We start from the raw sequence: 72,089 nt of genomic DNA, 5'->3' as shown, positions 1-72,089 counted from the left end.
CATATTTATGGAAAAGCAGGAATTAAGCATTGCTTCAAAGAAGGCAATGGGTGAACATAACACTGGAGAGGTGTGCAGGAGTCACACAGTGGAGAGTTTTATATGAAATGTATAAAGTGACTTCATTCAGTAGGCATTGGGGGCCATTCAGGCTTTTTTTTTTTTTTAATTTTTTTTAACGTTTATTTATTTTTGAGACAGAGAGAGACAGAGCATGAACGGGGGAGGGGCAGAGAGAGAGGGAGACACAGAATCGGAAGCAGGCTCCAGGCTCTGAGCCATCAGCCCAGAGCCCGACGCGGGGCTCGAACTCACGGACCGTGAGATCGTGACCTGAGCTGAAGTCGGACGCTTAACCGACTGAGCCACCCAGGCGCCCCTATTCAGGCTTTTAAGTAGAAGTGCAACATGATTAAATTTGGTCTCCAATCAAAACTGGATTGGAGGATGAATTAGAGAAGTTAGGATCGGAGGACCTGTTAGGAGGTAATGGCAATGATAAGATGATAGCCTGAAATACTTAAGTGGATTAGGAGGTAGCAAAGGGGACAGGATTGAGAATATTTCAGAGGTAGAACCAATGTGATTTAATGACTTGCTAAAGTAGGGAGGGTAAGGAGGTTGATAAAGATAATTTCTAGCTTCTGGATTGAGCCATAGATGAATAGTGAGGACATAACCAAGATAGAGCAGGTGCTGTCTTCAAGAGAACAATGATGACATGGAGAAGTGGAGGCTGATGTTGTAAGGCAAGAATACTACAAGAAGGAACAATCCATTCAGGCTTTTGAGGACACCAATCTATCAGACAAATCTGCCATCTGCACACATCTTCTATTTACTTTGTGTTTCTTCTAAAATAAAAGAGCAATCAATCTTCAAATTCATTCCACTTCCAGGGCTTGGCTATCCCTCCTACCTGGGATGTTCATTGCAAAAATGGGTCAGATTAAAACAAATCAATCAAGTTGTGTCTGCCAAGTTAACATCTCTGTAGGAAGTTAATTGACCCTGCTTCTGACACAAGCCTGCATGACAGATGAGAAGTGAGGGAAGATGGGACATAGCTGGCAGTTCATGATACAAACAATAAGGAGATGCCCTCCTCTATAAATAGATTGTCTGAACAGTAGGATCCATGGAGCAAATGTGTGGGGAAAGTCAGAGGGTTAAAAGGGTGTCTGAGGTTGAGGGAAGCAGGTTTACAGCCATAGCTGTCATGGCAACTCTGGGGAAGCAGACTCAGACAATGACAGGAAAAATGGGAGGGGACACCCTCTCTCTGCCTTAATGAGAAAGGGGTGCAGAGCAAGAAGGATGTGATTGCACTGGATTTGCAATCATAAGGTCTGGGTTTGTGTTTGACTTTGTGGAGACATCGCATAACTCATCTGAAATTAGTTAACTCATAATTAAAAAGAAGTTCATAATACCTAGCTTACCTCTTAGCAACTGGACAATTTGAGAAAGCATCTGTTTTCTCATCAGAAAAATGAGCTGACACCTGCCTTATTTTATTTTATAAGACTATTTTGAAGAATAAAGGTAGTAACTTAAGAGAAGGTACTTGATAGAGTGAAAACTGTTGACCAAGTTTTGAGGTCAAGGAGATCTTGGATCAGTAATCAAAAGATAAAAGTTCTCATCTTTACTGTGTCCTAAATTTGAGATCTATCGCTTTATTTCTCTGGACTTCAAAACGGAGTTGAGACTAGATGGTCTTACATTCCCTTGTATCAAATATTTTATGCTCCAAGGATATTGGTTAGTCCACTTGGAGTTTGGGGTCACTAGAGAAGTTTCTGACAACTTAGAAAGAATGTAGGATTCTGTCTAAGATCTGAATTCAATTTCCTTTCCAGCTTCTTAGTAGGCATGTGACCTTGGGAAATTTACATAACTTCTCAGAGCCTCAGCTTTCTCTTCTGTAAAGTGGATCTTAAATATCCCACAAAAAAGGGGGTGTTTACTAAGCATAAAGAAGTATATAAATTACTGCCATCTGGCCTGAGTTGCAACTCAAATCAATCACCACAACCTAACAACCTTCCTGATGCTCTTCAAATCCAAATTAATAATAAACCAACTTCTGACAAAGCAAAAACCAGATACATCTGCAGGGTGTTCCAACAAATCAAAAACACTGAATACACCCGTGTTGTGAACTAAATGTTTGTGTCTCCTCAAAATTCATATGGTGAAACCCTAATACCCATGTGATACTATTTGAAGGTGAAGCCTTGGGAGGTAATTAGGACAAGACGGTAGGGACCCCATGATGGGGATACTGCCCTTATAAGAAAGGAAAAGACACCAGAGTGTCCTTTGTCCACTTTGTGAGGACACAGGGAGAAGGTGGTCATCTGCAAGCAAGAAAGCAGGACACCACCAAGAACTGACTCTGCCTGTACCTTAACCTTGGACTTCCCAGCCCCCAGAACTGTGGGGATCTAAATTTCTGTTGTTTAAGCCATCCAGTCTATTGTATTTTGTTACAGCAGCTGGAGCTAAGACATACGTTGTGACTCTTAGGTAAGGAGATTAATTTTCCTGTGGCTTTTGGAAATGTGTCTTTCACAAAATATGCTTTTACAAGGTACAGTATGACCTTAGCTAAGACAGCCACTATGGCCACAGTCTGTCAGCTACAGAAATACTTTGTTTATAAGGAATTACAACTAATCTCTTATTTTTAAGCATCGATCTCCTCTTAATTCACCTTTATTTGGTAAAATTCATGCTTCCCTCTTAAAATCTTGCCCCCTTCAAATCCCTCATAAACTCCATCCTTTCTCAAAGCTTAATGCTGACCAGAAGGCTCACAATCCTCTCTACCTTCTGTGGCTCTCTATTGCCTAATAGAGGGCATAAGAGATCCTTAACAACCTGGCTCCCTTCACACCCCCAGCATGGGAGAGCCACCATAAAGCAGCAATTGACAGCACAGGCTTCTAGATCAGAAGAACTATTATTTGACTTCTTGTCATTAGAGTTTGCTCATTTACAGAAGACATTATTAATATCTACTATGTAGTTGTTCTGACTAAATGGAATAGAGTATATAAAGTGCGGCATGTTGTCCAGGACATATTAAATGTTCAATAATTGGTAGTTAGTAATATTATCAAAGCATCTTATGCTCCAGCTAAGTTGAAAAGTTTGGCATTTCTCAGGCCTACACTGTCCTTTTAGTTCACAATTCCCACAACTCATGAAGACCATCCTTCTTTGGCAATGCTGGGAAAGTATATCCATGACTCTCCACTTATCACGTCTTACTTTACTTGAGAGCTATGTGAGCATATGGCTTACTTCTTGGCTAAACTCTCAGCTCTGTGAGAATGAGGCACATGTCCAATTCATTTCTGTGTCACACTTGGTGTCTAACATAGTGCCTGGACCAAAGCTAGTGATCAAACTTTGTTCACATGCTTGAATGAATGGAGGAATGGATAAACATAAATGACATCTGCTGAAGGCTGGTGTCAATTTCAGCAAATGTCCTTTTTTCACAATTGAAACCATTCCTCTGTGTTTATTGTCTTAATTGTGGTGATGGTTTCATGGTTGCCTGCATATGTTCAAAGTACATACTTTATGTAATATTTTGTATATCAATACCTCAGTAAAGCTGTTTACAAAAAAAATAAGAATAAATAAACCATACTTGTCAATAGTATGAAGGGGAATGAAAGGTCTCCTGGCCTCTGCTTAGTACATTTACCTTGGTCTATTCCTTGGTGTCTTGATCACAAGAGCACACCTCATCTGTGACCTTTGACCAAGAAAAGACAAAGTCGGCTTTTCTCTGTTAGTACTTGATTCTGAAGAACTGTCCATAATCTTTTAGATACCCTCCCCAGTGACATCACAGAAAGGGATGGAAAGCTTATGATGAACACATTTTCCCCTTTGAGTGTAGCTGTCTACAATAAAGAAATCATTAGTGATGACCACAAACCTTTCATCCTATTCATTACTTTAGAACTTAATAATTGTTTTAATATTTATTTATTTTTGAGAGACAGCCAGAGTGCAAGCAGGGGAGAGGTAGAGAGAGAGGAAGACACAGAATCTGAAGCAGGCTCCAGGCCCTGAGCTGTCAGCACAGAACCCAACGTGGCACTCAAACTCACCAACCTTTAAGTTCTCACTGAGCCAATGCTGGATGCTTAACTGGCTGAGTCACCAAGGTGCCCCCAGGGCTTAATAATTCTTTTTTTAAAATTTTTTTAACGTTTAGGGGCGCCTGGGTGGCGCAGTCGGTTAAGCGTCCGACTTCAGCCAGGTCACGATCTCGCGGTCCGTGAGTTCGAGCCCCGCGTCGGGCTCTGGGCTGATGGCTCAGAGCCTGGAGCCTGTTTCCGATTCTGTGTCTCCCTCTCTCTCTGCCCCTCCCCCGTTCATGCTCTGTCTCTCTCTGTCCCAAAAATACATAAACGTTGAAAAAAAAAATTTAAAAAAAAAAAAATAAAAAAAAAAAAAAAAAAAAAATTTTTTTAACGTTTATTTATTTTTGAGACAGAGAGAGACAAAGCATGAACGGGGGAGGGTCACAGAGAGAGGGAGACACAGAATCTGAAACAGGCTCCAGGCTCTGAGCTGTCAGCACAGAGCCCGATGAGGGGCTCGAACCCACGGACCGTGAGATCATGACCTGAGCTGAAGTCGGATGCTTAACCGACCGAGCCACCCAGGTGCCCCAATAATTCTTAATAATAATTCCCATTCCAGGACAATGCTGGATAAATCAAGTTCCTCTGTTCCTTAGTGTTCCCCGTCTATAAAATGGGTATAGCATAAAGATGTGAAGAAATGGATAAAAGATCATCACCCTGAAGTTAAACTACTTTTAACTTTACCTAGCTATTCCCTAAGGCTACAGGCTCCCCTCAGCTCAACCCTCCTACCGCTACGCCTCTGGGTGCTGGTGATAATAACATGTGTAGACATTTATTCATTTCCAGAGGAAGAAAGGAACTAATTTTTACTGAACACCAAAATGGTATTAACAGATTACATCTCATTTGAGGTAGATACATACAAAATTTTCTGATGGCAACACTTGTGTGCCCTACAAGACAAAGCCAGGATCCCAAAGTCTAGGTCTTTCTATCATCCGGAGACAAGAAAGCCTAGGGAATAAAACCAAGCATACTGGAGTCACATAGACCTAGGTTCGACACTGACTTCATTATTTCATCACAGTGAGGCTAGTTTCACCACTAGGACATCTGTTCAAAGACTGCAGAAACTGTTTCTGTCTTGCTTATCGCCCCATCCCAGCACCTGGAAGGATGCCTGGTACATAGGAAGGGATGATTAGTGCTTTTTAAATGAATATCTTGAAATCACTAGACAGTGTAGTAAGTACACAATAAATGGGATTTAGGATTTATTCAGAATTCAGAATTTAGAAGTTGCATATAGTTGAAGTTTTCCAATGGTAGTGGTAGAAAGACTTTGGAGGTTGTGTCTCATTAAGCTAAAGGAACTGTAGCCCAGTGAATTACTTGCCTTGAGTCACCCAGCTAGGAATTGAACCTTCAATTCCTGATATATTTTTGGTTATCCCTTAGTTATTTTGTATATTAGCCCACAGAATCTTAAGCATCATTGTTTAATAATAAAACAAAAGCCAGCACAAAGTCTTTCACATGACATAAGCATCATTTCTTGTGTGTTCAGTTGCTAGAGAGAACTAAAACCAAAATTCTGAGGATCCCTAAGTTGTTGAGAACTCCCCAGAAATAATACTGGAGTTGGACCCACAGGCCAGAGGCAAAAGGTCACCAGACACAACTGGATAATAATGAACTGCACACAGGCCCTTGGGTACTTCTTAGTGAGCTTAGAAACAAGCAACTCCAGCACTCACTGGGGGCTATGCTGTCCTCATGGTCTGACTTGTAAGGAGATAGAAACCCGAGGACTCTAAACAGAGAACATGTACATGGCATCTGTGTTTAACGCAAATTCAAAGAAAAAGAAATGTCAGGTTAGAAATCAAAGTATTCTTTGTACAAAGAGAAGAATAAAAAGGAAAACACGGGCAGCTGAAAACCTAGGCCATGTGGTTCAAATTCCATTTCATTAGTATTTCTTTGGTGCCTTTGTTCTCAGGGTAAGGTGTAAGCTGTGGTTTAGTTAATGCAAATTGTGGCCATAGTTGTAAACCTTTGAGAGTGCTCATTAGGGTTCATTTGCATTACCTGCCCACAACAGAAACCCCAACCTAGGGAGGTTGTTAAGCTCATCACACCTAGCATATTTCCCAGAATAAATGTGTATCTGCTTTTCTTTTTCATAATACTTGTTAAGCATTAATAAACACACAAAGTCCTCACTCACAGATCTGTAAGAAACATTTCTTATTTAAACCATGTTTTTAAGTGACCCAGGAAATATGGTAGCTTTGCTTATTCTACTCTTGAAAGGGTTCCACCCTCACAAGGGCAGCACGAAGTAGAAGCTGATGGACTCAGAGCTTCAAGATCAGTTCCTGCCAGCTATCTGATTACTGGGAGCAATTTCAAAGCTCAGCCTCCTGGAATGAGCCTGCCTCCTCTACTTAAGTTCCTGTACTCACCAAAGAACAACCCAAGTTAGCACTGTTCCCAGCCAGCTTGTTTGTTAATTAACTGGAAAGCTAAATCCTTTGCCTTTCCCCATCATCCAAATAACCCCCAAATCACTAAGTTTCTCTGCTTCCTTATTTGGGCTTCTTACTTCCAAGCAGCTCCATTGCAAAGTATACATGATTTCAAAAGAACACCTGAGCTCTGCTCCACAAAGTCTTTCAAATTGTACCAGGCCCTTAAATTCTCAGGAGGTTAACCCAGGCTTGTTCTCATGATAATAGCAGAAAGGCAAGAGAGAACAGAATTGTGGAAGGCCTCTTGAGATGTAGGCATAGACATAGAATGGCCACATTGTAACTTCTACCATATTGTTGTAGAAATAAATGAAGACCCCAAATGACAGCAAGAAAGGTTTTTTCAGAGATTGATATAGCAAGGCAGTCACTATCACTTGCATTTGGTAGAGATTGAAAGACAGGCAGAAGAGGAAGAAAGCATTATAGTGGGAAAAAAATAGAAGATTTCAAGTATGTTCTGATTGGAGACTGTTGGCATAGGAAAGATATAGGTGGGATAACTAGAAGGGGGACATCCCATGTGATTCGTTAGGGGTACCTATTTAGATTTCTCTGGTTGGTCCTAATTTGGAAATGGAAGCAAAAATTAGAAAATCTGTCAGTTATTAAGTCTTGTCATTTGGGGCCAATTGTTGTAGAGGTTATTGTTGGGGCTTCCAGGACTCTTTGTTCCAAAAAGAAGTTTGAATTCCTGATTACTATTTATAGTAGGTTGGCTTCTTGGGCTGGTTGCTGCCAGTTGTGGGTCAGAGTTCTGTTTTCATACGTAATCTGGCCATTGTCCATTTGTGTATTTGGTCGCTCATTTCTGTTGATAAAACAAGTCACAAAATTAGCCCATAGTCAAGGATGGGGAAATAGATTATATTTTCATGGGAGAAGCTGCAAGTCTATATTATAAAGGATGTGGATACAGGATCATCATTAACTGAGTTCAGTAAGGCAGTCAACTGATAACAAGCTTCCAGAATGTGCTAAGGCACTGAATGTAAAATATGAGAAAAGAGTCAAGAATGACTGCAAGTGCTTTTCCCCTAAGTAACTTTAAGAACAGCATCATAAAATGTAGAGGACAAGAGGTAGAATTAACAATTCCATGTTGGATTTGATACCTTGCAAGCCTATTAGATATTAAACTAAAGCTAGCAATTGGATGTACAAATCAGTGGGGGGAGTTAGATTGGAAATAGTAATTTGAAAGTATGCGACTAAAAGGAGATGTCTTAGTCACCTCAGGCTGCTATAACAATGTACCATAGATTGGGTGGCCTATGAACAGAAATTTATCTCTCACAGTCCTGGAGACCAGAAGTCTGAGACCAAGGTGTCAAAATGGTTAGGTTCTGGTAAGAGCCCTTTTCCTGGTTTGTAGACTTCTCATTATATCCTCAAATGGTGGAAAGAAGATGAGAGAGTGCTCCAGGATCCCTTTTATTAGATCATGAATCCCATTCATGTGGGCTCCACCCTCATGACCTAATCACCTCCCAAAGGCTCCACCTCCTAATACCATCCCATTGGGAGTTAGGACTTCAATACATGAACTTGGAGGGTGGGACATAAACATTAAGTCCACTGCAGAAGAGAACATAATTTATAAGCCTTGAAGATTAGAAAGATGTAACAAAACAGATTAAGAAGTGACCAGTATATGACGGGGATCCAAGAGAGAATGGCATCCCAGAAACAAAGAGAAGAGGTGATTTAAGAAGGGCATGATCAGTATGATCAAATTGTGTCAAATGTAGAGCAAAATGAGGACAGAAAATAGCCCACTGAATTTGGCAACATGGAAATCATTAGTGACCTTGACACGGTGATCTCCTAAGGTTGTTTCTAGACTGTCTTTTTCTTCATCTCTACTCCTACCGCTGGGAGGCTAACCCCACTTCTACCCCGGGAGATTGCAGTATACTTACAACTGGCCTCCTCACACCCACTTCCCACAGTGAAACATGTCTTATCCTTGCCACCAACATCACCACCCCATTTAAATCCCTACAATACCCTCACATTGTTCTCGGAACAAAGTCCAAACCCTTAATATGATCTCTACACACATGGCCTGTGTCTCTCTTCAACAGCCCCCAACTCCACTCCCACCATGCTGACCTTCTCCCTGGAGTGCTACTCTCCCTCCCACCAAAAAGTCTTTTCATATGTAATCGCCTCTCTCTGAAACATTCTGCTTCCTGAAATCCACCACTTGAGCTGTGTGTGTGCATGCATGTACACATGCCTGTGCCTTGCTATGTCACAAGCATTCTTCCTCATTCTGCTTAAAAGGGAAACAGGGGACCTGGTTGGCTCAGTTGGTTAAGCGTCTGACTTCGGCTCAGGTCATGATCTCATGTTTCGTGAGTTTAAGCCCCATGTCAGGCTCTGTGCTGACAGCTTAGAGCCTGGAGCCTGCTTTGGGTTCTATGTCTCCGTCTCTCTGCCCCTCACCTGCTCACACTCTGTCTCTCTCTCTCTCTCTCTCTCTCTCAAAAATAAATAAAAACATTAAAATTAAAAATTTTTTTTAATAAAATAAAAAAGGAAAGCAGTCCATGATGTCTAGCCTGAGTTAAGTCCCCTAAATACCCCACACTCTATACCCTACTCCTCCGTTACCCCATATCTCACATATCCTGAAGTTGATTTTGGTAAAACTTTTCAAAGTTATTGCACAGTTTAATATCTGCCTCCCCTCTATGTCTGTTGGCTCCTTGAAGACCATCACATTCCAACTCCAAAAGAAGGCTTAATTAATATTTTTTAAATGTCGTTAAATTTTTTTATGTTTTGTTTATTTTTGAGAGAGAGAGAGAGACAGAGAGACAGAGAGACAGAGAGAACAAGTGGGGGAAGGGAAGAGAGAGAGAGATACACAGAATCCAAAGCAGGCCCCAGGCTCTGAGCTGTGCACCCACAGCCGATGCAGGGCTTGAACTCACAAACCGTGAGATCATGACCTGAACTGAGGTCAGATGCTTAACTGACTGAGCCACCCAGGTGCCCCTACTTAACTAATATTTTTTAAATAAATCAATGGATATAGATTGAACTCTACAAAATATTTATTATTGTCCCCATTTTACAGATAAGGAAACGAAGACTCAGCAAGATCAAAACCTTTTTCAGGACTCTACCCAGCTTTGCCTGACTCCCAAACCCTAGCTGCTACCTGCTAATGTTTTGTTCGTGTGTGTGTGTTCACCACTAGCTGGAATTTTTTAAGGGCAAAGTCTATATTTTATTCATCTCTGAGTTAGAGCTTATCTCTGGATTGTTGGTACTACAGTGTCCAGAAATATTGATTGAATTGAGTTGCAGAGAATCGAATTTCCTAGATTTGAGCTGAACTGAGCAAACATGCAAACCTTATAAAAATATGTTTAGATTTATCTTAGGAATTTTATATTTGGTTTATAATAGCAACTTCTGCCTCCCCCTCCTCCCTTCATTGCTATGGTTTCCTTCTTCAGGGAAATCTTATTTTGCATCCATACTTACAGCTAGTTGATTCTGGCAGAGGTTACCTCCTGCCCTTTCTTGCTTCAAGCACTATTTGTGTTTGTCTGATGGAGAGAGAATTCAGCCCATTATGAAGCAATAGAAATTGTGTGAATGCTTTCAGCACAAGAAACAGTGCACTTATGGGAAGCAGGGCTCTCAAGCTCCGCAGACTGCAGACCACTTTGGTGAAACAGAGGATGCCCACAAACCACCAACCATCCTCAGTCCCACTTGGGGCTGCCCCAAATGAAAACCACTCCCCAGGAAGTGAAAGGCTGTACTGCCTCTGATGAGCTGCAGACGAGACAGTGCCTGCTTTTATTAAATATCATAAACAAATGACTTAATAATACCAGAAACCAAGCCATGGATACAATAATAAAATAAATAAGCACTGATGCCACAGCCCACAGACCACCTGGTTCTCCAAATGTGGAATGTCAGGTGGTCCCCCAAAAGACTTAAAATATTCTAATTAAGGTGGTAATAATATTGATAAAAATAATAAATAACAATATTAACAATTAACTTTGAATACTGCAGTAAAGTTTATAAAGAAGTTCACATTTGCTCTCTCAGATCTATATAAGTCTAAAAGGAATATGGGACTGAGAATATAATGACAATTCCAGCACAGGTGAGGGCTCAAAGAGTTGAGTGACAGGCCAAATGCTTCATGGTCAGGGAGTGACAAAGCCAGGACTTCAACCTCTAACCACCACTAAAGGATAGACCACTTATACACACCTGCTTGGCCATCTTGCTGATTTGGGGATGTGGTAGACTGAATTGTTGTTCCAAATTTTTCACCTGCCCTCCATTATAGAATTATACATCTGAACACTCTGCCATATAACTTTATATAGTTCCTCCCACTATGAGAGGGTATAATTCCCTGCCTCCTTGATGTCTGGCTGACCATGTAACTTACTTTGGCCAATGAAAGTTAATGAAGATAATGTAAGCAATAGCTTTAAAATGTTTGCATGGCTTGGGGCGCCTGGGTGGCGCAGTCGGTTGAGCGTCCGACTTCAGCCAGGTCACGATCTCGCGGTCCGGGAGTTCGAGCCCCGCGTCGGGCTCTGGGCTGATGGCTCAGAGCCTGGAGCCTGTTTCCAATTCTGTGTCTCCCTCTCTCTCTGCCCCTCCCCCGTTCATGCTCTGTCTCTCTCTGTCCCAAAAATAAATAAACGTTGAAAAAAAAATTTTTTTAAATGTTTGCATGGCTTGAATGACTCTCTTGCGATTATTTACCATGTGAAGATGCCCAGGGCTCAGGAGTTTGAGAAGACATTTAGGGTAGACCTGCATCCAACCTGCATGCAGAAGCCAAATACAGATGAATCCATCCAAATCCAGTTGAGATCAAAGTCCAGGCAACGCAGATCCATGAGTGAAAAAACTAAATACTTGCTGCTATAAGCCAATGAGTTTTGAGGTCTTGAGGTTGTTTGTTATGCAGCAATATTCTGACAACAGCTGAATAGTACAGGGACTATGTCTGATTTGGGAAGAGGGACTGTAGCTGAAGGGTGATGGGACTGTCACAATGTGCAGATATGAGCACAGGTTTTGAAGTCACAACTCGAAGAACTAGGATTCAAATACCACTTCTGTTGTGCCTTAGCTGTAGGACTTTGAGAAAATTACCTGACAGTCTGAGCTTTATTTTATCTAAAAATAGGAATAAGAATACCTAGTTTATAGAACAGCTGTATAGATTAAGTGAGATCTTTCATGCCAACAACTAAGTAAAACCTCTACTTTTTTTTTCACAAAATATTTAGATTGTGGGCAACTTGAGGTTAGCAAAGTGTCTTTAGTTCTATGTGCCACTTTTTGAACACCAGGACTTAATCAGTATTTATTCAAGGGCAAAAACAGAAAAGAAGGAAAAGAATAAGGAAGGAAGGAGGAGAAGGAGGGAGGGAGGGAGGGAGGGAGGGAAAGAGGAAGGAAGGAAGGAAGGAAGGAAGGAAGGAAGGAAGGAAGGAAGGAGAAAGGAAGGAAGGAAGGAAGGAAGGAAGGAAGGAAGGAAGGAAGGAAGGAAGGGGAATGACAGTTAAAATGCAACTAACTTCTAGAACTCACATGAGGAAAAGTGCTCCCACATGCCATTCTTCCCAATACATTCCTCGCAGCTCAGCTGCTAGGATATACAGACAGCCTAGATGTGCATACCGAAGGTTATAAAGTATGAGAAATAAAAATATGGAAATTAATGTGTTCCTTGTGATTAGGATCATGTTAATCACAGACTGACCAGAGCTGGCAGCACCTGGCCCCTGCTTGCTTGCACCTTCTGTGTGCACAGGAGTATGGCTAGAGCTCAGTAACTATGTGCTGACTGAGCAGAGGATGAGTGAGTGACTTAGTGAATGGGGGTTCAGACAAGCCACTTGAGAACCTTCTACAAAAGAAGAATATGTGGGGCTGTGCCAAGGCAGTAAATCAAGAAGTACCCACACCATGCCATAGGCCTTCTGGACCAGAGGGTCTCAGTTTCCCTACAGTTCTAGAATTCTACAATTATGGCAAGGAAGAAAAGCACAGCCATAAACACCACAAGCAGGCAGTTACTGAGCTGGTTGCCTGAAAAACACTTTTATTACATGATAACATTAATGTTTTTGTTTCTGGCACAAATTACTACTTTTTTAATAATTAATATTATATAGGCACCACATTATCAGGTACTGACACATCTAAAGCCAGCAGAATTTGGTCACTGTCTTTTTAACGTTTATTTATTTTTGAGACAGAGAGAGACAGAGCATGAACAGGGGAGGGGCAGAGAGAGAGGGAGACACAGAATCTGAAACAGGCTCCAGGCTCTGAGCCGTCAGCACAAAGCCCGACGCGGGGCTCGAACTCACGTACCGTGAGATCATGACATGAGCTGAAGTCGGACGCTTAACCGACCAAGCCACCCAGGCGCCCCGCCACTGTCTTTTTATTATTTATTTTTATTTTTTATTTTTTTGGGGGGGGTTTATTTTTTTTTCAATATATGAAATTTATTGTCAAATTGGTTTCCATACAACACCCAGTGCTCATCCCAAAAGGTGCCCTCCTCAATACCCATCACCCACCCTCCCCTCCCTCCCACCCCCCATCAACCCTCAGTTTGTTCTCAGTTTTTAACAGTCTCTTATGCTTTGGCTCTCTCCCACTCTAACCTCTTTTTTTTTTTTTTCCTTCCCCTCCTCCATGGGTTTCTGTTAAGTTTCTCAGGATCCACATAAGAGTGAAACCATATGGTATCTGTCTTTCTCTGTATGGCTTATTTCACTTAGCATCACACTCTCCAGTTCCATCCACGTTGCTACAAAGGGCCATATTTCGTTCTTTCTCATTGCCACGTAGTATTCCATTGTGTATATAAACCACAATTTCTTTATCCATTCATCAGTTGATGGACATTTAGGCTCTTTCCATAATTTGGCTATTGTTGAGAGTGCTGCTATACATTGGGGCACAAGTGCCCCTATGCATCAGTACTCCTGTATCCCTTGGGTAAATTCCTAGCAGTGCTATTGCTGGGTCATAGGGTAGGTCTATTTTTAATTTTCTGAGGAACCTCCACACTGCTTTCCAGAGTGGCTGCACCAATTTGCATTCCCACCAACGGTGCAAGAGGGTTCCCATTTCTCCACATCCTCTCCAGCATCTATAGTCTCCTGATTTGTTCATTTTAGCCACCCTGACTGGCGTGAGGTGATATCTCAGTGTGGTTTTGATTTGTATTTCCCTGATAAGGAGCGACGCTGAACATCTTTTCATGTGCCTGTTGGCCAACCAGATGTCTTCTTTAGAGAAGTGTCTATTCATGTTTTCTGACCATTTCTTCACTGGGTTATTTGTTTTTCGGGTGTGGAGTTTGGTGAGCTCTTTATAGATTTTGGATACTAGCCCTTTGTCCGATATGTCATTTGCAAATATCTTTTCCCATTCCGTTGGTTGCCTTTCAGTTTTGTTGGTTGTTTCCTTTGCTGTGCAGACGCGTTTTATCTTCATAAGGTCCCAGTAGTTCAGTTTTGCTTTTAATTCCCTTGCCTTTGGGGATGTGTCGAGTAAGAGATTGCTACAGCTGAGGTCAGAGAGGTCTTTTCCTGCTTTCTCCTCTAGGGTTTTGATGGTTTCCTGTCTCACATTCAGGTCCTTTATCCATTTTGAGTTTATTTTTGTGAATGGTGTGAGAAAGTTGTCTAGTTTCAACCTTCTGCATGTTGCTGTCCAGTTCTCCCAGCACCATTTGTTAAAGAGACTGTCTTTTTTCCATTGGATGTTCTTTCCTGCTTTGTCAAAGATTAGTTACTGCCACTGTCTTTTTAATATCAACAGCTGATATTTTACTCTGGAAAATTCTTTTGATACCCAGTCTCTCTCTAAAAAAATGTTGGTTTTCCTGGGCACCATCATTTGTTAGGCACTGAGGATACAGAGACAAAAACCAAGTCCATTTTATGTTGCCCACTCAATCAAGTTCTCCATGGGTTTGATCACTTTTTGACTTGTTATGAACAAGCAATTTCCCTAATGCTGACTCACAGCTACTATCAGTGGGAGTCCAAAAGCCCTTCCTTTCAGGAGTTTGATGAAACTCAGAATGTTTACAAATATTCCAAGAGTTTTTGACTCCCCATTTTTATCCCAATCCCTCCCCCATGCTATCCATACATAATTTATATTACCAATTGTGGTGTTTTTACAGCTCACCATGTTTCTCCTTTCAGCCATACCACCTGCCCCGTGGTCACAGCTAAGTGACTCCAAGAACCAAGCTGAATCAAATAGGTCCTCTTATTCAAGAAATTAAAACTTGAAAAAAAAAAAAAGAAATTAAAACTTGAGCCAAGACACATTGTTGTGTATTAATTAGCTACTGCTGTGTAATAAATACCCACAAAATTTTAAATGATGAACAACAACCTATCATTTCTCATTAGTCTATGGGTCAGGTAGACAGTTCTGCTGATCTATGTTAGATTTATTTATGCATCTCAGCTGCAAGTAGGATAGGCAGTTCTCAAATGAGCTTTTCCCATAGCTGGGGGCTCAGCTTAGATGGCTGGGATCACTCAGCTCTTCTCCATGTGCCATACTATCCAGAAGGCTAGCCCAGGCACATTCTCATGGCAAAGACAAACAAAAAAAGAAGTGGAAATCTGCCTCTTCAGGTTTCTGATTACATCACATTTGCTACTCTTTCAGGGATAATTTTCAGAACCAGAATGAGAGAGGCCCATACAGTTACAGAGCAAATGGCATGGATGCAACAAGGTATTTAATTAGGACTATTAATGCCACTAACCACAGGTTGGAAGTCAATAACACTATGGTAACACCCCAGAAAGAAGATATATGGAGGCTCAATGCTGATGTCCCCAGAGATTCCCTGACTTATGCCTTCCCAAGATTTGATCAATTATATGTGCTAGCTTTCTTCAATTATGTAAATTACCCCAGAATCCTGCCAATAAATCACCATTTCAGCTCAAGTCCACCAGCCAGTTTCCATTATCTGCCATCAAAAATCATCATCATCATCATTATAATCATCATCATCATCATCAACAACAACAACAAAAACAACAACTATAATGAGCTCTAAATAGTACAACACATTTTGTCATTTCTAGGTACAAACATTTCTCATATTCATCCCTTCCTTGCCACGGTTGGAGTTACTGTCTCAACTTGGACTTCCATCCTTCCCAGCCTGAACCACTACAAGAGGACTTCTGAACCAGAGTATTGAGCCACCAGACTGGGCCTCATGTCAAAATGTTTGAGTCTTTAGTATTCTTCAGTTAATATTATTTGGTTTACTTACTGTTTTTGGTAATTTCCAAGTATTAGGTGTCCCACAACTCTTAACAGAACAAGTTGGTGATTTTCTATGGAATTCAGTGAGAGTTGAGAAGCTGTTCTTTCCACCTTTTTCAAATATTTATGTTGCTGTTTGAAGAGAAATATCTTCTTATCATTTTTTACTTAGTATCCTGTTTTGGGGCCTCCCAGTCTATATTTAACATGCAAAAATTAATAAGCATATGATAAAGATTTTTTAAAGAAATGTGCTATTCATTCTATCTTCAGTAGAGAAAATAACATTATAGTTTTACCTTAAATTTTACCTGTCCAGCTTTATGATATTAGAATTGTTCCAACAACATGATGATCTGTTTGTTTATAGAAATCTAAGAATTACATTAAAATTTAGTCAATGACAAGAGAAGGAACCAGTAACCAAACTGAGGTAGAGGGACTGTAACAGTTCATGGGTATTGCTCTGACCCAGTCTTTTGTGGTTAACTGAGATGTTATACATAAAACACTAGTCACATATCTCTTTAAAGAAGAATTTTGTTGCCTTCCAGGACTGACATACTCATGTAGCTGATACAGTTGTAAAGTGTATACGAAATAGCCTTTGCTCTTACTATATGAGGAAAACTGTATGTAAATTTTATGATGTCCCTTACAAAACGGTGTCATTGTCCAAATTCTACCTTCGTTTAACTGTTTTCTCTTCTTTTCATTTAAAGATTTGTTGCCTTGGTTTTCATTCTAAGGCTTTCAAGGTTTGGCAAACGAGACTTGCAGATCAAATCTCACCCTCTCTCTTTTTGCAAATTAAGCTTTATTGTAACACAGCAGTGCTCATTTATGTTTACATACTCTCCATGGCTGACTTTGTACCATCTTGAGCACAGTGAGTAGCAGCAACAGAGACCTTATAGCCTATAAAACCTATTTACCAAAGTTGTTTTCCAAAAATGCATGCTGATCTTGGTCTAATGAAAGGGGAATTGCCTTGGAGTCAGCAGATATGGGTTAGAACCCAAACTCTACCAGTAGGAACAAATCATCTTCTCTGAACCTGACTTTTCTCATTCTTAACTGGAAATAATAACCACAGCCTCATGGATATATTATGAGGATTAAATGAATGTGCAAAGAATTCGGAACAGAGTATACCTCACAGATATTAATGTTTCCATTCTTCCTCCCTTGCCCACTACACACAACTCATTCACTTTCTCTTGAGCAGTACAATTTCAATCTACAAAATACTTATTTCAAATAAATTCACTGGCATGTAAAGGATAAAACCAAGGCTTCTTATGATCCTCATATATGTGTAATTTCTCATTCCCCCCCCCCTTCCTTTCTCCTGATGCACTTTCAAAGGAATGGAGCAATCTGCACATCTACAAGTTTGGGTAAGACATTGCTCTATAAGGTGAAAGCAAATCAGCATGTTAAAAATGTAGGTGTGGCACCAAGTTATTCAAAACCAATACAGTTTAAGGTCCACAAAATGCCTTCCCTTCAGGTAACAACAGAATCTCATTACAGCTATGGCTCAGTATTCACAAATTTATATTAATGCTTGACAATCCAATTCTAAATTGTGCCACAGAAATTCTCTACAGAAGTGCAAATTTTTCTAGTCACATAGTTGTCCTAATCCTTTAACTCTCTTTGTCACCACTTTCAGAGACCTTTTTATGCTTCTGTGACAGTGAAACATATGTTTATGAAGATCACCACAATTTTCAAATTCAAGTTCTAACAGTCTGAAGCCACTACCCTCACCCACAAAAGCATGTTCTCTGTATCATAAACCCAGTTCCTACTTTTCTGTCCATGGTCTCTGATTCCACTTCCCAGGCAAACAGAAAAGCTAAGCTCTAGGTCCAGAATGGGGAAAAGAATCCCAAGATTCCAGGTTATCATTTGCCTACAGTCTGCTGTTTACAAAATGGAAGTGGGTTATTGAAGAAGAAATGTCCAGCTGGAGTGAAAAGAAGCTGAAGTCAGGTAGGTCCTCAACTAAACCAATAGTCCAAAAAGAAGTCAAGAGTGAACACCAGATTTGAAAATTCCACAGGAGGAGTAATAAGAATGATAATTGCCTTTTTAAAAATACTCTCTTTGGGGCGCCTGGGTGGCACAGTCGGTTAAGCGTCCGACTTCAGCCAGGTCACGATCTCGCGGTCCGGGAGTTCGAGCCCCGCGTCAGGCTCTGGGCTGATGGCTCAGAGCCTGGAGCCTGTTTCCGATTCTGTCTCTCCCTCTCTCTCTGCCCCTCCCCCGTTCATGCTCTGTCTCTCTCTGTCCCAAAAATAAATAAACGTTGAAAAAAAAATTTAAAAAAAAAATACTCTCTTTGCACTGGGCAGTATGCTAAGTCCTTCAGTAGGGTGACTATGGTCATAAAGGTTGTTAGCCACACAGTACTGACCACATTTGAATGGTACTCCCTAGAGTCATGCAGTACCCGGTCTACATAGTCATTCATGGCAGGCCTGTATAAATATATCATAATTGCATTGTTACACTGAGTATTTTCTATGCATTACAGGTTCTATGTCATTTAATTCCAGCAACAAGCCTCTGAGGTAGATTTTGTTACCTTCTTCTATCCAGATCTGGAAGCTGACTAACAGTGAGGTTAAATAACTTATCCATGTCTACACAGTTACTAAGCAAAGGAGCCAAGATTCAAACACAGTTTTGCCTTGCTCCATGCTTTTTCCACCATTCCACTGTGCTTCTTCTTAGTTTATTGCTTGTTAGTGAATACCTTGTAGAGTAGAGGAAGTTGAGAAGCTTTTACAGTTTGTAGTATTCTACCAGAACTTATGCAATTTCCCTACAATGAGATAGGAACTCATAGAAGAAGACAGAGCTCTTGCAGGCCATGAGGGCACCATTTAATAAACTACTGGATGAACCTTTGAAATGAAAAAAGACAATTATCAATTCTGAGATGAAATCAAAGTGAACAGATCTCACATCCTCCCAGAGGGTTAGCTTCCTCACAAGAGAGGCATTCATACTGGGACAACCTGGTCAATTGTTAACTTAGTTGCTAATAAGAATTTATTTCCCACCTGTGTCAGAAATCATTACTTCCAGCTTTAATGATCAACTCACACTGGTTCAGGCTCTTCCTCTTATCATAAAGCTTTACTTGGATTTGAACAAAGAACCTAAATCAAAACCACCCAGTTATTTACTATGAGAAGCAAGTTTCCTCATGAAGTGATTTAAAAGAGAAATCGTTAAGGTAGTGCTATAAGACAGAAAGAGAATGAACAGAGTCAAAGACCAGCCCAATTTAGTCAACTCTGGATGATATCACCACCTCATTCCTGAAAGCAGCTTGACCTAGAAAGGAAAACAGCCTTTGGAATCTAAAAGACCTAAGTTTCAATCTTGCTTCTCTTTAAATTGGAATGATGACATTAATCTCTGTGGTGTAATGTAAGGATTTACAAGAAATTATTCACAGAGGGCCCAGCGCATGGTGCATGGTACACAGTGGATATTCTATAGAAGTCAGCTCACATCTTTCCATCCACAAGTGCCTGTGGTCTGTTAGCCTTGGAAACCTGACCTTAAAATCCTAATTCACATGAACCTGTCAATACTTGATTGCATGCAATTTGAGGGCAGTTCCTTTTGGTTACACCCAACACAAAGCACACATTCTACCTAATAGGCACTTAATAATCATTTGTTTAACTAATTAGTTAACTAGTTGACGGAATATATGGAACGGTTAGTGTCTCCCTAATGTTAAATGTAACTGAGATTTAAATCTTAATATTTAAGAGGTAAAATTATAATGTAGGATTTCAGAAGTCATCAGAAAAGAGAAGACATTCAGAAAAGACAACACAAAAGAACACTGGGGTTTTCATGATGTTCCACACTATTTGGAAAGATGATGTCTAATCCCTTTTCTGAGGAACTGTATTATTGGTCATTTAAACTAGTAATAGAAAAGGCTAAAGTGATAAAGATTCCAATCAATTCCTCTTCCGTTCTCCCTAGAGACAGCACTACTTACTACTATCTAACATCATCTTTGCCCTGCCAATAATAGTTATTAATTGAACCATGGAAGGATAGCAACCCAAGGAGAAGAGAGAATCTGGGTTAGTAAGCTGTAGGCCCTGAAATTATAAGGTCAAATCGACTTAAGAATTAAGCCTCCCATTCTGAGATGGTCAATTTTAGGGTCGCATGTGCTAAAAAATAAACAGGGAAGTCTAGTTTTCAGGAAAAAAGAGAGAGAGAATGGATCCAATGTGCAAGGAAAGAGAGATGAGAGGTCATTTGTTTCTAAAGACAAAGAGAGCAATGGAATTGCTGCCTAGTTTTTGGAAGCCTTCCAGTTCTCAAAATCTATAGCTTATGATAGCTATGAAGATCCATATTTATGTACTTCATACTTTATGAAGTACAGTTACTGTACTTCAACCCTTGGATTCCATTAAAATCCTTTGATTCCTTATAATAAATTTCTATTTTAAATTCCCAATGAGCTACACTGAGTAGGTTTCTATTTAATATAACCTAATTATCCCTAAGACAAATCTTAGTCTTACAAACTAAGTTATCAAATATAAACCAAATATTTCTTAGTTCCCCAATGTATGCTCATATGTCAGAAATGTCCTCTCTGGCCCCCTTATGATTGGGTGGGTCATATGACTAGTGTCACTTCCAGGCTAAGCACTCAATTGTTGATAAGAGACAATAGGACTCATCTTTTTTTTTTTTTTTTTTAATTTCACAACAACAGGTCATGTTCAAGATAGTAGCTGCTCTATTAGCTTGAGTCTCTGAGGAACTGTGATCAACAGTCTGCATATTAACTTACTAAGGACATTAAGCATGAATTAAAAGTAAGCCTTTTCTATGAAAGCCACTAATATTTTGGTGTGGTTTGTTACAGCAGCATAATGTAACTAAATTGACACAGAGATTATTTTAGGATGTTCCCCAGTGGTACAAAAGGTAGATGTTGCAGGCATGAATGAAAAAGAGTAAGGGAGAATCAATGTCAGTACAAGATCAGTGTTAGATATTATAGAAGGGAGAAAGTAAGTATAGGGCTAAAGACGCTTGGATGAAGCCAGAGATCAAGTACTGAGAAACACCGGAAGAGATGGCAAAATGGAGTAAAAATGTCGTAGGGCTAAAAATGCTTGTCATTGCCATTATCAAGGTTCAGGGTACTAGATTCATCATACAGGAATGGATATCTAGTTAAACATGCAGCCCTATATGGTGGCCATCAGGTGAATGCAGAAAGGGATGAAAGATTGCCAACGTGAATGAAATATGAACAAAAGCATCTTATAGCACTATTCACAAGAGTATGAAGGTCAAAAAGTAAGGGAACAGCAACCCAGTGTGTTAATTTCTACAAAGTCCTTCACATTTGTTAAATATAATATCTATATTAGTCCCCTTAGCATAACAAGAATCTGGGTTACAAAAATTATGGTTCCTGGTTTCAAATCCAGGTTCTGCCACTTACTGATTCCATGCTTTTGGGTAATTCTTTAAACTCTTTCTGCCTCAGTATTCTCATCTGTAAAATGGGGATAATAATACAACTCATTGAGGATCATGTTGACAATTAAATTAGATAATGTTGATAAAGTGTGCATATAAAAGATTATTTCAATTAAAAATGCATAGGAATTACAATCATTATTTTCAAATACACAAAACACTGACAAATAATGGATAAATTAAGGTTGTTTTGTAAAATCCCAAGGGGCTTGACATAAAATCAATAGATAAGAGTTATGAGATGACACATTCTAGTTTAATGGAAATGGAAACATGAAAATTTTATAACTGTTAAAAAGATGAAATTGACAGCATCAAGAAGAATGAGTTCCCATTTGGGGGAAGCATTCAAGCAGAAGCAATCAGTCCCTGGAGACCAGGAGAGTTGCTGTAGAAGCCATAAGATGGGAACTTTTACAGTCTATTACAGTTCGGAGTATCTATGTCTCTGCAAACTTGCCTCGTACATTCATTCATTCATTCATTCAACAAATGGGAACTCACAACCTTCTCTGTGCCAAACACGATAGGCCCGGGGCTAGGGAAACAAGGTGTACTAACTCTCAAGGAACTAAGAGGCCAGAAAGGAAAACACACACAAAACAAAACAAAATAAAACCATGCAATGATTCATTCAGTCACTAGAAATGTAAAAAGTTCTAGGAAGGAAGATGGAGAGTTCTAGCACAGGGTGACAGATTGGGTAATCACAACTGTGAGGTCAGGACAGCTTCTCAAATAAATTAGGATTTAACTTAGTCCCAATGCACACGCAGGAATTTAGGTAGGTGAAAGACAGCTGGTTGGGGAAAGAACATTCCAGCAGATGGAATGGGTGGTACAAAGAACTGAGGCATGGAGTAGCTTGGTATTTAAGAAAGGAAGAAGAGGCATGTTTGGTAAGAATGTTGTTGGAAAGAAGGAAAAAGAATGCAAAATGCAAAGAATGAAAAGCCCAGATTCCACATGGTTTTGGAGGCCAGGTTAATATTGATTTAAATGGCATGTTATAACTCCTTCCAAGAACAAGGTCAAAAAGTTTCAGATTCCTACCTTGGATGGGTGAATTTTGCAGAATAAAAATAAGAGTTTTATTCATACAGCCCATCAGGGTCATGTGTGAACACCCATTCTGGGCAATAATCAGGATTCATGTCCAAATACAGGAGTTGATTTCAATTCCACAGCCCCTCCATTACTCAGTCAGTATTATTTCTTGCTTAAAATTCTGCCATTAGCAAACAAAAGGTATTATGTCTTACAAGGTTCAGTAAAATACCATAATACCAGGAAAAGTGTTACAGGGATACAATACCAGTTAAAATACAAGAATACCAGATTATAATGTGAATGTACACACTCATATTGTCCCTACTTATTGAAGGAAATAAAGACTTTTTAAGGAAAAAAACCTGTTACTTCACAAATGTGCCCTATTTAATGATTCAAGTTTGAAGATACTCCAGAGCTTACAATTTCACAGGGGAGAGGAAGCAGAGTAAGAAACTGGAAAAAGCAACACTCAGAGTCAACCACCTCCAAGAAGATAACAGATTCCCACGGTTGTCAGGATTCAGAAGGGAGCTAACCCTTCCTTAAGTCAGAGTAAGAGAAACCAACAAGTAACAGTAGATTGTAAAATGATTGCTTGGTTGACACATCTCTGTGATAAATTGCATCAATAGTCCTAATTCCCTGCCTCTCCCTAATTCTATATCCTTTGCCATATATTTTTGTAGTGTCATCCACTGTAGATGAGGGTACCCCTACTTCCTAATTTGGGGCTCAAACATGTGATTTTCTTTGGCCCACAGAATAAGATGGCTTTGAAAAGTCTTGTATGCTTCCACTTGCTCTTTTGAACCTCTGCCATTGCCACTGTCAAGAACAAACTGGGGCTGGCTTGACGATCCTAGCAGGAGGATGGAGCACAGCCACCTGCAAGCCAAGCCCAGCCAAGATCAGTCAACCCTCAGTCAACTCACAGACTTTGAGAAATAATAAATAGGTGTTTGGGGATGAATTGCTACACACAATATCCAACTGATACAGGAGTATGGCCCTCTCCTCTCCCTATGATGGACTGTGCTCCTCCATTGATATCCGTATACTCCAAGAAGGAGGAGTCATCTGGAAATTAATGTTACTTTGTCTGCAGTGTTCAAGGCTCCCATTCGACCCAATACCATGAACTCTGTTCACACCAACTTGCATGAAAACAGCAAACAGCCATCTGGTGTCAGTGAATTAGCAGGTCATCAAACCAGTGCTGAGTCTTAGAGAGACTGGCCGAGCCATGACTCAAATTTCCAGAGTTCGAAGTGGTGGAACTCACCATCCTGTCCAGGGTGCTTTTAGAAATATGTGTCATAGGGGCCACATGTTTGCACCAACCAAAACCTGGTGCCTTTGGCACCACAGAATGAACACAACACAGAAGCAATATGCCATCACTCTGCCCTGGCTGCCTCAGCCTTACTAGTGCTGGTCATGTCTAAAAGTCTTCATATTGAGGAAGTTCCTGAACTTTCTTTGGTGGTTGAAGGCTATAAAAAGACCAAGGAAGAATGATATCAAAAAGGTCTATGCCTCTCAGAGAATGAGAGCTGGCAAGGGCAAAATGAGCAACTGTCATTGTATCCAGCACAGGGGCCCCTGCATCATCTATAATGAAGAAACATTAAGGCCTTCAGAAACATCCATGGAATTACTTTACCTAATATAAGCACATAGAACATTTTGAAACTTACTCCTGGTGGGCATGTGGGGCCTTTCTGCATTTGGATTGAAATGCTTGCTTTCTGCAAGCTAGACACTCTGTATGGCACTAGGGGTAAGCATGCCTCCCTCAGGAGTGACTACAATCTTCCCATGCACAAGATGCTTAATACAGACCTTAGCAGAATCTTGAAGAGCCCAGAGATCCCAAGAGCCCTCCAAGTACCACATAAGAAGATTCAGTGCAGAGTTCTGAAGAAGTATTCACTGAAAAACCTGAGAATCATATTGAAGCTACATCCATGTGAAAAGACCATGCACCAGAACACCATTCTTCACTGGGCCAAGAATCACAAATTCCAGATGGATAAGGCAGGAGCAGTATTAGAAGCCAAATCAGATAAAAGGGTTCCAGGCCAGAAGCTTGTGGTAGGGAAGAAAGGAAAGAAGGCTGTCAGTGTTAAGAAGCAGAAGAGGAGGAGGAGTTATAATGGCAGTGTAGTAGGGGGACCCCGGGCTTGCCTCATCCCTCAAACATAGCTAGATCAACATCAAATCATTTGGAACACCTAACAAATCAATCTGAGGATGAAGAGAATGATCCTCACAATTAGAGAAGAGAAGGTGGCAGGAGCAGAGATGTAAAATGGGGGAGAGAAAAGCTGTGGTGTTGCAGTGGAGAGGAAGCCCTTTTCACAGAGAGAAGACAGAGAAAAAGAGAGGGGGAGAGAGCAGTGCGTGGGGTTCATGCAAGAAATACACTCCCCCCAAACCACTGACTGGGGAATCAACAGGAACTGACTATTGCAAGATTTTACAAACAATGGAACTCAAATTCTGAGGTTTTAGAAGTCAGCACCATTTGCTGGAGTCAAGCCAGGTGGGCAGCAGTGCTCCTAGGGAGAAAGGCAAACACTGGACAGAGTGGACAGAGGACAGTGTGGTGTAGAGATCCCCTGGGTCGCACTAGGAGAGAATGTTCCCTTTCCTGGAGTACATTTGGAAGAGGGTATACTGCCTCCCCAAGGACAAAGGACTGAGTGGGCACCAGTGAGCAGCCATTCATCTGCAAGGGACAGAAATGCACACGGAGGACAGATAACCTGATCACAGCTTTTTGCTGTGCTTCACCATAAACTCCAAGTGCCTACGCAGCTGTGCAACTGCTTCACTGGGAAAAAGCTAGCACCAGACACAGCACAGACCTCCTTCTCTGGAGAAGGGAATCTGGTCTGTGCCTTGCTGATCCTTTACGATTTAGAGTGTTGAATCCCAGCCACAGGCCAGAGATAAAACACAGGAGTACTGTGGCACTGGGTATTCATTGGCCCCAGGCACAGACAGGTTGAGGGCAGGGATCTAATGGAAGCCTAGGACACAAAAAGGGAGGTTGTTCACTTTTCTGTGAGGGTTTCCTGAACAGCAGTGGGCATGAGCTCCCCTAAACAGGGATAAGAGAGTGGAATGACCCCATTTTCCCCTGACAGCCACCATGTTTGGAACACCTACATTCAATGAACAACATAGCACCCTCAGTGGAGGGTGGAGCCGCTTACACCAAACCTCGCCATGCTGGGCCCTGTAGGGAAATCTTTTCTAAAGCAGATCTGACTGTAAGCCAGCATGGCAGGTCTCTCGCCAAGAGAACCAGCACAGGCCCCCTGTATGCACCAAGTCTACTGATCATAGAGTGCTCCAAAGTGTCAGCTTTAGTTCTGGTGGAAATAGGACTAGGATTTCTTTGTTTGTTTTTGTTGTTGTTGTTGTTGTTGTTGTTGTTTTCTTTCTTTCTTTTTCTTTGGAATGAGGCTTATACTTTTTTGTTTATTTGCTTATCTGGGGATTTTTTTTCCTTTTCCTTTTCTCTTTGGATCAGCACTTTTTTATATTTAATCAGGCTTATTTAAACAAACAAATTAAAGCACACCTAGTTAAAGGTCCAAACACTCTCCACTACAAGCAAGGAGGTACTCTGCACACGACTTAACTGGGGCAAAGAGCAGCCAAATCATAACAGTAGAGTGTACACAGCATACACCTTAACCATTTCCTGAAGCACCAGGCTTTGTAAAGTGTATAACCCTTTCTCAATATAGCATTACTCTCAGGATCAGGAAACATAACAAGACTTCATAACACACAAAACACAGAAACCTGCACAAAATGACAAGATGAAATAATTCTCCCCAAAAGAAAGATCAAGAAGAAATCACAGCCAGGGATTTACTCAAAAAATATATAAGCGGGGCGCCTGGGTGGCTCAGTCGGTTAAGCAGCCGACTTCAGCTCAGGTCACGATCTCACAGTCCGTGAGTTCGAGCCCCGCGTCGGGCTCTGGGCTGATGGCTCAGAGCCTGGAGCCTGCTTCCGATTCTGTGTCTCCCTCTCTCTCTGCCCCTCCCCTGTTCATGCTCTGTCTCTGTCTCAAAAATAAATAAAATGTTAAAAAAAATTTAAAAAAAAATATATAAGCAATATATCTGAACAAGAATTTAGAGCAACAGTTATAAGAATACTAGCTGGGCTTGAAAGAAGCATAGGAGACACCAGAGAAACCCTTGCTGCAGAGATAAAAGACCTAAAAAATTGGTTGAAGTTAAAAAAAAAATGCTATACCTGAGATACAAAACTGACTGATTGCAATCACAATGAGGATGGAAGAAGCCGAGGAATGAATAAGTGATATAAAAGATAAAGTTATGGAAAATATTGAAGCTGGAAAGAAGAGGGAAAGAAAACTATTGGATCAAGACTATAGACCCAGGGAATTAAGTGATTCCATGAAGCACAATACTATCTGTATCATAGGAGTCCCAGAAGAAGAGTAGGGAAGGTGCAGAGGGTTTATTTGAAAAATCATAGCTGAGAACTTCTATAATCTGAGAAAGGAAACAGGCATTCAAGTCCAAGAAGCACAGAGACACCTCCCTCTCAAAATCAACCAAAACAGGTCAACACCAAGACATACAGTAAAACTCGCAAAAAATCAAAGAAAAAGAGAATTTTGAAAGCATTAGGAACAAAAGGTCCTTAACCTTGTAAGGATAGACATATTAGGTTAGCAGCAGACCTGTCCAGGGAGTTGGCAGGTCAGAAGTGAGTGGCATGATACATTCAATGAGATAAATGGAGAAAATACTCAGTTAAGAATACTTTTAATTTTTTTAATGTTTTTCTTTATTTTTAAGAGAGAGAAAGAGAAAGTGTGAGCAGAGGAGGGGCAGAGAGAGAGGGAGACACAGAATCCTACACAGGCTCCAGGCTCTGAGCTGTCAGCACAGAGCCTGATGTGGGGCTCCAACTGAAGAACTGTGAGATCATGACCTGAGCCAAAGTCTGACACTTAACCAGTTGAACCACCCAGGTGCCCCACAGCCAAGAATAGTTTATCCAGCAAGGCTATCATTCAGAATAGAAGGAGAGATAGAGTTTCCAAGACAATCAAAAACTAAAGGAGTTTGTAAACACTAGACCAGCTCTGAAATAAATATTAAAGTGGACACTTTGATCAGGAAAGAGAGACCAAAACCAACAAAGACTAGAAAGGAATGGAGACAATCTATAAGCACAGCAACTTTACAGGTAATACAATGGCACCAAATTCATACTGATCAATATTTACTCTGAATGTAAATGGACCAAATACTCCAATCAAAAGACATAAGGTATCATAATGCATAAAAAAACAAGATCCATTGATATGCTGCTTATAAAATATTCACATGAGACCCAAAGACACTTCCAGGTTGAATGTGAGGAGATGGAGAACAATTTATCATGTCAATGGACATCAAAAAAACCACAAAAAAAAACTGAGTAACCATACTTATATCAGACAAACTAAATTTTAAACCAAAGATTGTAATAAGAGATGAAGGGCACTATATCATAATAAAGGGGTCTATCCAGCAAGAAGATATAATAATTGTAAATATTTATGTGCCAAACTTGGAAGCACCCAAATATACAAATAAATTAACAAAGAAACTCATTGATAGTAATATAATAATACTAGGGGACTTTAACACCCACTTACAACAATGGACAGATCATCTAAGCAGAAGATAAACAAGGAAACAATGGCTTTAAGTGATACACTGGACCAGATGGACTTAACATATATTCATAGCATTTAATCCTAAAGCAGCAGACTACACATTCTTTTAAAGTACACGTGGAACCTTCTCCAGAATAGATCATACACTGGGTCACAAATCAGGCCTTAACCAGGACAAAAAGATTGAGATAATATCATGCATATTTTCAGACTACAATGCTATGAAACTTGAAGTCAAACACAAAAACAAACAAACAAACAAACCTGGACAGACCACAAATACATGGAGATTAAAGAACATCCTACTAACTGTGATGGGCTAACCAGTAAATTAAATAAGAAATTAAAATAATAAATGTAAGCAAATGAAAATGAAAACATGACAATCCAAAACCTTTGGGATGGAGCAAAGGAGGGCAAAAGAAGGAAGTATACAGCAATAAGGCCTATATCAAGAAGCAAGAAAGGTCTCAAATACACACCCTAACCTTAAACCTAAAGGAGCTGGAAAAAGAACAGTAAATAAACCTAAAACCAGAAGAAAATGGGAAATAAAAATGAGAGCAGATACAAATGATATAGAAATTTTAAAAAATAGTAGATCAACAAAACTAGGAGCTTGTTCTTTATAAGAATTGACAAAATTGATAAGCCCCTAGTCAGAGTTATTAAAAAGAAAGAGAAAGGAGTCAAATAAGTAAGATCATGAATGAAAGAGAAGAGATTATAACAAACACCATGGAAATACAATTATAATAGAATATTATCAGCAATTATATACCAATAAATTGGGCAATCTAGAAGTGGATTAATTCCAAGAAAGATTAGAAACTACCAAAACTGAAAGAGGAAGAAATAGAAAATTTGAACAGACCCATAACCAGTAAAGAAATTGAATCAGTAATCAAAAATCTCCCAACAAATAAGAGTCTAGGGCCAGATGGCTTCCCAGGGGAATTCTACCAGACATTTAAAGCAGAATTAATACCCATTCTTCTGAAATTGTTCCAACAAATAGAAATGGAAGGAAAGCTGCCAAATTCATCCTGTGAGGCCAGCATTACCTTGATTCCAAAACCAAAGACTCCACTAAGAAGGAGAGTTATAGATGAATATCCCTGATGAATCTGGATGCAAAAAAATCTGCACAAGATACTAGCAAATCAAATCTAACAGTACTTAAAACAATTATTAACCATGATCAACGGGAATTTATTCCTGGGCTACAGGGTTGGTTCAATATTCACAAATCAATCACCATAATACACCACCTTAATAAAAGAAAGGATAAGAATCATATGATTCTTTCAATTGATACAGAAAAGGCATTTGACAAGATACAGCGTCCATTCTTGATAAAAACCTTCAACAAAGTAGGAATAGATGGAACCATACCTCAGTATCATAAAGGTGATAAATAAAAGACCCACAGCTAATATCATCCTCAATAAGGAAACACTGAGAACCTTTCTCCCTAAGATCAGGAATATGACAATGGTGTCCACTCTCACCATTACTATTTAACATATTAATGGAAGTCGTAGAGTCAGCAATCAGACAATAAAAAGAAATAAAAAGCATCCAAATTGGCAAGAAGTAAATCAAACTTTCACTCTTTGTAGATAACATGATAATCTATGTGGAAAACCCAAAAGACTACACCAAAAAATTGCTAGAACTAACATACGAATTTATCAAAGTTCAGGATATGAAATCAATGTAGGAAGCCTGTTGCATTTCAATACACCAATAACGAAACAGCAGAAAAGAAATCAGGGAATTGATCCCATTTACAATTGCACCAAAAACCATAAGATACCTAGGAATAAACATAACAAAAGAGGTAAAAGATCCGTGCTCTGAAAACTGCAGAACACTTATGAAAGAAATTAAAGAAGACACAAAGAAATGGAAAAATATTCCATGCTCATGGATTAGAAGAGCAAATATTGTTAAAATGTCTATACTACCCAAAGCAATCTACACATTCAATGCAATCTCTATCAAAATAACACCAGCATTCTTCACGGAGCCAGAACAAACAATCCCAAAATTTGTATGAAATTAGAAAAGACCCTAAAAGTGATTTTGAAAAAGATAAACAAAGAGGGAGGCATCACAATTCCAGACTTTAAACTGTATGGCAAAGCTTTAATCACAGGACAGTATGGTACTGACACAAAAATAGACACTTAGATCAATGGAACAAAATAGAGACCCCAGAAATGAACCCACAACTATATGGTCAATTAATATTCGACAAAGCAGGAAAGAATATCCAATGGAAAAAAGACAGTATCTTCAACAACATGGTGCTGGGGAAACTGGACGGTGGCATGCAAAACAATGAAACTGGACAACTTTCTTACCTATACACAACAATAAATTCAAAATAGATGAAAGACCTAAATGTGAGACAGGAAACCATTAAAATCCCCAAGGGAGAACACAGGCAGCAACCTCTCTGACCTTGGCTGCAGCATCTTCTTATTAGACATGTCGCTGGAGGCAAGGGAAACAAAAGCAAAAATGAACGATTGGGACTTCATCAAGACAAAAACCTTCTGCACAGTGAAGGAAACAATCAACAAAACTAGAAGGCAGCCTACAGAATGGAAAAAAATATTTGCAAATGATATACCAGATAAAGGGCTAGTACCCAAAATCTATAAATAGCTTCTCAAACTCAACACCCAAAAAATAAATAATCCAGTTAAGAAATGGGCACAAGACATGAACAGACATTTCTCCAAAGACGACATACAAAAGGCTAACAGATACATGAAAAAAATTCTCAATGGCACTCATGATCAGGGAAACACAAATCAAAATCACAGTGAGGGGTCACCTGAGTAGCTCAATCACTTGAATGTCCAACTATTGATTTTGGCTCAGGGCATGATCCCATGGCCACAGGATTCTCTCTCCCCTCTACCCTGCCTTTCCCCTCTGCTTGCTCACTTGCTCTTGATCTCTCTCTCTCTAAAAAATAAAACAAACAAACAAACAAAACAAAACAAAACCACAATGAGATACCATGTCATACCTGTCAGAAGGGCTAAAATTAACAACTCAGGAAATAAGAGATGTTACCAAGGATGCAGAGAAAAAGGAACCCTCTCATACTGTTGGTAGGAATGCAAACTGGTGCAGCCATTCTGGAAAACAATATGAAGGCTCTATAAAAGTTAAAAATGAACATAGAACTATCATATGATATAGGAATTGCACTACTAAGTATTAATCGAAAGGATACAAAAATACTGATTTGAATGGACACACGCACCCCAATGTTAATAGCAGCACTATCAACAATAGCCAAGTTATGGAAAGAACCCAAATGCTCTTTGACTGGTTAATGGATAAAGAAGATATGGCATGCACGCACACACACACACACACACACACACACACACACACACACAATGGAATATTACTTGGTGATCAAAAAGAATGAAATCTTGTCATTTGCAACAATGTGGATGGAACTAAAGTGTATTATGCTAAGTGAAATAAGTCAATCGGAAAAAGACAAATATCATGTGATTTCACTCATATGTGGAATTTAAGAAACAAAACAGATGAATATAGGGGAAGGGAAGGAAAAATAAAAACAGAGAGGGAGACAAATGATAAGAAACTCTTAACTAGAGAAAACTAAGGATTGCTGTAGGGAGGTGGGTACGGAATGGGCTAAATGGGTGTTAGGCATTAAAAAGGGCACTTGTGGGATAAGCACTGGGTGTTATATGTGATTAATCACTAAATTCTACTCTTAAAACCAATACTACACTGTAGGTTATAACTTGAATAAATTTTTGGAAAAAATTAAAAAAAAAAAGGAAAAAGAAACCTTTGGCAGGAAAAAAGCCTGCAGCTACCAAGAAACCAGAAGCATAGAGGAAGCCTGCAGAAAAGAAACCCACCATGGGAGAGGGGCCAAGATGGCAGAACAGCATGGAGGTTTGTTTTGTATCTCTCATCCATGAAATACAGCCAGATCAACACTAAACCATCCTGCACACCTAGAAAACTGTTTGAGGATTAACACAATAATCTGCACAATCTGACCACAGAACTCAGCAGGTACATGGCATGGAGAGGTGAACTGGGGGAGAGAGAAGCTGCGGAGGGAGGGCAGGGAGCTGCTTTTGCTTGTGGAGAGAGAACAGAGATGAGGGGAGAGTGTGGGAAAAGCACCCAAAAGCAGCTGGAGAGAAAGTGGAAAAAGTGGAAACAGCCACAAGGACTGAAAAAAACAGGGAGAAAGGAGAAAGGAGAGGGTTTAAATTCCATTAAGACTCTATAAACAGGGGAGTGCAGAGTCTAAAACTCCACAGCTTGACCTGGTGGAGCTCTGGTGGGAAGAGTGAATCCCCAGGAGCAGAGAGTGAAGTCCTTGGGGTCCTTGGGCCACACAGGCAGAGGTGGTTCCCCTGCTGGAAGGACATTTGGTAGAGGCTGTGCAGCCATCCCACAGGCAAAGGTCACAGCTGACCCCAGAGAACAACCACATTTGCTGGTTCTGGAACAAAGACGTTAAGGGTGAAGCCTGGCACCAGATGTATGTTGTGGTTTTCCATAATCCCTGAAAGGCTGCTGCTACATGATCGCATCACCTTTTTCTGGGGCAAGCTGGCACCCAGCCACAGTCTCTGGGAATTAGCAGCAGCACAGTCCTGCAAATGTTCCTGGGTGAGGCTGGCACCTAGCCATTGCTTGGTGAGACCCTCCCCCGAAGGTCTGAGTGGGTCAAAGTCACAGTTTCTCAGAAGTGAGGGGTTGGGAAACACATCCGCATCCAAGATAAAATTCAGGAGGGAGGTGCTACCTGGCAATCTGATGGCTTGGTCATGGACAGGGTACAAGCAGGGAGTGGATGGAAGCCAGAGACAAAGGACGGGTGCATGATTGCTGATCGGGGAAAACAGAGTTCCCATACTAGAGACTGGGTAGCTGGGTGGTGCCATTTTCACCCCTCCCACACATGCACATACGCACTTACAAGTACCACAACAATCCACCCCAGTAAATTAAGCAGCACCATCTAGTGGATAATGGAGCCATTACACTAAGCCCCACCCAACTGGAACAACCTGGCTCTTGAGGAACACCACAAGTCTCTCTGCCTGCTTAGTTTACAGACTATAAAGTGCTTCATACTTTGACTGCTAGGGGAAAACAAGGTAATTTCAGTTGTATCTCAGTCTGTTCACTGGTCCATTTATTCAATTTTTTTCTTTTTTGTTTCTTTTCTTTTTCTTGAATACAGAAAGAGAAAAAAATATTTTTATTTTCAATTATTATTAAAAATATTTTTCTTTAATTTTTTCTAATATATTTTTTACTTCTTTGTAAATTTTTCAAATTATATTTTGCTTCCATCATTTAATTTTATTCTATTTCATTGCATACATTTTTCAAATTTTCAAATGTTTTCCTTTTTTTTCCTTTTCTTCCTTTTTTTTCTTTTTCTTTCTTTTTTTTTTTTTTTGTCTTTTCTTATCTTTCTCTTTTTTCTCTAATCTAGTAATCCCCTTTCAACAAACAGACCAAAACACACCTAGGATCTAGCATCATTTGATTTTTGTGTGTGTGTTGTTTTAAAATTTTTAATTTTAATTTTTTTTACCTTATTAATTTCTTTCTTCCTTCAAAATGATGAAAGGAAGGAATTCACCCCAAAAGAAAGAGCAGGAAGAAATGACAGCCAGGGACTTAATCAACACAGATACAAGCAAGATGTCTGAACCAGAATTTAGAATCACAATAATAAGAATACTAACTAGTCTTGAAAACAGATTAGAATCCCTTTCTGTGGAGATAAAAGAAGTAAAAGTTAGTCAGGATGAAATTTAAAAAATGCTATAACAGACCTGCAATCTTGAATGCTGCCATGGCAGGAAGGATGGATGAGGCAGAGCAGCAAAGCAGCGCTATAGAGGACAAACTTATGGAGAATAATGAAACAGAAAAAAAGGGGGACTAAGACAAAAGAGCCCAATTTAAGAATTGGAGAACTAAGTGACTCATTAAAAAGGAACAATATCAGAATCATAGGGATCCCAGAAGATGAAGAGAGAGAAAAAGGGGTAGAAGGTTTATGAGAACAAATCATAGCAGAAAACTTTCCTAACCTGGGGAAAGACATAGACATCAAAATCCAGGAAGCACAGAGGACTCCTATTAGATTCAACAAAAACCAACCATCAGCAAGGCCTATCATAGTCAAATTCACAAAATACTCAGGCAAGAAAAGAATCATGAAAGCAGCAAGGGAAGATAATGTCCTTAACATACAAGGGAAGACAGATCAGGTTTGCAGCAGACCTATCCACAGAAATTTGGCAAGCCAAAATGGAGTGGCAGGATATATTCAATTTGCTGAATCAGAAAAATATGTACCCAAGAATTCCTTATCTAGCAAAGCTGGAGAGAGAAAAAGTTTCCCAGACAAACAAAAATTAAAGGAACTCATGACTACTAAACCAGCCCTGCAAGAAATTGTAAGGGGGCTCTCTGGGGGAAGAAAAGGCAAAGAATGAGAGAGAGAGAGAGAGAGAGAGAGAGAGACAGACCAAAAGCAACAAAGACTAGAAAAGACCAGAGAACACCACCAGAAACTCCAACTCTACAGGCAACATAATGACAATAAATTTGTATCTTTCAGTACTCATTCTAAACGTCAATGAACTAAGGGCTCCAATCAAAAGACATAGGATAACAGAATGGATAAGAAAATAAGATCCATCTATATGCTGTTTACAAGAGATCCACTTTAGACCTAAACAACACCTTCAGACTGGAAGTAAAGGGATGGGGAACCATCTATCATGTCAATGGTCGACAAAAGAAAGCTGGAGTAGCCATACTTAAATCAGACAATCTAGACTTTAAAATAAAGGCTGTAATAAGAGATGAAGAAGGGTATTATATCATAATTAAGGGGCTATCCACCAAGACCTAACAATTGTAAACATTTATGCACCAAATGTGAAAGAACCCAAATGTATGAATCAGTTAATCACAAACATAAAGAAACTCATTGATAATAATACCATAATAGTAAGGGACTTCAACACCCCACTTAGAGCAATAGACAGATTATCTAAACAGAAAATCAACAAGGAAACAATGGCTTTAAATGACACACTGGACCAGATAGACTTAACAGATATATTCAGAACATTTCATCCTAAAGCAGTACTTCTCCAATACACATGGAACGTTCTTCAGTATAGACGATATACTGGGATATAAACTAGCCCTAAGTAAGTACAAAAAGATCGAGATCATACTGTGCATAATTTCAGACCACAATGCTATGAAACTCGAAATCAACCACAAGAAAAAATTTGGAAAGGTAACAAATACTTGGAGACTGAAGAACATCCTACTAAAGAATGAATGGGCTAACCAAGAAGTTAAAGAGGAAATTAAAAAGTATATGGAAGTCAATGAAAATGATAATACCATAGCCCAAAACCTCTGGGGCACAGCAAAGGCAGTCATAAGAGGAAAGTATATAGCAATCCAGGCCTTCCTAAAGAAGGAAGAAAGATCTCAGATACACAACCTAACCTTATGCCTTATGGAGCTGGAAAAAGAACAGCAAATAAAACCCAAAACCAGCAGAAGACAGGAAATAACAAAGATTAGAGCAGAAATTAATGCTATCGAAACCAAAAAAAAAAAAGTAGAATAGATCAATGAAACCAGAAGCTGGTTCTTTGAAAGAATTAACAAAATTGATAAACCACTAGCCAGTTTGATAAAAAAGAAAAAGGAAAGGCCCCAAATAAATAAAACCAAGAATGAAAGAGGAGAGATCACAACCAACACAGCAGAAATGAAAATAATAATAAGAGAATATTATGAGCAATTATATGCCAATAAAACGGGCAATCTGGAAGAAATGGACAAATTCCTAGAAACATATACACTACCAAAACTGAAACAGGAAGAAAGAGAAAATTTGAACAGACCCATAACCAGGAAGGAAATCAAATTAGCAATAAAAAATCTGCCAAAAAACAAGAGTCCAGGGCCAGATGGCTTTCCAGGGGAATTCTACCAAATGTTTAAGGAAGAGTAAGCACCTATTCTCTTGAAGGTGTTCCAAAAAATAGAAATGGAAGGAAAACTTCCAAACTCTTTCTATGAAGCCAGCATTACCTTGATTCCAAAAACAGACAGAGACCCCACAAAAAAGGAGAACTAAAGACCAATTTCCCTGATGAACATGGATGCAAAAATCCTTAACAAGATATTAGCCAACCAGCTCCAACAATACATTAAAAAAGTTATTCGCCACGACCAAGTGGGATTTACACTTGGAATGCAGGGCTGGTTCAATATCTGTGATTCATCACATCAATAAAAGAAAGGACAAGAACCATATGATCCTCTTAATAGATGCAGAGAAAGCATTTGACAAAATACAACATCCTTTCTTGATAAAAACCCTCAAGAAAGTAGGAGTAGAAGGAGCATACCTCAAGATCACGAAAGCCATGTATGAAAAACCCAATGCTAATAGCATCCTCAATGGGGAAATACTGAGAGGTTTCCCTCTAAGGTCAGGAACAAGACAAGGATGTCCACTCTTGCCACTATTATTCAACATAGTACTGGAAGTCAGTCTCAGCAATCAGACAAAACAAAGAAATAAATGTCATCTAAATCAGCCAGGAAGAGGTCAAACTTTCACTGTTCGCAGATGACATGATACTCTATATGGAACACCAAAAAACTGCTAGAACTGATCCATTAATTCAGCAAAGTCACAGGATATAAAGTCAATGCACAGAATATGGTTGCATTCCTATACACCAATAATGAAGCAACAGAAAGAGAAATCAAGGAATCAGTCCCATTTACAATTGTCCCCAAAACCATAAAATAGCTAGGAATAAATCTAACCAAAGATGAAAACAATCTATACACTGAAAACTATAGAAATCTCATGAAAGAAATTGAAGAAGACACACACACACACAAAATGGAAAAATATTCCATGCTCCTGGATAGGAAGAAGAAATATTGTTAAAATGTCAATACTACCCAAAGCAATCTACATATTCAATACAATATCTATCAAAATAACACCAGCATTCTTCACAGAGCTAGAACAAATAATCCTAAAATTTGTATGGAACCAGTAAAGACCTCGAATATCCACAGCAATATTGAGAAAAACAAAAACAAAAACAAAACAAAGCTGGAAATATCACAATCCCAGACTTCAAGCTGTACTACAAAGCTATAATCATCAAGACAGTGTGGTACTGGCACAAAAACAGACACTCAGATCAATGGAATAGAATAGAGAACCCAGAAATGGACCCACAAATATATGGTCAACTAATCTTTGACAAAGCAGGAAAGAATATCCAATGGAATAAAGACTATCTCTTCAGCAAGTGGTTCTTGGAAAACCAGACAGCGACATGCAGAAGAATGAACCCAGACCACTTTCTTACACCATACACAAAAAGTCAAAACGGATGAAAGACCTAAATGTAAGACAGGAAACCATCAAAATCCTCAAGGAGAAAGCAGGCAAAAACCTCTTTGACCTCTGCCACAGCAACTTCTTATTCAACACATCTCCAGAGGCAAGGGAAACAAAAGCAAAAATGAACTACTGGGACCTCATCAGTATAAAAAGCTTCTGCACAGTGAAGGAACTACTGGGACCTCATCAGTATAAAAAGCTTCTGCGCAGCGAAGGAAACAATCAGCAAAACTAAAAGGCAACCAACAGAATGCGAGAAGATATTCACAAATGACATATCCAATAAAGGGTTAATATCCAAAATCTATAAAGGACTTATCAAACTCAACACCCAAAAAACAAATACTCCAGTGAAGAAATGGGCAAAAGACATGAATAGACACTTCTTCAACCGACACATGAAAAAATGCTCAACATCACTCATCATCAGGGAAACACAAATCAAAACCACAATGAGATACCACCTCACACCTGTCAGAATGGCTAACATTAACAACTCAGGCAACAACAGGTGATGGCGAGGATGCAGAGAAAGAGGATCTCTTTTGCCTTGTTGCTGGGAATGCAAACTGGTGCAGCCACTCTGGAAAACAATATGGAGGTTCCTCAAAAAATTAAAAATAGAACTACCCTAAGACCCAGCAATTGCACTACTAGGTATTTATCCAAGGGACACAGGTATGCTGTTTCAAAGGGGCATATGCACCCCCATGTTTATAGCACCACTGTCAACAACAGCCGAAGTATGGAAAGAGCCCAAATGTCCATCGATGGATGATTGGATAAGGAAGATGTAGTGTGTGTGTGTATACACACACACACACACACACACACACACACACACACAATGGAGTATTACTCGGCAATCAAAAAGTATGAAATCTTGCCATTTGCAACTATGTGGATAGAACTAGAGGGTATTATGCTAAGCGAAATTAGAGAAAGACAAATTACCATATGACTTCACTCATATGAGGACTTTAAGATACAAAACAGATGAAGATAAGGGAAGGGAAACACAAATAATATAAAAACAGGGAGGGGGAAAAACATAAGAAACTCTTAAATACGGAGAACAAACAGAGGGTTGCTGGTGGGTTTGTGGGGGGGGTGCTAAATGGGTAAGGAGTATTAATGAATCTACTCCTGAAATCACTGTTGGACTATATGCTAACTAACTTGGATGTAAATTTAAAAAAAAAAAAGCTTCCAATATCAGTCAAGAAAAATGCTCTAACTTTACATGTCTCATTACAATCAGTGATACTTTATTATCTATTATTTCATTTGTAGGTGGAGACATTAAGGCTCAGATGAGTTGTGACATGGTCAAAGTTGCCTGGAAAAGAAACAGATTTAGCCATGAAAAAGAAAAGAAAAGAATAGAAGCCCACCACGGAACTAAAGAAGCCTGCCGCATAAAAACTTAAATTTGTGTATTCCATAAAAGTCCAATCATTTTGGACTGCTAATTTTGAATAAAGACCTGATCGAAGGTAATGGGGGGGAAAAGACAATGCCTGACTGAAATAGTCCCCCCTTCAAAGTGTTTTGCTCGGAAAGAACATCCAATGGAAAAAAGACAGCCTCTTTAACAAATGGTGCTGGGAGAACTGGACAGCAACATGCAGAAGGTTGAAACTAGACCACTTTCTCACACCATTCACAAAAATAAACTCAAAATGGATAAAGGACCTAAATGTGAGACAGGAAACCATCAAAACCTTAGAGGAGAAAGCAGGAAAAGACCTCTCTGACCTCAGCCGTAGCAATCTCTTACTCGACACATCCCCAAAGGCAAGGGAATTAAAAGCAAAAGTGAATTACTGGGACCTTATGAAGATAAAACGCTTCTGCACAGCAAAGGAAACAACCAACAAAACTAAAAGGCAACCAACGGAATGGGAAAAGAGATTTGCAAATGACATATCGGACAAAGGGCTAGTATCTAAAATCTATAAAGAGCTCACCAAACTCCACACCCGAAAAACAAATAACCCAGTGAAGAAATGGGCAGAAAACATGAATAGACACTTCTCTAAAGAAGACATCCAGATGGCCAACAGGCACATGAAAAGATGTTCAGCGTCTCTCCTTATCAGGGAAATACAAATCAAAACCACACTCAGGTATCACCTCACGCCAGTCAGAGTGGCCAAAATGAACAAATCAGAAGACTATAGATGCTGGAGAGGATGTGGAGAAACAGGAACCCTCTTGCACTGTTGGTGGGAATGCAAATTGGTGCAGCCACTCTGGAAAGCAGTGTGGAGGTTCCTCAGAAAATTAAAAATAGACCTACCCTATGACCCAGCAATAGCACTGCTAGGAATTTACCCAAGGGATACAGGAGTACTGATGCATAGGGGCACTTGTACCCCAATGTTCATAGCAGCACTCTCAACAATAGCCAAATTATGGAAAGAGCCTAAATGTCCATCAACTGATGAATGGATAAAGAAATTGTGGTTTATATACACAATGGAATACTACGTGGCAATGAGAAAAAATGAAATATGGCCTTTTGTAGCAACGTGGATGGAACTGGAGAGTGTGATGCTAAGTGAAATAAGCCATACAGAGAAAGACAGATACCATATGGTTTCACTCTTATGTGGATCCTGAGAAACTTAACAGGAACCCATGGGGGAGGGGAAGGAAAAAAAAAAAAAAGAGAGGTTAGAGTGGGAGAGAGCCAAAGCATAAGAGACTGTTAAAAACTGAGAACAAACTGAGGGTTGATGGGGGGTGGGAGGGAGGGGAGGGTGGGTGATGGGTATTGAGGCGGGCACCTTTTGGGATGAGCACTGGGTGTTGTATGGAAACCAATTTGTCAAAAAATTTCATATATATAAAAAAAAATCAAAGTGTTTTGCTCATAATAAAATCAGAGATACAATAAGACCCACCAATAACACAAAATAAAACAGGAGCCAGGAAATTAAAGAGATGAGAGGAGAAAGATGGGGGGGAGGAGCAGACTTCTAAAGCTTTCTCAGGGGCCAAAAATCCTAGCCATTAAGATATAGAAAAGAAAAATGTAGAAAAGAGATCAGAACCCACAGATATTTACAATGGCCTGAAGAGCATTCACCTGAAGTGTGGGTGCAATGGAAAAACTACAGACCTTGAAATGAGAACTTGGGTTCTCAATTGCTATGTAAATGTTCTGAGCCCTTTATTCTCACTAGGCCAAATAAGAAAATAATGCTCTCTTTTTCAGAGAGTAGGTATGAGGATTATACAATACTATAGTATTGTATATAATAGTACAATAGAAGAGTAGCACTTGGCAGATAATCAGTAAATGATGGATACCAGTATTGGTAATATACTAAGTTAAGTGTTAGCTTAAGTTTCTGGTCTCCATACTCTATCTTTTTCTCAAGACCTGGTTGCTTTCTGTCCTAGTACACATCACTGGTTCCCAGATCCTTTGATTTGCTCCTTATCTGGTGAACCAATACCCAAATCTGCCCCTTATCATCCTGCCTCTGACAACAATAGAAAGGATGACAACATAAATATAACTGCAAAATGAATTAACAGTTAAAATTTATGGAGATACTTACTGGGCATGATACTAATAAGCCTTTTATTTATATTCTATCCTTTTATCCATGTATTGGCCCCACTGTTTTCTCATCATCTCCATTTTACAGATGGGAACACTAAGAAACAGAGACACCAATTACATTACCTTTTCCAAGATGATTTCCATTAAGCGGGGTGAAAGGATTTAAATTCAGGGCTTTATGATGCCAAATATCACCCTTTCCACAGCTATACCACTGCACCTCCCAGACTCTAAGAACTAGTCCATGCCTTGACAGATTCATGACTAGATAACCCATGCTTCTGGGTCAACAATTTCTGTGTTCAGCTGTGACAGATGTGTAGGGGCGAGTGCTCTTGACTCCTGAACAGAGTCCAGTGACAATTTCCACCCTGCGAACAGGAACTGGCAGGAAGACCCTATACTCTTTCTCAGAAAGGACAGTGTAGAACAATTTCCAACCTTCCATTGGATTCTTCAACCCTCCCTGGAGCCAGGCTTGCACAGAGGACCCTGAAGAAATTATCTATTTTCCATGGACATCTATTTCCTGCTCTCGGGCACTTCTACCCTCTCTTCAATTACTCAGATGGCAGTGTAGCAACTCAATCAGTGTGTTCCAGGAGGTCACACTTTGGGAAGAATCTTACAATGAATTACAATATCATTTTAGATCCCTAATCGCCCAATCAATAATTTAGGGAACAAAGGAAACATTTTCCGGGAAAGCATTAGCTTGAAACTGAAGAGCAGCTTCTCATCCCTTGGAAATGACACAATTTTAACAAGGGTGGAGTAGAGAGAGCCTGACCACTGCCTTTCATACACTCTTACTTGGTCTCCTTTCCTTCTTGCTCTTTCTCTCACTCCTTTTTCTCTCCTTACTCCTCTCCTCTCTCCTGTCTCCTCTCTCATGTCCTCTCTTGTTCTGTCTCCCCTGGCTACTGCTATTGCTGTTCCACATTTTTTCCTCATCCTGAATACTGTCCTTGCTGGTGCAGGAACTAATTAGTACTGTAACAAATCTGCAGCTATGAAGTATTCATTTTTCTTGGAAACAGATCAAAACCATTATCCACAATGTTGTTTAAATTCATTTTGAAGTATTAATCGCACTTAAAATTAAAGATTCACCTTAAAGAAATGGCTATAATTCAAATGAAAATTTTATTTTTTCCAGTGTGCTTAGCTGACTAAAAATATTTCATTAAAAAATGTCAAAATAGGGGCGCCTGAGTGGCTCAGTTGGTTAAGCGTCCAGCTTCAGCTCAGGTCATGATCTCATGGTCCATGAGTTTGAGCCTTACATCGGGCTCTGTGCCGACAGCTCAGAGCCTGGAGCCTGCTTCGGATTCTGTGTCTCCCTCTCGCTCTGCCCCTCCCCTGCTCACACTCTGTCTCTCTGTCTCTCTCTCAAAAATAAATAAACATTAAAAATAATAATAAAAAAAATTTTAATGTCAAAATAGATAAGATTCTAAGAGTTCAAAAGCGATTTTTGAGAACTCACATGGTGGTAAATAATATATCCAACTTGTTGAAACCTTTGAATGATTTCCAAGAAACTACTTCAAATGCATTTTTCTCTCTCTTTCTCTAGTTGCTACTGATTGCAGGAGCACTAAAAAAAAATCCATTTGGTTTGCGAACAAGCAATACTTCAAAGAAAAGTAAACTGACAAAGACTTTTGCCCCAGAAATCCTCAATCTGGGCTGAATTTGAGTACAAAGTCACAGCCTAAGAACCCAAGTGCCCCACACTTCTCCAGCCACCTCAATGATGATTCACCAAAGCAATGCAAAATTGTAACAGAAAGTAAGCTTGTAAAAGACAGCCAGCATTGGCATGATCCCTGAAGAAAAGAGAGAACAGAGAACTAGCAATTACTAAAGGATAGATAATTGCCTTCTTTTTTCCTGAAGAAAAATAAGAAATTTGGATAGACCGGTGATATCAGCTGTAAAAGTATCCCCACATCCCAGCTGTCAACCTGGCAGACACCTATAAATCCCTCTAAAGCCTGCGGATCAAGAGATTAGACTTGTCACATAAGAAAATCCTTATTTGGAATCCTAGGTCTAGGTGATCTTCAAAATCTTTTTCAGATGTAAAAAAGTCATTAAAACTAGATTATTTTCTCAGGTTTCCATGGCAAAGGTAATGGTGGAAACCCAGAATCCTGATTTCTAGATCAATTCACATTAATTGATATTGCCTCTTCAGGTCCTACTCCCATCCACTCTACCCAAATTCTCTGGTCAGTTCTCAGTCCATTCCCCAGGCAGTGATCTCCAACTCCAGTTGCATCAAAATCACCTAGATGCCTGTTAAAACACAAATTGTTCAGCTCCACCCCGAGAGTTTCAGATTCAGTAGGTCTACATTCACCCAAGAATTTGTATTTCTAGCAAGTGTTATGAGATAATTCTCCACAAGTCTAGCGTTTCCTCACATCTTGCAAGCAGAGTCACTGGCTTCCTTTTTTCTGGACTACCTTCCAAGGATTTTGTGTAGTGAACAGCCTTAGGAGATAGACAGTAAAAGGCAGGTTTATTTATATCCTGTTTAATAAAGATAACAATGTTGTTCTCCAGGGCAAAGTTCAGGAAAACTTACTGTCCATTATAAATGATCAGGATTCCTTAAGCTCATGATTCTTCTCCTTTAATGCCAACCACTTTTTGTACAGGCATTATCTGGCCCTCCTGCCATTGCCCTGTGAGAATTAAGGCTCTGGGACTGATATAAGCACTTTATATATGACATATTTTAATTTATTTATAAGGCTTTTGTCTACATCTCCTTCTCAGTATATTTCTTGAGTTCCAGGATTCTTACTGTGCCCACTCCTCTATTGTTCCCAGGACTTAAAACAGAGTCAAATACATAAAAGGTACTCAGTAAACATTTGTTTAATGAATGAATAAATACATGAAAAGGAAATGAATAATAACCCAATAAGTTTGGCACAACTCAACTCTATTTTATAGATGAAAAAACAAGAAGTTGAGTGGGTTTGGATAACTTAGCAATAATCACAGAGCTAGGAAATTATAAAGCTGGTATTTGGACCTAAGTGTCTGATTCTCCCACCTAAACTTCTAATCACTATGTTCTACCATATGTCTGTGAAGAGAATTGGAACAGAGAGTGGATACCAGTAGGTCCGTCATGGCTACTTGGTAATCCCAATGATTGTTTTCTCCTTTCTACAGAGCTACTTTCTAAATTTTCTACCAAAAAATATAGATATAAGTATTTTACATATGTCTATATATGAATGTATATATATATATATATGCATGTACATACATATATATGTATATCTATGTGCATATATATGTATATATATTTTTTATAATGAGAAAAATTTTATTTTTAAAAAATCTAAGGAATGGACTTATTTCAATGATGCTTCTACCACCAAAAATACTTAAGAATGTCTCCTCTGGAATTGCACTCAGAGATAGTGAAAGAGGCAGACAAGAAAATGATTCTCCATACTTTGTCACACTTCATTTTGACCCCACATGGCTTTGCCTCCACTCATCCCTTCATTTAATTGTCCAGACCAGCTCTGATTCCAAAAAGTATTACTTTTTTTCCAAAATCAAATTGTCTCTTGTGGACAAAGATTTGCAACTCCTGAAGAAGTTAAAGGAAGTCAATATAAACTCTAAGTAGACAAACCACACCATAGGTTCCAAAAATACTCCTGAGCATCTTTGGTATAGGTGGCCTAGTCTCTGGAGCCTATTCATTTAAACATGATCTACACTTATTTCCAATATATGAGTTTCAAAAGCCAATATCCTGAAATCAAGGTCATAGCTCAGGTTTTTCTCTATTATAATTATTTGAAAAGTGATTGCCCTCTTGTCTGCAACTCTATCATGATAACAGCTAAGCAAGAACCCTGCCCATCCCCACATTCCCTTGCCATGACAGCCCAGAGCTTATTGGAAACACAAAGGAGGAGCTCTGCCTCCCACAGCAGTATTTGGACCCATGTAATTTAGATTCACTAAGATAATCAGTGTGTGATCATTAAAAGAACACTGTACTGTTTACAGTTCTCAAGCATTGGGGACATTCTCCTTTGTTCATTATACTCAATTAGAAATTTGAATTAAGGTTTCCATTAAGCAAACACTGATCTCTTTTCCCATGTTTATTGTGGAACAGAAGCCAACAAGCCTCTTTAATTCCTTTCCAAGTTCTGTATATGAGTTGCATTGCTGAGAACAAGGTTGGTAATATAATTGCTCTCCCTCTGTGTGTTTGGGCCACTTGGTAGGAGAGAATACAACTCAATCAAAATTCTATCTTCTGAAAATCATTATAATTTTTCAATCTTATTTACTTAAAATTTGGAGATACATTTGTAGAATTTTGAGAAAATGAAAATATGCTTTCTGAACATTGACTTTATAAATAATCTTATGGTATGGTGAAAAGAACCTCACTTTGGAAATCAAAAGCCTGGATTCATGTCTCAGTTCCACTTACTAGCTGGGGGACCTAGGGGAAGCTATTTAATTCCTCTGAGTTGAGGTTTTCCGACTGGTAAAAAATGGATTTATAATACCAGTGCAGAATACCTCATAAAATTATTATCAGTATCAAGTGAGATTATATATATATATATATATATATATATATATATATATATGAAAATGCTGATAGTGTTTATTATTTAGAATTAACAATCACATAATCATTGAAGGTAATCTTCAAAGACATACCTAATTTTTAATTTGATGCTCCTGAAATGTTTCATTATAATACAGTCTAATGTCTCATTGGAACATTTAATCTATCAACAAAGAGCATAATAGGAGGACAGTTTCTATTTAATCATGCAAGAATAATTGTAATGGGAAGGTTACACTTGAAACATCCAGTCCTGTGGGTGGGGGAAGGGGATGTATTATGCTTCAGCTTTCAAATTCACAGAAATGGATCCTTCCTTTCTTGTGTGGCATTTCACAATGTTTTTGTCCTGGGAAAGGGGTGGGGCAGGAGCTGTAGAAAGAGGGACAAATTGGAAAGGTCTCATTTCTTTTCAATTACTATAGCCAGACTCCAAGGACATCATTCACAATGGGTAGTACAAGGAGACGCTCCCTCCAGAAAACACTTTAATTATCAGCTGCTGGCATGTGTCCAGGAGGGAGCTGGCTATCAGAGGCTGGGAGGCTGGAGCAAGGCTTTCAACCGGCCAGATTCAGAAAAGGGAATACCCAGGGAGGGACACAAAGTAATTACCATCATCAAGAACAATTGCAACAATACTGGAGTTGGGCTCGGGTTGTTCACAAACAGGCAATTCCTTTTGTGCAGACATTTGTGTTGACCCCCTCGTACAGACGCTCCAGAAGGAAAAAAGCAGGCTATAACCTTTTCCTTCTTAATCATCAACATTTAGCAGGGTAAATGTCATCTGCTGTCTGACTTTTCATTAACCATATAAAATCCTGGGAAACGGTCTCTGCATTTACAGATATGCTTCTTTTTTTTTTTTTAATGATTTCCTCTACTTCTTTCCGTTTTGTTTTAAAAACCAACTATTTCATCTGCACGCCCCCGTCCCCTCCCCCACCCTCCCCACAGAGATTGTTGGAGGTGGCACTTCTGCAACCTCCTCATCAGAAGTTTCTGAAGGCAGAATTATTGAAAGCAAATTGGGTAACTACGCTAACGAGACTCAATTTAACTGTCATCAGGAAATTATAAAATAGCTTATCAGAGATTGAATGTGAAGGAAAGACCCCGAGGATTGTCATTTAAGAAGCAGTAGGTTAAACTGTGTGGGGAAGATTTCCTTTAGCTCGTTAGTACTTGAAGTCACAAGCATTTAAAGATCTAAGACACACCAAGGGAACAAGCCGGCCTTCCGTTCTCCTGCTGGAGAGGGTGATTAGCTGGAATTAACAAGAGCACCACTAAGGATTTCTTCCCAGATCAATTCAAACAACAGAGTTACCCTGACACAGAAATCTTAGGAAACAGTTAACCTGGGTTTGCAACGCTGTGTGCATGCCATGGGAGGAGTGTGTACGTCTGGCATTTTCTCTCTGCAGAGCAGAATGTCACTGGGAAATTATTGAGATAAAAACACATCCACCCTGCACCTGTCAGAGTCATGTCGTGATGAGAAAAATTACCCCATGGTGCCTGGTTCTGTGGATGTCTCCATTCTATTCCCCAGCCTGCCAGTCACTTACTTGTAGCTCCATGAGCAAACTCCCCTAGGCAGGGTTAATGGTTGGGGGAGGAGGGTGGAAAGCCATCAGTCAACTATTAGCTTTAGCAAGCATTTCACCAGTCAGATTCATTTTGTTTAAGCTGACAGTCACACAGTGTAGGACAAGAGCCACTTCCAAACTGCAATCTTAGATGGTCCCCATCTAGGCCTGGGCCCGATCTCTATAATGTATTAGATGCACTTCTCAGTAGATGGCATTAAAAAAAAAAAAACCATACACAAGGCCCACCACAAACCAGCTCCCTGAGGGGAAGAGACAGTCCTGATTAAATAAAATTTTAGGCTTATGATTTCAATTTGGCGGAGTCCTAGATTTGCCATCAAATATATTCCTAGATGAGATGGGGCTTGCTATCAGGAAACCTGAGTTTGAATCCCAGTTCCACCACAAACTGAATGACTCTGGGCCAGTCACCCAAGCAATGGAACCTTATCTCCAAACATAGAGATAATGAGGAGAGGACCTACCTCACAGGAGTAGAACAGGCATCAGCCTAAGCAGTGTATTTCAAACACACTGGAAGGCATGAAGCAAACTGATACTTTACTGAATGGATGCTCAAACCAAGATTACTCTGATGGTAGCCCATTAAAAAATAATAACAACGATTATGTAAAATCAGGAAATGGGATTTTTGTATCATAAATTAATCCTGTCTTCAAAATAAGCCAGACTACAGACTAGATAAAATACATTTTAATTCACTAAATATCCCCAGTTCACTCCAGATAATACTATTAGAGAGTACAGCGTACCTATCTGTGTTTTTTGCAGAAAGAAACTGGCTATTCTTAAAACAAAAAGATGTACTAGAAGTTTATCAAGGAAACACAAAATTTAAAATTGTCAAAATCAGACTTTAGATATGACAGGTAACAGACTCTCCCGGACCAAACTTTAATAAGGCTCCTCTCGGACCTGTTGTCAAGTAGTCCTCAACCTTGGTCCCTGTCCCGTCTTTGGCCTGCCTATACCAGGAATCCTGGTAGGTCAGTTTAGCAAGAAAAACTCCTGATCCTTGATGTCTCGTCTTTGTAATTTTCCATCCACTGACCCCATCTGATCCTGCTCCTTGGCTACAAATCCCCAGCTGTCTTTGTTGTATTCAGAGTCCAGCCCCATCTCTCCCTTCTATTTCAACAGCCATGACCTCTATTGCAATAATCTTGAATAGAGCCTTCCTTAACCTTTTAACAAGTGTCAGACAATAACTTTAATACATGAAAGAAGGAGGCAGCATGGGATCAAGAATATGAACACCTGTGAACAGGAATTGTTTTCTCTCCCACTGTGAGTATCACCATGACACCTCCCAACTTCTCCTGGCCTTAGGAGCACTTGCAAAGTCCTGTATGCAAAGTCCTGTATGGAAGTCAGGTATGTATGTATGTATTGGCTCAGACTAGGTTCCCTGCCCAAGCCCCGGCTTCACCAGGTGACGGAAAGAGAGACCACTTTCTCTCTAGATTCTGTGGACAGAGATGAAGCAGGTAAGGTGTTTTCAAAATAGAAAGGATTAGATGCTGAGCAGCCAGAAATGTTCATTCTGTTGCTGCTAGCCACTGGGTGTGGCCCATATGCCAGAGAAGAAGGTGAAGAGTTGTTATGCCCAGTGTTACAGATCAGGAAACTGAGACTCAGATAAATTCAGTGCCTTTTTCAAAGATTATACATCTAAGTAGTATGACCCAGGTCTGTCTGCCTTGATCTTTCCACACCATTCAGCTGGCTCCCATATAAACTGATTTAACCACTGAGCCCAGGGCTGAATGAAATAGCAAATAAGAAAAGAACTTGTAAGGGCTCCTGGGTGGCTCAGTCCTTGAGCGTCTGACTCTTAATTTCGGCTCAGGTCATGATCCCAGGGTCATGAGATCAAGCTCCGAGTTGGGCTCCATGCTGGAGCCATGAGCGTGGTGCCTGCTTAAGATTCTCTCTCCCTCTGCTCCCCTCCCCAACTTGTGATATCTCTCTAAAAAAAAAAAAAAACAAACCGAAACAACTTGTAAACCAACATAAGAGGAAGACACTGATGAGAAATAAAATCAGGGTCTCCTTTTTCTTCTGTGAAAACAATGCAAGGTGTCTCCTCCTGTGCCTCACACAGAGGAAAAGTGGGAAACAGCATTGTCTCACATGGGCATGCATGCACACTGCCCACTGCTGCAGAAGCTGTACCCCACCCTTGAAGGAGGAGGCTGTGCATTATTGTCTCTGTGCTGTGTGAACCTCACTGCCCCAAGATGCTGAAGCTCCCTGTGCCATGAATGTTTGATTCCTATCTGCCAAGCACCAATGGAGACCAGCTTGACCGGAGGAGGATGCTGACCAGAAAAGGCTTTGTGCCCTCCTTCCAGATTTTTCATACCTGCGAGCCAATGACATTCAAAACAATAACAGAAATTACTCATTGTGTGTTTTATTTCTTAGTATTTCAATGATTTTTATCCGTATGGAGCTGGACAAAGGAGTAAATAATAATAATAATTTGAATTTCACGTCTAAAAACCTTTCATACAAAATTATAAATATTTTTTCTTTCCAACCCTCCACGCAGGGTAGAATAATAAAGTATAAAGATTAAAAATAAAAGCCAGGCTATGGGGCACCTGGGTGGCTCAGTCAGCATCCAACTTTGGCTCAGGTCATGATCTTGCAGTTCATGGGTTCAAGGCCCACATCGGGCTCTGTGCTGATAGCTCAGAGCCTGAAGCCTGCTTCAGATTCTGTCTCTCCCTCTCTCTCTCTCTCTTTCTCTCTCTCTCTCTCTCTGCCCCTCCTCTGCTCATGCTCTTTCTCTCTCTCTCATAAATGTTAAAAATAGAAAAGAAAAAAAAAGCCAGGCTAGAATCTTTGCTCAGCAACCTATTAACAGAATATCTTGGAGAAAGTTACTTAACCTCTCTAAGCCTCATCTTCTCCATCTGTAAAATGGGGATAATAATGGTGTCTACTTCATAGGCTATTATGGGAACTCAGCACAGTACCTTCCACGTAGTAAACGTTAAATAAAGAATAATTATTATTATCTTCATTTTACAAAGAACAACCTGAAGAAATAAAGTAACTGCCAAGATCATAGGCAGCAACAAAGACTTAAATCATCTTTTGATTCCAAATACGAATCATTTTCCATTGCACCTTGTATTTTCTGCCCAACTTCCTGCTGGCTTTTATACACACACACTCTTGCTGTTTCATATTTATTCTTGAATCTACTATAATCAGTAAAGAAGGTAAGAGATTCTGCTCTGGGCCCAACCGGTTTGCAGTGGGAACACAGGTCATAGGTCTTATCCTCCAATGAGAGCCACCCTTAGCTGGGCACATCTCTAGCATCGTCCTCTTCCTTAGTGTTCTGTTAGGGATGTGTTTCCAATGTCTGTATTTAAGAACTTCTCAAATTTCTATCTCTGTGTGACCTTGTTCATGAATTCTTCACGTTTACTCCTCGCTGGGTGAGGAAGGACTTCTTTGCCTAAGGGCTACTGTCACCCAACATGAGATTCTTCATCTAAGTACAAAACATAACCATGACCCATAGATTCATGAAAGTAACAGGAAAAGAAGCTCAGCGAAGAGACACAAATGCCACACCTAAGAAATCGAGGACGCTTATGTCTTCATGTGGGAAAACAATCCAACTACTGAATGAGCCCACAAGATGGGCAAAATGCAGGCAGAATTAGGGGTTTGAAATAAAGGAGAATAAAATATACTCCCTTTTTATACTGCACCAGAATCCAGCCACACCTGGTGTAAGCCCTGAGAAAACTAGAAGGTGACTTGATTATAAATTGTCAAAAATTATTAGATCATTAATTCTAATATATATATATATATATACACATATAAATATAAATATAAATATATATGTATATGTGTATACATATATATATATAAATGTGGGAAATACATGTTTACTGAGGGGAATGTACATCCCCTGCAGAATGTCTCAGGGATGCCAGCCCACCCATGCAGGGCCGGTTCTCTGATGCACAAGTGACCACTCCCCCCAGCTGCTGTTTCATATTATGAGGCTGAATTGTGTCTTGCAAAGTGCAGGGACCTTGAGGTCAGATGGACTTACCCTTAAATTCTGACTCAGCCGTTTAGTAGCTGCCAGGGGTTGCTTTGTCTGCATGAGCCTCAGTTTTGCCATGGGTAAAAGGGAGAGAGTTACACTTATCTCCCAGGATTGTGTAGAGATTAAATTAGCATAAACCAACTCTGAATCAATAAATGTTACTTTTATTCCAAATATTAGAACTTAAAATGGATGTATTTTGCATCTATGACGTGCATTACCTTTTCCCAAACCCTTTCATTATTATTATGTTACTTTATCATCACAATCCTGTGAAGTAGATAGATAAAATTAAGCCTATTTAACATGGGAAAACTAGGCAGAGAGGTTATTTAGAGTCGCCCGAGGGCACAAGCCAGCTGGTGACAAAGCTGAGCTAGATTCTCGTCCTTTGATATCCTGTCTATTCTCCTTTCAGCCTCCTCTAGGTCTTTCTGACTTTATACTTGAACACGTTTCCACCTGGACAAATCTCCTAGGTACTCAGGTCCCATGTGTTTTCTCTTCCATTTTCTTTTATTCATTCACAACTTGATTCTTCTTTGTACATATATTACATCCCCTCCATAATTTATTTAGAGGGAAATGATTAATACAAGTGCTAATATAAATTTCTACTTCCCTTCAAAATATCCCCCATCTCACAATTCCTTCCAAGGAATGTTTCTAGTATTAAAAAAAATATATGTACAATTAGACAACCATATGTTAAAAGGTATTTATCATTATCTTGGCATGGGTCTGATCTCAGAGATTTATTTCAAGCTGAAAAATTTTAGGTGTTAAAAAAAAACTTTGATGAAACCAATTAGTAAACACATGTATCTAGTATCTTTAATATGCTTTGATTTAATCAAAATAGAAATCAAATTAAATTCCTGTACTCAAACTAAATTTTTTATGGCTTAAGTAATAATAAAAAGGTAAAATCAAAATATTACAATTTAATGTAATTTTCTAATCATGTTTCTAGGCTCCCAGAAGGACATTTGGCAAAATTATATGTTATACATGAACTGTTTACAGGTTGAACAAGATGTCCCATTGGTCAGGCTAAAAGTTATAGGGAGATGAAATAGCCTAACATTACTTGCCATATAGGTAACACTCACTAATGGTTTATTATTTACCAAGTATAGTACTAAGCCCTTTACAGTACACTGGTCCTTCTTAAATGCACAATTGCATTAAATAAAGGAAACTGAGTCGCAGAGAGATTAAGGTAGTGGCTAAGGGTAAGAATCTCACTTCAAGTAAGTGGTAAAATAGAGAACTTAAGCCCATTATCTCTCTGAAAGTTTTCAAAACTACATACTCCTGACTGTATTTATTCAGTAATTTCATCCACAACTATTTATTGAGACCTCTGAAGTGCTTTGTGGAGTTCAAGATTCTGATGATAGAGGACTAAGCAAGAAAGGCAAAATCTCTGCCCTCCTCAAACACATTCTTTTGGGAGCAGATGGAAAATCAATACATGAACTAATGAACAAGATCACTGCAGATGGTGATAAGTGCTATAAGGAACAGGATGATGAGCCAAGGAGTAAGAGATAAAGGCAGCTGACAATTCCCATGCACAGTTCTTGAAAACCCACACTGGAGAGGTGACATTGAAACCAGGTCCTGAACAAGAAAGTCACCTGACAAGAGAGGCCTGGAGGCGCAGTCTTCTGAAAAGCCATGCCCAGGAGACCTGCTGGGAGGTCCGAAGAACAGAAGCAAGGCCAGGGCAGCTGGAGCACAGCATAGGAAGGGGAGCATGGTGGGAGTTGAGGTTGGAGACAGACAGGACCCAGTCCCATGACAACATGCTGTCATGTAAAAAGTAAAACATATGGTCATAAAGAACCCACTACTCTCATGCAAACATTGCTAAGAGTTACAGATTAAAAGATATTTACGTCAAACACCTTATAAGGGATTTAGCCTGCATATCAGTATAATATGATTATTATATTTTTATATTCAGGTCAGAAAAAAAATTTCACTTTCAGCACTGTAAATCAGTTTTGGCTTGAGCTATTAGTTATGTTATGTGGGGACTATTAAAAACTTAAAGTAAGCCTCTGCCTGCTGCCCCACCCCCAACTTTATTGAGATAAAGTTGGCATGTAACATCTTATAACTGTAAGGTGTACAACATGTTGACTTGATACTCTTATACAGTGCAATATGATTACCACCATATGTCAGCTAACTCCTCCAATCACTGGGATTTAATTTACAAATTCACAGAGGACTTTTTGATATTATTAATGTGTTTAAAATAAATTTAAAATAAATGCTGATGCATCACTATTTACTCAAGTCCTTGGATTTTATTCCAACGGTAATGAGAAGTCACTGGAGGATCTTAAGCAGAATTTGTTCATGTTTTTTATAATAATCTCCCGGACATACTCTCCTTCCCCTTACTTACTCCACCACTTACTAGCTGAGTGAGCCAACCAATGACCAGGTCACTTAATTTTCCAATTCACCTGGCTGGCACTTCTCTCGCACACTCTGTCTCCATCACAAAGATGACACCAGCTCTTAGATATATGGTGGCCCTTCTCACCTCTGGGCCTTTCTTTGTACATGCTGTTCGCTCTATATGAAGCACTCACTCTACTTCCTACTTCTCTTTGTCCTGTTGGGCAAGTCCTATCATCTAAGATTGTGACCAGCATCACCTCTGCCCTCATACTCCAAGGCACAGTTACTCCATTCTGAGCTTTGCAGATTTCTTTTTAATTGTGTATATTTTTATTATAAAAGTTTTATAATCTCCTGAAAAAATACTGAGAAAAATGAAAAAATATATAAATATAATCCTCCTACTGCTCTTATGCAAATACAGCTTTAAGTTAAAAGGAAGCTAACATTTGCAGAGTACTATTTATCCACATTACAAAGCATGGCTATCAGATGGACTGTCAGGAGAGGAAAATGCTGTGTGGACAAGCAAACACCAATGGTTTCCTAAAGTGCAAGATGCTTCACACTACAGTCTGCAGTGTATAAGCGACTCTGCTCTTAACTCTTTTCTTCTTTCCTTCCTTCCTTCCCTCCTTTCTTTCCTTTCTTCCTGAGGCATAATTCACATGTAAAAATTCACATTTTTAAAGCGTAAAACTTAGTGGTTTTTAGTATTTCACAAATTCTGCAACTGTTTGCAAACTGGTCCCTGTACTTGAAAAGCAAGGAGAGACCAAACAAAGAGGCTACTCCAGATTGGTAGGTAGCAGTTTTAATAGGCATGGGAACTTACTCGGCTTGCTTTGGACAGCCGCAATGGCTAGAATCTTTAAATTTGATAGAGACCTTAATGAGGCTTAGTCAGGTATATCATCCAGATGGTCTCAACAACACCTTACTTTCTTAAGGCTGCATCCTTGAAAAGGACCCCACTGTGGGAATGGTGCACAGAACATATATTCTAAGCACAAGGTGGGGGTCAAAAGCTTCTGATTTGCCTGGGTCCAGCTCCAGGGTCAACTGGTGGTCACGTCCTCTCAATGTCCTCCTCGAACAGCAACTACCACCACTATCTAATTCCAAAACCTTTCATCAGCCCAGAAAGAACCTTATACCTGTTAGCAATCCCTCCCTATTCCTACCTTGCCCCACCTCCTGGCAATCACTAATCTAGTTTCTGTTTCTATGGATTTGCCTTTTCTGGATATTTCATACCAAAGGGACCACACAGTATGTGACTTTTTGTGTCTGACTTCTTTCACTTAGCATACAGTTTTCAAGGTTCACCCCATACTGTAGATTATGTCAGCACTTTATCTCTTCTTATGGCTGAATAACATTCCATTGTACAGATATGCCACATTTTGCTCTTCTATTTATCAGCTGGTAGACATGTGCCTTGTTTCCATTTTGGGGCTACAATGAATAATGCTGCTGTGAATGCTCATGTACAAGTTTGTGCGTGAATGTATGTTTTTATTTCTCTTGGATATATACCTAAGAGTGGAATTCCTGGATCATATGATAACTCTTTGTTTACCCTTTGAGAAACTGTCAAACTGTTTGCTAAGTTGGCTGCACCATCTCTGCCAGCAGTAACGAGAGCTCTAATTTCACCATATTCCCACAAACTATAGTATTGTCCATTGTTTTTATTGCAGCCATGCTAGTGATTATGCAGTGGTATCTCGCTGTGACTCTGATCGACATTTTCCTAATGGCTAATGATGTGGACCATTTTGGATGCATTCATGCTTACTTCTTACTTTTCCAGGTTGTAAATTGATTTGTGTTTATGTCTGTCTCTCCCCTATATTATGAGTTCCTCAAGAGTAAATACAGTGTCGTTTTGTCTTTGAATCCCCAGAAACTGAAATAAACAGATGAGTGAACAAACTAACAAAAGGACATAAGACTTGAGGAATTCCAAAAGGCCATGCTGCTAAAATAACTAATACACACATAAATACATAAATAAGTTAATTCATGAGTTAACTAAAAGGAAAGATATAGAAAGAAAACAAATATACTAATACAGTGGAAAAATTCAGACAAAGGAAAGAAACCTCTGTTAAGATTGATCTACAGATGAACATTTTGACTGATATTTTAAGGAGTAGTAAGAGACAGTCAAGCAAACAACCAAGGAGAAGGGCACCCAAGCAGAGGAAAGAGCTGTGCAAATGCCTCAACACATAGCAAGAAGATAGATGATAAATGGAGATGCTATCCAAGAAGTGAAGAGCATCAAATCAAATGAAACCCCATCAATACCAATAAAGGTTTCTATCTGTGGTGGTCATTGGGACTGCTTGAAATGTTTGGTTCTCTCATTCAGTGACATGTGATACAACAGCTGTTCTCCACCCAGTTGAATGCAAGAAAGGCCATTACTTGCTCTGACCCATAAAAGCTGAGAGGCCAAAGATATGGGTCACTTCCCCACGGAAATTTGAAGAACCAGCATAGGATTCAATGCATCTGTTTGCCTTGCCTCAGTGATTATGGAAGCCTAGGATAAAATAGAGCCTCAGTTGGCCTCTGATATCCAGAGCCCCTAAGCAAACGGTATTAATCTGCTTGGTCTGCCATAACAAAATACCAGACTAGTGAATACACTGAGTGACTTAAACACCAGATATTTATTTCTCAGCATTCTGAAGGCTGCAAAGTCTAAGATCAAGTTTTCCACTGACAGCCCTCCCTCTTCCTGGCCTGTAGATGGCCACTTTCTCACTGTGTCTCAAATGGTGTGGGTGGGGAGAGAAAAAGGAAGCAAGCCCTCTGGTGTCTCTTCCTATAGTGCTATTAATTTTATCATAGAGTCTCATTTTCATGACCTTCATCTAAACCTAATTACCTCTCAAAGGCCCCATCTTTAGGGCTTCAACATCTGAATTTTGAGGGACACAGTTCAGTCCACAGTACAGACTCACAGTGGATATGCAACATGAATGAAAAATAAACACTACTTTTGTTACCACACAAGAGATTAACCCATATTGAATGATGAAATATTTTATTCTAAGGTATTTGAAAAGACATCGTGGGGATTTAATCTGGGGCATGACCTGATATAATGTGTGTTTTTTAGTGTTTATTTATTTTGAGAGAGAGAGAGAGAGAGAGAGAGAGAGAGAGAGAGAGAGCATGCACGTCCAAGCAGGGAAACAGCAGAGAGAGAGGGAGGGAGAGAGAATCCCAAGCAGGATCCACGCCCAGCACAGAGTCTGACATGGGGCTTGACTTCACAAACTGTGAGATCATAACCTGAGCCGAAATAAGGAGTCACTCAACTGACTGAGCCACCCAGGCACCCCAACATATGGTTTTAAAAATGTGTAAATGTTTTCAAAGAGCAAAGAAGAGCAGCAGAGGGAGACAGAACTGTTGGAAGAGTAGTTACAGATATCCAGAAAAGAGTTAATGTTGGCTTGGACCAGCACACTGAAAGTAGAAATGGACAGAAATCATTTAAACTTGCAATGGACAAGGGGCACCTGGGTGGCTCGGGCGGTTGAGCGTATTGCTCTTGATTTCGGCTCAGGTCGTGATCTCACACTTTGTGAGATCAAGCCTCTCATCAGGCTCTGCGCTGATAGCGCAGAGCCTGCTTGGGATTCTCTCTCACTCTTTCTCTCTCTGCTCCTCCCCCACTCTCTCTCATGCACTCTCTCAAAATAAATAAATAAACTTCAAAAAATGTGCAATGGATGAGCGTGGGGAGTATGAAAAAGAGAGTCGGTTACTATCTCTGTGTCTCTAATGGTACTATCAGCCCACAGAGTTGTAGGGGAAGATAAAGCTTTTCTGCAAAAGAATCTAGCACATCACCCTCTCAGGGTTCAAAGTTAGCTCCCATTTTCCTTTCCCCTCTATCTTCAACATCATCACTGCCACACTGTCCTAGGGCTGAAATCAACAATTACATTTTCCTCAAATTATACCATTGTCTCATCATTGTGGGGGACCAGAGTAGGAGAGCCTGAGTCACTAATCACAAAACTTGGCTCACCACATATTTTACCCAGGGCTACTTACAAATTTGATTTCTGTTTACCTCTCCTCAACAATGAGCTCTGCCTATGGCTAACAATAAATGATGCACTATTCACTGTGAGGCAGCTTGATGGGGAAGAAAAAATCAAATGAAAGTGGCTCACAGTGCTATTGAGGCAACTCTCACTTGTAATTATTCTTGACAACCAGAAATTTGTGGAAAGAGAAGATGTTTGGATCATGTTGTTTCCAGTATGCCTGTGACCACTTGACTTCAGTGAAGGGAATTGGCTGTCCCTTCTATTTATAATAACCACAAATATTTCTTTAGGAGAGCAATCAGTTTTTCCTGTAAATACCGTTCAGTTTGGAATTCTACTTGCCTAATTGTCTACTGCAGCAACAAGGTGGAAAATCTTATCATTGTTTTTAGTCATGACATATCTAGTGATTTAGAGCAGGCTTAGGACAAGACCATAATTTTGGACTGTAGACATCAAACTCCATCTGGATGGGAGTGGGCAAGGGAAATATTTCTTGCACAAAATATTTCTGGGTCTAATGTCTTGTTGCTAAGAGCATATTATTTTTGGAAGCATTTTTTAGAAGTTGATGCTCAACAATATAAAGTAGTTTTTACACACCATATGCATTAGAAGAGAAAATGCTTCTCAGTTGTAATAAGGCCAGGCAGTCTCAGCAGAGTAAAGATAGTAGTGTTGGCTATACACAGAGAGGGTGAGAGAGAGTGCTCCCCAGCTTGCTTCAGTGGTGTCGCTCAAATGCCCACACCATCATCATGAAGTCACCTAAGCTTTTAAATGCCCAGAGACCAACTTGAGAGGGAGACAGGAAATGAATGAATCTTTGAAGGGAGACAAACAGCCCTGGATAGGAATTAAACTGAATATTTATCAAAAAGAGGCTGGGGGCGGGGGGGGTGGTGCGCCTGGGTGTCTCTGTCAGCTAAGCGTCCAACTTCGGCTCAGGTCATGATCTCACGGTTCGTGGGCTCAAGCCCCGCATCAGGCTCTGTGCTGACAGCTTGGAGACTGGAGCCTGCTTCAGATTCTGTGACTCCCTCTCTCTCTGCCCCTCCCCCACTCACACTCTGTCTCTGTCTGTCTCAAAAATAAATAAAAAACGTTAAAAATTAAAAAAAAAAAAAAGAGGCTGGGAAAACCTAAAACAGATAGTTAGAATTGCTTCCTTTTGCTAACAGTGGAAAAGGAACTCAGGAACAAAATATAGACATTTTTGTACCACAGGATTACTGAATAATGTCCCCCTCTCCAAGATGTCTACACATCTTTGGATCCGCCAGAGCATGTGAATATGTTACACGCAAAGAGAAATTAAGGGTAGAGATGGAATTAAGGTTGATAATCAACTGTCCTTAAAATATGAAATTATCCTGGATTATCCAGAAGGACTGGTGTAATCACAAAAGTCCTTACAAGTGGAAGAGACATGAAATGAAGAAACTAAGGTTTACATTGTTTAACTTGCCCAAGGAAACATAGCTAGTGAGGGACAAAGTCAGAACTTGTTGAATCAACCTGGGACCTCTCCTATGTGACTCCACTCCAGCTCTTGAAATACAACCTGGGAGTTTCTTATATTCTCTCTCTTTTGATTATTTCTTGTTTTTAGTCCTATACCCAAAGCTCTGTAAAATTTTCCTAGCAGATGCTCTGTGGTGTTTCACAATATATGCAGTAGAGATTCTTATTTCCACATAAATATCAAGAGAGGAGTAGTCTATTTAGATTTAATGAAGCAGAGAAAGGTAAAAATGGTGCGTGCAGAGGTTAGTACCTATCCTGAAAGCACAATGAAGGGCACAGGGCATTCTGTTTTCCTTCTGAGTATTTAGATCCTTCTCTGCTAAAGCAAACCCAAGATATTCCTCTGCGAAGAGATCCAAGCTGATTATGAATACAATGCATGGCAACATCTGTGGTTTGCACATTGTTGAACTAAAAAGGCTCTAATGTGTTAGAGCAGAGGCCAAGCAACCAGTATCCATGGCAACTCCATGTTTAGTTTCAACCGACAGTTGTGGAGAGTATTCAATCAGATTCTTATATTTGTCTAAATGGCACCCAATAAATATTTCCCATAGCCAACATTTTTGTCTTGGCTTGGAAACAAAGGAAAGGGAGACCTGGGTTGGGGAGGAGGACAAGGGGAATTTACCAGACACTTTAGGAAAGCTAAAATTGATGTTCCACTTGGAAAGTGAAAAAGGCCTGAGGAAATTGTAACAGGTATGCATATAGATGTGAGTGTGGAGGGTGAAAAACAGTCAAAATACCTGGCCTTAATTTTATCATTAAAAAGTACCTTCAAAACGCTAATGAAATCTGGTTGTGTTTACAAACTAGTAGTCTACTATTATTTATTGTTTACTGAGTGTTCATTCAGGCATTATGCTAGGCACTTTATAAACATTATCTACTCCTCACAAACACACACAAAAACCTATAAGAAAGCTATTATTATCTCTGTTTTGCACTGAAGGAAGCTGCAGTATACAAAATTTAAACAATTTACCCACTGTTATAAATTTCATCTGTGAAAGATTTGAACTTCCATCTGATTTAAAAGTCCCTGCCTTTTCCAATGTTTCACATTCCAAAGGGACCAAGGGATATTAATTTTAAAAAGTTTTCCATCCTTGTTTCAATGAATGTTTCAATAATAGGATAGTATTCTGGCAAATAATAAATTTCAAATTCAAGCCTGAGAATTTTTATTACTATAATAAATAGTCTTATCAAAAAGTAAACAACTCCATATTTCACTGGAAAATAATTAAATGTGTGAATATTCTTCATTTGCATGTGATTTGCATGTGTTCATTCTAGGTCAACAAAGGGTAGAGACCGGGAGGGGCGACCCAGCCAGCTAGATGCCAGAAACATGAGTGTGAGTGCCCAGAGTCCTAGATAGAGACGTGAACAGAAAATTGGACAACAGAAGCTGCCCCTCCCCATGTGAGGATCTAAACTCAAACTTCAGGGTGCCTGAATGGCTCAGTCGGTAAGCTTCTGACTTTGGCTCAGGTCACGGCTCAGATCATGATCTCACGGTTTGTGAGTTCAAGTCCCACATCTGGTGAGCTCAAGCCTTGCTTTGAGCCCGAGCCCTGCTTCGGGTGAGCCCCACTTCTCTCTCTCCTTCTCCCCATCCCTCTCTGCCCCTTATGGGATTCCCTCTCTTTCCGTCCCTCACTCACTTGCACCCTCTCAAAAAAAAAAAAAAATTCCCCCTACCTTTTGGAACTTGAGGCATTCCTAAATTGAATTACTAATTTGCCTCTTCTGTCACTTAAACCATCTCACTGCCTGCAACTTTCCAAGTTTAACTCCAGAAAAGTTAAGATGAAACGAAAGCATCATCAGCCACGTCTGCAATGTCAATTGGTTATTGGTTAAGCAACTAGGATAAGAAAACAAATAGTTTCACTGAGGTATGATTAATATACTGTAAACTATATGTGCTAACAGTGTACAATTTGATAGGTTTTGATAAATGTATACATCTCTGAAACCATCACCACAATCAAAATAATGAACGTATACATCTCCCCCAAAAGTTTCCTCATCCCCTTTTGAAATCCCTCCCTCTGATATTGCCCTGCCACCCACCACCATCCCCAGGAAACCATTCATTTCCTTTCTATCACCATAAGTTAGTTTGCATTTTCTAGAATTGAAGGGTATTCTCAATTCACCTGGCACTGAGCTGAAGCACAGGAACCAAATAAAGTCACCACAGCCATCTACTGTTCCCAACAGGAGTCCTGACAAGTTTCATATTTGAAGCCCATTGGTGGGCTTAACCTAATTAGGTTAGTCTTAACCTAATTTCTTCATCCTACCTAGTGAATATTTTATTTTATATATTGTATTTTCATCTCTAAATGTTCCATTTGTGTCTCTTCTATTCCTTTCATTTCTATGCTCAGCATATTCAGGCTTTTAAAATGTTTATATCCTTGAGCATATTTAGAATATTTATAATAGCTGTTTTAAGGTTTTTGTCTAATTCCACTAACTCTCTCATTTTAGAAATGTGTTTCTATTGATTGACTTTTTTTTCCTGGTTATGGGCCATATATCAATGGGACTTCACATGACTAGTAATTTTTTTTAGATGGCAGACTGAAAATTTTACATTGTTGGGTGCTTAATTATGTTATGTTCCTTAAATACTGTTGAATTTTGTTTTAGCCCCTGTATTAGTTTCCTACTGATGCTATAACAAATCCTCACAAACTTAGTGGCTAAAACAACAAAACCTTATTATCTTACAGTTCTGAAAGACAGATTCCAAAATGAGTCTTACAAGGCTAAAGTCAAGGTGTTGGCAAGTCTAGCTCCTCCTAAAGAATCCATTTGTTGCCTCTTTCAGTTTCTGGTAGCTGCCAGAATTCTCTTAGTTTGTGGCTGTATCACTCCAATTTCTGTTTCCATCAGTACCTTGCCCTCTCCTCATCTAAAGTTAAATCTCCCTCTTAGACATCATCTAGATAATCCAGGATAATGTTCCCATCTCAAGACCTTTAATATGTCTTCAGAGTTCCTTTTTTCATATAAGGTAATATTTAGACAGTTTCCAAGAATCAAGGCCTGTATATCTTTGGGAACCATTATTTAGCCTACCACAGTGCCCTTTTAATTACTTAAAGAGCAAATTTAATCCTTACAATCCTTGCCTTTAAATTTTATTATGGCAGGTCCAGAGTAACCTTGGTCCAATTTAACCCCACTACTAAGGTACAATCCTTCTAAGAACTCTACCAAATGCCCTAGAAAGACAAGCTATGGTTTGTGGAAATATGAACTATTCTCAGTCCTGTGCGAGCATCAGAAATTTTTCAGCCTATTGTTTTCTAGTGGTTCTTTCCCTGACTCAAGTATTTTCCTTTCATACATGTACCTATTAGTACTTAGTAAAAAATTAGAGGGACTCCTCTGTAGATCTCACTCTCTCATTTTCTTTCTTTCTTCCCCCCCCCCCGACTTGCTTACTCCTTCATCTCTGTTCCTCAGATTTTAGCTGCCCCAACTACCCTGAACTTCAATCTCTGTCTCTTCACCTCAGTGAGGCCACCAATCCTGTTTCTGTTCCTCTTTCAGATAGTAAATTGGGACAGTCATTCGGCTTCCCATGTCTATTTCCCTTCTCTAAGGCATCACAGCCCTGCACTGACTGTTGCCCAATGTCTGGAAATCATTAGTTCATATAATTTTCCCAATTATAGTTGTTTATGGCAGGAGAGAAAATCCTTTTGCAGGTAATCTTTCAGAAGAGGAAACAGAGGACTCTAGGAATTGGGTTTTAAACAGTCAACAAGAAAAACACAGTCTTTCTGTGTGACATAAAAGAGTTCAAACCAGCACCTTCCAAGCATACAACTGGCAGAAGCACTATGACCAACATCCACAGGTACAAAGGTGGCATGTAATCATTTGCATGATCAGATAAATCCCTTTAGCCAAGTACTATTTCAACTTAATACTTTGAAGTGGAAAACATGTCCTTTTGCCCATAATATAAAGCACTACCAGAACTGATATTGTTATTTTCTTTTGCACTAACTAATCTTAGGAAACAGATTGGAGAAGATAATCTAGAGGAAGTTTTAAAAATTTTTAGTAGCTATAAAAAACATTTAATAACTATAATGTGCATATAAAAAAAGTATATATCATAAGTATACAGCTTAGTATATTTTCACAAACTGAACACATACATATTACCAGCACCCAGTTTAAGAAAGTCCATTATCAGGATTCCAGAATTCCCCACTCATAATCCCTTCCCATTTTCTCCCCCTACGATGATATCCATAATCCTTACTTCTAACAACAGAGATTAGTTTTGCCTGTTTTTGTGTCTTATACATGAACTCATAATTATGTATTCTTTTGTGCTTGTGAGATTCATCTATGCTATATAGTTGTAGATACATCATTCTCATTGCTGAGTAAATTTCCATTATGACAGTGCAACACAAATTTATTTTCCTTTCCATTGCTGATGAACATTTGAGTCTCTAATTTAGAGTTATTACTAACAGTGCTGCTATGTACATTCTTGTGCATGTATGTCTGTTGGGGAACATAACACATACATTTCTAAGGGTATTTATCTAGGAATAATATTTCTGGTCATAGCTTATATATATATTTAGCCATAAGAGATACTATCACCCAGATTTTCCAAGGTGCTTATAACATAGGTCACTTTTTAAACCCAGTAGTCTGTTTTGAACGCCAGAGAAGCAACTCTAGGTTCATGTTCCCTGGGATGTAAGAGATCAGTGTCAATGAGTAAAGCCAAATTTCCATTTCCTCAGCCAAGATCCAGGTATAATTTCCTCTAGTTCATTTAAAAGCCATAACAACAAATAATAATTGCTCACTAAGTTAAATAACCGAAAATAAAACAAATAAACCTAACAATTTAAAACACTAGAGTTAAGAATTATCTCTTTGTTTTATAGCAGCAGAATCCTTTTAATCTAAAGCAATTTCTGAAAAAATCTTCATATATAAAGCCTATAAAAGCCAGGGAGCTCTGGAGACAGCTTTCTGGAACCACAGGGTTTGAGGGGCCCAATTTGAAAATACTGCTGTGGTCTATCCTCTGCTGTTTTAGAATAAGGAAATTCAGTCCCAAGGGGGAAAAAAATTCCTTCATGGGGTTACACAGCCAGGCGGTGAGAAAGCCAAGGATTAGAACCCAACTTCCTCCTAACCGCCAATTCAACTCACTAGCCTCACCCTGTTGAATGGTATCCTTCTCTGGACTCAAACACTGTGATAATCATGCTCCTGCTCAATTCAAAGCAAGTGTAAATAGATTTGAAGAGACTCCCATCCTTTTGACAATCCTCAACTGGTTATTTGCTCTCAAAGTTGCTTGACTCACATAGAGCAATGCATTCTTCTACTATGGAAAAGAACCCACTCTACCCATAAAAGAGGGGAAGCCTAAAGCTACTACACCCAGATGCTAGTTCAAAGAAAAATATGTTTATTGGATGTGAATGTGGATAACTGAATACCGAATGTGGACAAAATTTATGACCTCCTAAAGTCTACTGGAAAATAGACAATGTGTAAATGTGCCCCGCAGTGTGTGCATCTACTTCCAAGTAGCAGAAGATTGAGCTTTTGAATCTGACCCAAATATTTTTTTCAGAGTGTTGGAAAAAACACAGTTTGAATTTTTTCCAAGCAATTGACTTTAGATCTGATTTCTAAAGACCTAGAAATCTTGTACATCAAATGGCTCTTTAAAATTTTGTGAAGACTCAAATAAAGCTGAATTCAATTTTCTCTTGAATAACATATGGACTTTCAAACAGGCAAGGGAGGAGGTGGCTGGAAAAATATGTTTTCAGTTTTAACACATTAAAAAAACAAAAACAAAAACAAAATAAATAAAACAAAAATCATGGCTGGATTTGTCCTGCCCCATAAAAGTGACCATTTTTCTTGTCACTGATGACTACTAGTTTTTCTTATTATTTTATATGAAATAATTATTCTTCATGCTAATTGTACTTGAGCAGTTGCAGAAAATGGGCTGATTTTACAAGGCAAGGCAAGCCTCAGATAAAGTAAATAGTTCCTTACAAATCATCTGGAATAAAGATTATTTCCAGAAACTGACAAAAGTTAACTCCAGATTAAGCACCAAGATGTCAATTCTAAATCTCATGAGAGAATTTGGGTTTAACTAAGAAAGAGAAGGAGGAGGAGGAGGAGCAGGGGAAGGAAGAGGAAAGTAAGAAAGAAAAGAAATTCTAGAACTATTACACCAAATCAATGAATTAATCAGTCCAAAAGTGACTCTCTGGACTCTGGCATCAGAAAGATTGTTTTGTTGTGGAATTCACAGTTTTTCCCAAAGTGTATTTTCTGTTTTGTTTTTTGTTGTTGTTGGGTTTGGGGGGGTATATCTGCGTGTGTGTGTGTGTGTGTGTGTGTGTGTGTGTGTGTTTTACTAAGGCATAAATGCATGAGGGAATTTACCAGAGTGATCCAACCTCTCTCAGTTACCAAAGTTTTTCAATCATATATTTATCCAACAGTTTTAAAAATAATTTTTCCTATCCCTGCTATAGCCTTAGCACACATTTAGCCCCATCTCATCAATGTTTCAGGGAAGCAAATTCAGTCAATAGATTAGGGTCCTGCCCCCTAGGTAGCTAACTAGGGGTTATGCACATGGCCTGAAATTGGAGGTGATTAAATGAGTTCATGTTGTGGAAGGAGGAAGTCCTTTCACCAGAACTGGGATGAAGGGGCTGAGGTCAGGGCTGGCTCATTATGAAAAGGGTCTATAGTTTTTGCACAGTCCAGCCCTCACCTGACTCTCCCAGTCCCACCACAGGGACTAGCAATATACCTCCAACAGTCCCTACACTGCTCTAGGGGATTTAGTCATACAGAAGACCCTCTTGGTCCCAGAACATGCTATGTTCTTTTGTGCATCTGATTCAGATGCACATCCTTGTTTGAAGACATCGACTCTGGTGCTATCCTAGGCAGAACTAATCAGTCCCTCCTAATACCAACAAAAATGTTAGCCAATGTTTACTCCTAAACACATCTATGGACTAAGTACTATTCTAGGTCCATAGAATATTTTATTTAACTCAAAATGACACACCTGTGAAATAGTTACAGTTATGATTCTCAATTTATAAATGAGGAAACTAGCATATGTTTAAGAATGGAAATGTAAGAAAGAAGGAAAAAGCAACTAAACTTATGAGGAGAAAGAGTGAGTGACCCCTCCCCCCCTGAACATGATCTATGAATTAGATCCCCCAAGTGACTTCAGTGCAAGTCATTCCACCATTATAGCATCCTTCTTCCCATGCTTCTCCATCTGCTGTGGTCTGAATGTTTGTATCCCCCAAAACTCTTACGCTGAATTCTAATTCCCAAGGTTATGATATTAGGAAGTGGGGCTTTAGGGAGGTAATTAGGTTATAAGGACAGAGCTCTCATGAATGAGATTAATGCCCTCATAAAAAAAGACCAAGAAAACTCCCTGGCCACACCCACCATGTGAGGACACAGCAAGAAGATAGCAGTCTAGAAGGAAGGCCTTTACCAGACATGGAATGTGCCAGTGTCATGATCCTGGACAACCTCCAGAACTGTGAGGAACAAACTGCTGTTTATAAGCCACCCAGTCCATGGTATTTTGTTATAGCAGATAACTAAACAGACTAAGGCACCATACCATCATCAAGGATTCAATAAAATGTAAATACATCAGATATGCTGATCAGAATTCTTACTCAAAGACAAGAGAATCCATTCCAGCTAGTTTAAGCATAAAGTAATTTGGTAAAAGATACTATGTGGTTCATAGAATCTCTGTGAGATCCAAATTACCACACTTATGCTACTTAACCCAGCATAGATGCAACTAGGTAAAATGCATCTAGAAAACCCATTCTAGCCCACCATGGAACTACCCTACAGAAACCATCACTGTTCCAAATGCATGTATAATACTCGGAATTGGATACTAGAAATACCACACCAGCTGCCCTAGATACTTCTGCACAACTTTTAGAAATTTTGGCCTCTTCATGGCATATTGCCCCTTCCCTTCACTTAGTTTCACCTCCAAATGAGGAGATCTTTTGACTGGCAGATCCTAGGTCATGTGCCTACACCCCAGCCACAAAGAAGTTTATAGCAATGTTGGTTTTGGCTCTTCAGGCTCTATAATACAAGAAACCAATATCCAAGTTGGTTGGAATGAGTTTTGAGGGAACAAACTAAGAGCTTTTGATCTTTAGTAGTTACCAAGTAAACAGAGATAAAAACTGAGGAGAGCTGGGGTAGGGGCTTGACTAGCTTCGAAGGCATGGAAAGGAGTCAGAGGGCTCCAAAGATGGTAAATACTCAAGAGATAATAACAAGGTCATTCTCCTAGTGGTGGTAGCCTGGGACAGGAGGGGAGGCTGACTTGAAAAGAGGCTAAAGTGACAGCAGCCATTTCTAAACAATATATCTATTCCAGTTAATTTATATTCATTTTTACACTGGAGCTGCCCAGCTTGTCTCTCCACAAACTATTTCAAGCCATTCATAGACAAGCTTAGGCCTAACAGGAAAATGGAATAACCTAAGCAGAGATGAAACTGAGAGAAGAAAAACACTGCATCCTGTATAGAAAATGCTTTGGAAAACAGAAACCCACACTACTGTTTATAACATTCTTCATATCAGTGGCACAACCAAAAGCTAAAGTACACAATACTCAGGAGATTGTCATTCTAAAAACACACTGTACCTTAAGTGACCTTGGAGAAACAAGAAATTATATCAAATTGATAAATAGTTGATTAAAACACATTTTTGGCAAACTGGTATTTCAACACAACGGTCATTTAAAGAACTGATATGTGTCCAATTGTTCTTAGGAAATTGCTGTTAAGCCAATTAACCTAGAACTATTAGCCTAAATGTCTCCTCCTCAGACTAGGTAATCTGTAATAACCCCCTCCTACTCTACTGCAATCACATAACCATTGCATTTAATTTATGACACTTAACCTTCTCTGAAATTATTTTTATTCATTTATTAGTTTGGGGTTATACTGTCTGTCTAATCCCACCAGAAAGTAAGCTCCATAAAATGTCTTACCACACCTCTGTATCCCCACCATCTAGAACAGTTCCTGGTACATAGTTGGTGTCTAATAAAGGTTGTTCCCTAACAGTAGTAAGTAATAATGCTTACCTTATAGATTTGTTAGTAAGATTAAATTTATCAATATATGTTAAACATTTAGAAGACTACTTGGCATATAATAGGACCTCAATAAATGCTAGCTATTATGATTTATTTTGGAACGACGCTCATATTCTTTGGTTTTCTTCTAAAAACTTGTGCCTAATTTACTTGGATTCTAAATCTGGATTTTAGTCAGAGGACCAATGGTGGTCCCCTAGTAGTTGCACGTGGTCCACAGGCTTGTCGCTCCAACATTAATGTTTAATGCAGTATAATAATATACATTTACATCTGCTACAGATTAATAATTTACATGTGATATTTAATATGAACCAGAATTCAAATCCTTAGTGCATCTTCAAAAATGTTGCCATCTGGCCCCCAAATCCCGGGGAATATTTTGCAGTGAGAAACCAGAGTGGGAGGCCTGTGGTCCAAGGGGTTTCTCTGCTTCTCTGCCCCTCCCACCAACAGAGGTGGCCTTGAGAAACAAGCAATTAATAAAGGTTTAAGACTTCAGGAGCAGATGGAGCTGGCCCCCTAGATGCCTTTGCAAACTTATAATTAAAGACTGCTTTGTGTGTTTGTCTACTGAACGTTGCAATCCTAGAATATTGGCACTGCAAAGAACTCCCAAGATCACCTGGGTCCAGCCCTTCATTTTACAGATGAAGGAACAGAGAAATAAGGTGAATTAATCAAAGACACACAGACTGTTTTAAGAAGAGCCAGTGCTAGATAGAGGGCATTTCTATAATAAAATAATTTCTAGTTTTCCGGAGTTTCTTTTTGGATAGGTGTGCCTGAGTTTACAAGAGATAGAATTCATGAATTTTTTTAAAGCACTTATCCTTTGCAATCTCAGGGAATGATTACCCCATCTCCCTTTCATGTGCTGACTTTTGTGTTTTATAAAGAGGTTTGGTTTTTTTCCCCTACTTTGGATTTTTTGTTTGTTTGGTCATAACATTATTCAAACCCAAAGGCATGTTCAGAGAAGAGGAAAGATATCTCTATCCACACAATGCTGAGTCCATCATAAGGGCTTATTAATTGTTTGTGGGCTTCAAACAAACTATATCTTTGGAGATCAGAATTTAAGAGCTTAATGAGAAATAAGGTCAAAATTATTTCCTGAAATAGGAAGACCTATGTTTCAATTATCCATTCCATTCACACATGTGAGGAAGACAAGCTATAGTAGGTAAAAGGGTTACTTGCTTCAAAGTTAGGTAGAGCTGAGTCTGAATTCCAGCTCCACGGTGAGTATCAATGGAAGTCACTGGATGTTTTGAGGAGTGACTTGTTTTTCAGACAGTTGTAACTGGCAACTGTGTAGGGAAAGAATCAGACAAACAGACATGGGAGGCAAGGAAAAGAGACCATGGCAACCTATAGGACAAAGGGTAATAAGTGATCATGTCATTCCCATTATCTAGGGTCACCAAAAATTGGCAACAATCATCGTACCAAATCAATCCTACCTGAGGAGGGTTGAAATACATACATACATACATACATAGGAGAAAGAGAGTGCAAAAGCAGGTTAAGGAGTGAGGGAAGAAAGGGAGAGAAGGTGGGAGGGAGGGAAGGAATGAAAGAGAAGAGACAGGGAAGAAGAACTCTCAGGGCACCTGAGTGGCTCAGTAGCTTATGTGTCTGACTTCAGCTCAGGTCATGATCTCACACTTTGTGAGTTCGAGTGGACCTCAGTGCTGACAGCTCAGAGCCTGGAGCCCACTTCAGATTCTGTGTCTCCCTCTCTCTCTACCCCTCCCCTGCTCACACCCATCTCTCTCTCTCCATTAAAAATAAATAAACATTAAAAAAAATTTTAAAAAAGATCCTTTTTAGGATCCTTTCCTATCACCCCCAGTGTATTTTGTTCAATGGATTTTTTAAACCAGTGGTTCTCTCAGTGTGGTTATCTACTAGCAGCATAAGCATCCCTGGAAACTTGTTAGAAAGATAAATTCTTAGATCATACACAAGGTCAACTAAATCAGAATCTCTTAGATGGGACTCAGCAATCTGTGTCCCTAACAAGCCAGCTACGTAATTCTGGTGCACACTCAAGTTTGAGAACTAACAGTGTGTGTGTGTGTGTGTGTGTGTGTGTGTGTGTGTGTGCGTGCGCGCACGCCCTATAAGTACAAGGTGTACATAAAGTCCTAGCTCAGTCTGAATAGTAAATAAATCATGTCTGTGATTTATTTACATAAATAAATATAAAGCATTTATATAACATAAAGCAATTTGCAAAATAGAACAGAGGATAATTATTCAAGATTTAAATAAACTCTTAATTTGTTTTAATATCTTTATTCCATTTTCTAGGTAATAAGCCCTATGTATAATAATGGCTCTTTCCAATTGTATCCAATATGGTGGTAGACTTGTTATATATTAACATTCAATATTTTAAATCTGAATAAACCCTCTGTCTCATTTTGCAGATTGCTCACATCCTATGTAGAAACAAATTTATTACAAATTCAAACTTCACAAGAATTTTATGGACACTTTAATATATAATATAAACTTATGTGTATTTATGTATGTGTATATACTTTATGTGTACTTATATAGTTATAATTAGGTAATATGCAAGGATTTTTCAAAGTAGCTGTTCCTTATGATATATTTTGTAGAACAGATGGGTTGTGATTTTATGAGTATATGGGCCTTGGTTATAGCCAGATTAATTTATTCCATATTCCAAGGATATCTTTGATTTTTTCCTACCTTTGCTCGTATATTTTCTCCAGCCTGAAATGTCCTTCCCACTCTCTTTATAGGTTCCTGGGCCCAATGGGGGAAGGGGGTTCTCCCATACCAACAAGCAATACTCTGGACACCAGCTGGGTGTCCTACAATTCAACTCAATTCTGACACTGTCTATCCAGAGGTGGCATCAGAACCACAGGTTAAGGGCTCAGTCCTACAAGACCTCCCCCAGATCCACCCCCACCAACCTCAGATGTCAGTACCAAGCCCAGATTATTACCTATGCTTCTGACAAACCAGCTATAGCGTGGAAGTTCCAACAGCCCCCTCCTTGAACACAGACACCAGTCACAAGCCCAGGCTGTT

General features: G+C 39.4%; 1 pseudogene; it reads left to right on the top strand.

The window, feature by feature from the left end:
- The first annotated feature begins 23,613 nt into the window (after positions 1 to 23,613).
- LOC124520483 (60S ribosomal protein L4-like) lies at positions 23,614 to 43,109 on the top strand (annotated as a pseudogene).
- Positions 43,110 to 72,089: the final 28,980 nt, after the last annotated feature.

This window comes from Lynx rufus, unplaced genomic scaffold (genome assembly GCF_022079265.1).
Source record: "Lynx rufus isolate CCGP_SWC_20201006 ecotype Redwood Valley unplaced genomic scaffold, mLynRuf1.p SCAF_3, whole genome shotgun sequence".
NCBI lineage: Eukaryota > Metazoa > Chordata > Mammalia > Carnivora > Felidae > Lynx > Lynx rufus.
This window is presented reverse-complemented; position numbering and strand designations above follow the sequence as displayed.